Source organism: Artemia franciscana, unplaced genomic scaffold (genome assembly GCF_032884065.1).
Source record: "Artemia franciscana unplaced genomic scaffold, ASM3288406v1 Scaffold_188, whole genome shotgun sequence".
NCBI classification, from domain to species: Eukaryota; Metazoa; Arthropoda; class Branchiopoda; order Anostraca; family Artemiidae; genus Artemia; species Artemia franciscana.
In genome coordinates, this window is record NW_027062997.1 from 552,132 (window position 1) to 624,220 (window position 72,089).

The window sequence follows — 72,089 nt, forward strand, 5'->3', positions numbered from 1 at the left end:
TCCGAGAAGAACTTATAACAATTTACAAAAACGTATCCATGATTTTGTTTAGAAGATGGGAGGTTTAAAAAAAATTAAAAAAAACGAGTCCAAATTATTTATAATGATATTTGCTATGTTTTTTCGAGCCGGACAGAAATTTGGGGAAGGTTTAGCATCCCCTTTCCCCTCCCACCAGATAGGGCTTTGTCAATTTTGTCTTCGAAATAAAAAAAAAACTGAAAATAGAAAAACGCCAATGAATTAACGGTGCACCACCAATCAGTTTTTGGCGGCATAACACAAAATTTGTTAGCACACCAGTGACGTGCCGTCACCGAGCATTTTATTTAAATTAAGTTTTTTCTCATAAATTCATAGACAGAATAATGTTCAGTTAACCTCTTCCTTACAGCTGTACCTATACTCCTAGCTTTATTCTTTAACTTTCCAATACTAGACTTAATTTTAACCACAACTCTTAGAGTCAAGAACGTTTTGAAACTATTTTCAATCAAGGGTTGCTTTGTTAGTAAACTTTCACAAATTTGAACATGGATAGCCTATAGTAGGCTATAGGGCAAGAATTGAAAAAGATCTACCAAAAAACTTTTCATAAGCACAACTGTCAAATATAATAATTGCATCCTACTCCCACCCATATCCCCTCCTCCATAAGAACATAGATGGCTCTAGGCCATACATAAAAGTACCAATTTTGACTATTCTTTTAATAGCTTTGTTAACCGAATCTTAGGATGTATTGCTTTTTTGATTTCTACCGTAGTCCTACACTGTATTTTCTGAATATTATGTATTTCTATTTCCATCTGTTTCATTTTTCTAGACGTTTACTTACACCGGCGGATCCAAAGGTTTCAGGGGGAATCTGGGCCCCCAAAGCTTTTTTTATGTTGCTCTTTTACTTTGTTTTTTTCTTTAATACTAGTCTTTTTAAGAATAATTTGGTCAATTATTGGTACCTTTGTAACATTCCCCCCCCCAAATTTTACTCAATGACAGCCTTGTCATATTGCCTCCCCCCCCCCCAAAAAAAAAGAAACACAAAAATTATACTAGAACTGCCCCTATTACCCAAAATCTTCTTGTGATCAGTGGTGCTTAGGGTATCATATGTGACATCAGTCCTCATGCTTGGTACAGCCAGTACATCCTACCATTTGGGTTGTAAAGTTGCATAGAGATTTCAGAGTTTATTTGTATGGCCAAGTTTTGGGATTACTTTGTTTTGATTTGCTTGATTATCTTTGGAGAACAGCTTAAAACAGTTAAGTTTCATACATATGGATGCCAGCTTCTACATATCTACATTTGCAGCATTTAATCACATTTCTGATTACTAGTTTTAAAGTCAGCTCTCTTCCAGTCTTTATTCTTGCTTACTACGTTCGATGGAGATTAGAGATGCTGCGCTAGCAAGTGTTCTCTAATTCAAGAATCTTGTTTCTAACTGTTGGCTCATTTGTCTGAGTTTTTGTCCAGTTTTGTCCTTGTGAAAAATGGTTTTCATTACTTTTGTCAAGAAATTTACTATTTTTAAATCCTTTTCAAGCCGTATGAAAAATTTTGATGAATATATTACGGTAGCACTATTTTGATTATCAGTTTCCAATGGTCACTTAAGTTCATGTTGATTTGAAAGTTGCTGGTTAGTGATCATAGTGGATTGATCTATTTTAAATGTATTGTGTTTGAATTCTAATCACCAGTTTCTCTTGGTATATCTACTTAAGGAATAAAACTTACTCTCTGATAATTAATTGGCTTGAGGCAACAGTAGGACTAACCAGTAGAAAAACATCCGGAGAACGATTTTCATTATTAATTACATTTTTCCATAAAGCTTTATTCCTAGGACTGTCCTGGGCATTTAACCGAGCACGGCACATACTACTTTTATAATCACGCTTAAATTTCTGTTTGATTGTAAAGACTGCACCAGAAGCAGGTCGATTGCACGCAATCCACTTGCGTATTTGAATTTTGATTTGGCACGTTTCACTTCGGTACTTATGTTCCGAAGAGACTTCCTGGTACCGCATCAAATCCGCTCCACTGAAGCTAAAGTGTCTGTATCTGTGTGAATTATCTGTGGAACTGGCAGGCAATATTCTGGTAATAGTACGAGTAAAAATCGAGGCAAGTAGAATTCATGAGGACAGCAGTTTCCATTAAATCATGACGGCACTTTAATGTTAGATAGTATTGCAGTTAAAGTCACAATAAACAGAGTGCCACTGCGAAGTTTCCAATTATAATTATTTAACCGCTTAGATTTTGAAGGAGGGGATGCACTAAACATTGGGCACACCAATGGGCATGAAATGGACGAAGATCCTCGTCCATTTTCTCATCATCAACGTCAACAACAGAACCGATCAAGGAAGCAATAGATGAAACCACGTGATGCGGGTTAGATTTGGATCTACCTTTATTGGGAATATACGTAAAGGCCACACTGCGATATGATAGCCTTTGGAAAGCGATTCTAACAAAAGGTTGGATCTGTCTGTATCCTGATACAAATCACATTTCAAATCGGGAATTATCTGCTATGTGTTCAGTGCTTGGTATCAAAAACATTACTTGGGTATTTCTTTGTAAACAGTGACTCAGAAAAAATTTGTAAAATTTGTATCCAAGACAAATTCCCAAGTTAAAAGCACTATCAAGAGCAGTCTGATCTAAAAAGTCAATCCAAAAAGCATGTGAATATCCGATTTGAGTGGCTTTAACAAGTTATGGGATCGCTGCTTCAAGCTCGACAGAAAAAGTACCACTAAAGACATTTCTCACTATACTAAACAATTTTCGATCTACGACTTTAACACTAGTATTCAGCAAATTGGACATGGCTAATGCAGCAAGAGATATTGCAGAACCTTTATCATGAGTGATCACGAATAAGTGCTTTTTATTAGGGTTAGGTTTTACCGAGACAATACCCTCATGGCCAGTAAGTAAGTCGAGCTTTTCCTTATTTGAGAGTGGATCAGTGAGTCCCAGTGAGTCCGGGTGATGGGCTTCTAAGGACAACAGCAAATGGTGGTTTCGCAGGAGTGGGTCTGGAGGTATTAGGCTCAGTGGGGCGTGGCAGAGCAGCCTCAGGAACGACAGAGTTATGAATCCATTTCAATTGATCCAGGCAAAGGCTTACTTTTGCGTTGAGAGTTGCAAATCTGATACCGGGATAACAGAAACTTCAAATGGTGTTATAATTACAAAAGTTGGCACTTCAATATTCTCTGCACAGCAGCGGGCTCGGTAATAATTTGCATCGACAGCTGGCGTGAATCCTAAGAGAGAATCTACCTTTAATTTTGTCATCGGGTAAGTTTATAACCCAAATGATAGTCTTTGGAACCACGAGATTCTCAACAACCCTTACCTCTGACATACCTTTCCCCTTTCACTCCCTGAAAGGTTGGTTATCTCTGGAGATACTTAGACAACTTTACAATGATCATCTACAAAACACTTTTTGTACCAAATGCTTTTACAGAAATTCTGGCAGAAGTTCAGCCATTTGACCTTTGAGAAAGACGCTTCGGAATATGTTTTATAGGTTTTCAAGCATGCCAAGAAATTCAGAAAATGTGATGTTTGCAACTAAAAGATCACACTTGGATTTTGATACTTTACGCTGATCAATTTTTTGACTAGATTTAGAGACGAATACACTTCCTGGTTCTTAAGCGAACTTTTAATAACAGTGTATTGTATCAACTTTTTAAATAAGAGAGTGTCCTGAATCAAAATATTTAATAATATTTCTCTCAACCAGTGGATTTTTGTACAGGATGCTCTGCAAATTTTAGCTCATGATGGAGTTTCTATTTTGCGGAACGCATACATCTAACCATTTTATTAAACTTCTATTATCAAAAAATGTCTGAAATAATTCATCAAGAAAAGCTTCCAAAGTACTTGCGATGTCATATTCGCTCTTACCGCCTTGCTTATCGGACAAAATTGCACAACAGACTTTGCTAATAAATTCCCATGTGTTTCTCGTAAAACTTAGTTTAGCTGTGAGGTTGTAAACTTTAATCTCTCGCTTGTAAAAGAAAGCTGAGACATTTTCCTTGGGTAGTGAGTAAACATTTTCTATATCAAAACTGAGAACTGCCACTGAATGATTAGAACGATCCTTATCACGCTCCTCTCTACTCTCTAATTTTTCTTTCAAGTGCTTCTAGTAATTCAACCGAACTGATTCTGGTAAACCAATGCTGTTCCTCTATCACCTATGGGTACATGAAAAGCCAGGGTAAATTCTGTATTAAACACTCTACGATATACTGTTTCTCCCACTGGCTTTTCAGAATCAAAACGTCATTTTTCCTCTTAAGGCTCATACATTTTCACAAATTTAAGCTGATGTCAAGATATTCACGGTAAATTTTCGACCAACTGTATTAAGACTCCACTTTTGGAGAAAAAGAAATAATATGTTCGCAAACGCAATTTTAGGTTTCAAGGTTTCAAAGTTTAAAACAGAATTAGTGGTTTTCTTAATTTTCAACCCCTATATTGTTATTTAAATTACCACCTAACAAATTTAAACCATCAGATTTGATTTTCACTGCTCTTTACAGCTCAAAGAGCAACATTTTCAACGTAATAACTTAAATTAGGTTTTTCTTTTCAATACAGAAGAGCAATTGGATACAATTTTCGCTATGTTCTAGCGGTGCTTTCTGTAAGATTGTTATGGAGGCCTTAGACGTTGTCACAAGAGGTTTTCCAGCAAGGAAAAAACTTGAGGCAGAGAATTGAAGTATGTTTTTACACTAAAAGCAGGTCTTTTGGTTTTTAACAGTTTTTGGGATAAAAGGTATAATCTAGTTTACCTGTAAAACAAATGGGTTACTCCTTATGCCTCTTTCATATTATGCGATAGGACGTCTCACTTTAGCATAACTTAAGAGTTTACAATTGTACGGAGAAAATTTTTCTGCAAATTTGGCAGTGCTAGGTAGACTCGCTCTCTGCATTGAAATTTACACTAGCTTATGTAAGTTTATCGTATGGAAAATTCAAAATAGTTGTAAAAAGACGGAATTTCTTGATGATTAAATAATAAAATTGGAAAAAACAATCAAAAAAGCTCTCCTAGACCTTTTACGGGTTATTTGGGTGTCAAAATCCTTCGGAAATTCACATTTACAAATTTCTAATCTTCGAAATTCTTTCAACAACCTCGTAGTTACACTAGGTACGAAGAGCGAACGCCTGTTTTATGCAAATTAGTTTAGAGCAGTGTTCACACTGTTTTAAAGAAGGATGGATACTAAGGGGGGGACAACATTGCGAAGAATTCTGAAGAGAGGGTATAAGAAAGGATTATACCAATTTCCCCTAAAATTCATCTGTCTTTTTCTTTTTTTTTTCAATCTGTTTGTTTCAATCTTGTTTCAATCTGTTTTATTTTTTAATCCATGTTGCTTAATAGATCCTATTGGTTTTTTTGCTATGAACTTTATCCGTGTATTTTAATTGTTTAATCAAAATGCTTAATTTGTCTAAAAAGCAATTTTCACTGGGCCAATGTAAAAACAACAAATTTTTTTTTCTTAGAATGGACATATTTTCTAAGTATTAAACCAATTTGTAATTTTGGTTACACTTTCGTCATAAATGCCTGCCTTGTTTTGCACTCAGAGAAATTTCATATTGTTCTTCTTCCTTTTGGTGTTTGTGTGATCTTTAAAGTTAATGAGGCTCATTTCTGTCCCCCTTATTTGGAAATAAAAACATGTAAAATGAAGGATTATTGAATACGACATTCTGAAAGTTTTGTTTGAAAATCCATTCATTATTTCCTATTTCACATTGTCTAAGCTGGCTGGTTGGTAACACACTTGTTGGTTCAAGGTTTGTGAATCTAAACTTGATCCTTATTGGTGGATTATATTTAGCTAGCCAATCAGAGAGTAGCTCACATTACGAAACTCTGTGTGAAACAGCATTTTGTATTTTGCTGTTGCATTTTTACCTTAGAGGGGGGTTAAAATGTCTTTTCTCATGTCCTTGCCGACTGCACATCTTGTGTTAATTCCTCCACTCCGTTGGTAGTGTATGTAGCGTCGATGAAGCCTCTTAAATCCCTCAAAAGCATGGCCTCGGTGGTTATGGCTTCCCATTCAGCTATTAAAGAGGTCTAAGCTGTCCTCAAATCTCTGTCAAAAGTTAAAAGTAAAAGTAAATACTTTTTGAAGGCAATTATTTGAAAACTACTTTTTTTGAGACTATATATATGAAGCCATATCATTTCACTGGCTTGTCATATCCCCCACACTTTTCATTCACAACTGCATTTTTCTTAGATTTTTTCTTTATTCGAATTTGTCAAAAACTTTATTTATTAGGGTCGCATCACGTTTTCCCCACTGTTGCAACGTTCTACTGTCAAAATACTACCATGCATAAGGGAATTACAGTCCTCCGTCTTTAGCAACAACAAAAAATCACTTTTTCGCATCGGTAGAGCAGAAGTGCCTTTTCTGCCAGGCCTATAGGCTGCCAAAATACCATAAAGAGGTGCTTAATGGCTTATTTATGAGTTTTTTTCATACTAACGTGTGTTTTATAAATTCTACCATCTGCAAGTGCCACATGGCACTAAAAATGGCCACATAGTTTTCAGAATCAAAACTTCATTTGTCTTTATGCAGCTCAAATATTTTTCGCAGATTTAAGCTGCTGTCAAGATATTCACGAGAAATTTTGGACCAACGGTAATAAGACTATAATTTTGAAAAAAAAAAATATGTTCAGGAATCCAATTTAAAGCATCAAAACTTATTTTGTTTGCAGGTAGTGGAGTTTATTTGGGACTGGGTACATCATCAGAAGTCTTGGTATGATTTGCAGAATAAATCCGTTTCTGCTCGATGTCCAATGCTGAGAGGTAAAAGTCAACATATACAGTATGTTTTTTCTTGATTTTCACGTAATAAAAGAGGGCTTTCTCCTAGTTTCTTTTTTTTGTTTCTCTGTTTACCAGACATTTAGTAGTCTTAAGATAGAACTTTTTTTCATCTCTTTTGACAAAGTCCATAACGCTTCAAAAATCTCTTATTGCTTTTCTTGGCTAATTGTATGACAGATGTAGAAACATGTTAAACTGCACTTGCTCGCTGTTATCTGAGATTCTTTTCCATGCTTCTAACTTTTAATAGGTCAACATAAATTTTTCCAGATTTAACTACCACTTTTTTTCGTGACCCATTGACTTTCTCTCTTGACTCTTTTTCTTGCCCTTTATATCTGAACAGTCGGACTGTTCGACAATGGCCTTACCAATCGGCTCAAGTGCTAATGGGTCATCTATAACTTGCAAAGGTGACACATCCTCTGGCAATTCTACTGAACTGGACGGACCAAAATCGCTTTTTCTATGACAGAAAGAAGATATTATGTGCAATTGAAAATGTTTATATATTCAATCAAACACATCTCATATTACATCAAATCATCTTCATCAAAGACATCTACATCCTAAAGTCAGCTACATCTACACCTCAAAAGAACAATATTTGGGTGTGAAAATCCGTCTCAACTCCACATTTATAAATTTATAATCTTTGAAATACTTTCAACAACCACGTAGTTACACTAGGTGCGAAGAGCGAAAGCCTGTTTTATGATAATTAGTTTAGAACAGTGTTCACCCAGTTTTGACGAGGGATGGATACTATTGGGTGCCCTTTAGTGGGAAGGATTTTAAAGAGGGGGTATAAGAAAGGATTATGCCAATTTCCCCCAAAATTCATAACGAACCAAACAAAGTATGGACAAATGCACAGACCTATGTGCGTGCATTTGTCGTGCTCCCTCACACTTAAGAATTCCATATTTGATAAAAATATGTTCAAAAGTTGCTTCTTTGAACTTAAATCAATATAGTACAATGCATGTGGTGAAATTATTTGTCCAAATGTCAGTCTGACTGGTAATACTTAACAAAAATGAATATAGGCCTAAACCAATTTTTGATGAATTTACAAGGTTTTTTCCCCTCGCCACACCCCGAAAAAAGCACTGGACACGGCCCTGGTGGAGTCAGCTTAACTATGGATTAATGTTAAGGGTGCTCCTTCATACTTCAAATTTTCGAGATTTGTATCTTCTTCCCAATATCTGCAAATCGGTTTTTGTTGGGGGGGGGGATCTAGACAAATCAGATATTTTAACATAATCTAATATCGATGAATGATTCTTTAAAACTGCCAAGACCTTTGTCTCGATTTTATTTAAACAATTCTCCATTTTATAATTGAAATTTGTATTCTGTGTGGACTAATATCTGTCAACAATCTGTCTTCTTCTTTTTTCATCCTTGCTTCTTATCCGATCTTATTGATTTTTTCTTATGAAATTTATTCGCTGATTTTAATTGCTTAATCAAAATGCTTACTTTTTCTAAAAAGCAATTTTTACTGGGCCAAGGTCTAAAAAACAAATTTTTTTTGCCTAAAATGTGTTACATTTTTTCTAAATATTGCTCCACTTTGTACTTTTGGTTACACTTATGTCATAAATGTCTCCCTTGTCTTATGCTAAAAAAAATTCCTTGTTTTTTCTTCTTGTTTATGGTGTTTGTGTGATCTTTGCAGTTAATAAGGCTCATTTCTGTCCCCTTTCTTAGGAAATAGAAGCACTTAAAATGAACGATTATTGAATATAAAATTCTGAAAGTTTTGTTTGGAAATCCATTCATTATTTCCTATTTCATATTGTCTATTCTGGCCTACCATACTATTTGGTTCAAGGTTTGTGAATGTAAGCTTGATCCTAATTGGTGTATTATGTTTAGCTAGCCAATCAGAGATGATTTTAAATTCTTATATTAAGTAGCTTACATTACGAAACGCTGTGTGAAACAGCATTTTGCATTTTGTTGTTGCTTTTTTGCCTTAGAGGGGGGTTGAAATGTCTTGTTTCATTCGTTTGCCATCTGTACATCTTGCGTTAATTCTTCCGTACCGTTGGTGGTGTATGTAGCGTCAATGAAGCCTCTTAAATCCCTTCAAAGCAGTGCGTTGGTGGTTACGGCTTTCCATTCAGGTATTAAAGAGGTGTAAGCTATCATCAAAAATGAAACACCCATGAAGTAAATACTTATTGAAGGCAATTATTTGAAATCTACTTTATTTGAGACTATATATGTGAAGCCGTATCATTTCACTGGCTTTTCATCTCCCCCTCCCCTCCATAGTCTCAATCACCAAGAAAGTTAAAAATAAATTTTTTATTTGCTTCTTGGCTCATGGTAGTTCTGTTACCTGAAATCCCGTTTTCCTCACTGTTGCAACGGTCTACTGTCAAAATACCTCAGTAAATATAATTATTTAAATTTACGAAAGCCTTTTGTCCGTAATCATAGCCCACGGTAACTACAAGTTAAAAAATGCGCTAAAAAACTACCTAATGATAAAAATTGCTATATGACGCTGATTCAGCAATGGTAACTTTTACCTCGCTTCATCTTAAAATTAAAAATTTATTGCGAAAAAGATATATAAACTGATTTAAAGAACAGGTCCAAAACAACCCAAAATGGTATTATAAAAATATGAGAAGTATACCATTATCAAACATGGTCAAAAACCATGCATAAGGGAATTACAGTCCTCCACCTTTAGCAACAAGAAAAATAACTTTTTCGAATCCGCAGAGCAGAAGTGTCTTCTTTTTTTACCAGGCCTTGAGGGTTGGTAAAATATCATAAAGAGGTGCATAATGGCTCATTTAAGACTTATTTCTCATACTTACATGCGTTTTATGAATTGTACCATTTGCGAGCGCCACATGGCACTAAAAATGGCAGCTTTTGAGCCTATTCTTAAATAGTGGGGCAAGCGGGGTGTCACGATATCATAGAGAGGTGTTTAATAGCTTATTTACTAGCTATTGTTCATATATATATATGAGCTTTCTATGATTCGGCATCTAGAAATGCCAAATTATACTAAAAAAAACCAATTCTGGCACTATGTCTCAAGTATATAAGTAGGGGATAGTGTGCTACCACAACTTTGTAGAGAGATTTTTAATGGCTTATTTGAAACCTTCTTCTCATATCCACGTGATTTTTTATCAATACCATCTGTAAATGCCATTTGGTAAAAAAAAAAATCCACTTTTGGTGTCAAGTATCAAATGAAAAAGCTAGGACTAGTAAGTAGTAGTATCCCCAAGATGGTTTTGAGCCACTACTCCTTTCTTCTTTTAATGATTTAAAATAAACGGTGATCCCCTCAAGACACAGGTGCATGTTACGCCATAGGGAATGTTTTTTAAGACATGCAGGTGTCTCCTATCTTACAGGAAATGTTTCCTAGAAGATGTAGGTTTCTGTTATGTTAGACGGAGTGTTTAGCCATGCAAATGTTACGTAAAAGGGCGTATTAGAGTCTGCTCTCTATCAGGTCAATTTTATTAAGAAATTTTTCTTCAAGACATTTTTTCAAGACATTTATAAGACACATTTCTAAAAGACATTTTTTCAAGACGTTTCAAGACATTCCAAGACATTTTTAAGATCTTTTTTCAAGATATTTTTCAAGACCTTTCAAGACACTTCAAGACATTTTTTTAAGAAATGTTATATTCACGATAATTTTCAAGACGTTTCAAGATATATCAAGATTGTTTTTAAAGAAACTATTCTTCTAGACGTTGTCCAAGACGTTTCAAGACATTTTTCTTCAAGACGTATTTCAAGACGTTTCAAAACATCCCAATAAGTTTTTCAAGACATTTCTCCTCAAGACATTTGAAGACATCCTAAAACGATTTAAAGACATTTCTCTTCAAAACACTTTAAGGCATTCCAAGACGTTTTGTCGGACACTTTTCTTCAAGATGTTATTTCAAGACGTTTCAAGATATCCCAAGACACTTTCTAAGACATTTTTCTTCGTGACAGTTTGTTGAGACGGTTCAAGACACCCCAAGAAGTTTCCGAAGAAATTTTTTTTCAAGGCATTCTTGATCAAGATTTCTTTGGTTCTGACATCATAGGGACATTTTTATATATGTTAAGAATAACAAATTTGCATATGACTTGTATTTTCAGGCCCCAGTGGATATAACCGCTTGTTACTGAAAAGGACACACACGTGAGTTTTGCGTAATGACGTTGCACACATGGGATATTAAACATTTTAAAAGCTTTCATTTTCTTTCAATTTTTTTTTCTCAGGGAAACTTTTTATTTTAGAGATTTACGCTCCTGTTAGGATTCAAAAGGGCATTTTCATCCTATGGAACTGCACCCTATACAGCTGAACCGTGAAACTCTTTCTAATATTAAGATTCAAAAAATAGATTCTACGAAATTACCAGATCTAAATGCAGAGATATCCCATTTCTCGCTTACTAGAATGAATAAGCTATTGATTATGTGTTATTTCTGACTGCAGGAATTGAGATGCAGTGAGGAAAATCGATTACTGAAATTTGATTACGTTTAATATGTATCTGCATATTAAGTAATACTTTAAAGAGTGTTATCAGATAATATTGTGGGTTAATGTTGGCGTATTTCTTAGTAATAGAGTCTGTTGCACTATTTGAAGTTGAGTGTGCCATTAGAGGTAAAATAAATGCGAGAGGGGCTAATAGATCCTTAAATTGTGTAAACAATTATTCATCGAAATTTCGTCCTGGATTAAGAATTCTAAAGGATAAAAACCTTTGTTTATATGAACTGTATTAATAAAAAAATTTACAAAGCATTATTAAAACACATGAAAACCAGTTAAAACTAAACAATAGAAATAACAAAACGAGAAAATATACCTATCATCGTGTAAAATATAAACAAAAGAAGCATGAATTAAAGAAAGGTGGGGATCCTAGCCACTATTTCCATAGAGGAGGGTTTTGATTAGAAGTAAATAAAAGCCACATTAAGATATTTTTGAGGGCTTTAATGAAAATGTCTTGTTCCATTGAGCCAAGACTACGTACACCCGGTTAACAAGCGCACATTTGAATAGAATTTTCTCTTCAAATTTCACAGAATCTCGGTAGAGGTAAATTTAAGCCTTATCAATACCTATTTCTGAGAGCCTTTAATAAAAATCTCTCATTTCTTTGAGCTAAGACTATGCACCCCCGGCTTATAAGTGAACAATTGAATAACATTTTCTCTTCAAATTATATTTTTGTATGGATTTTAATGAAATTACATCGTTTCTTTGACTGAGCATTAGATGTCACTCCCCCAAAATCAAAAATTCTTTTAACATCTCCTAGCTGAACTTTAAGCTCTAGAAAATGTTAGTCCAAGATATTCACACAGCTATGGCAAAATATTGCCGGCTCGTAAAATACACAAGAAGCAGTTAAATTAGAAAACAAAAAAACAAAACGTAAGAAAAAGCTTATAAGGGATATAATATAAGCAAAAGGAACCACGACTTAAATATAGGCAGGAATCCTACAAACAAACTTCAGAAGGGAAGCTTGTTATTAAAGGTAAATTTAAACCAAATTAGGATATTTTGAGGACTTTTGAGAGATGAAAATCCCTCGTTTCTCTAGGCCAAGACTAAACATTCCCCATTGACAAGCCCAAATTTGAATATTATATTCTCTTCAAGTTGAACATAATCCCGCTAGATGTAAATTTAAGCCAATTTAAAATATTTATGAGGGCCTTTAATGGAAATCCCTCATTTCTTTGACTGGGTGTTAGATTTCAGTTATCCCATCGCCGAGAAATTTAAGACCCTTCAGCTTAACTTTAAGCTCTAGAAAATGTTAGTCTAAGCAATTCACACCGCCAGGCCAATATGCGGCTGACCCGTAAAACATAGAAAAGGCAATTCAATCCCCAAGAAATGGAAAAAAAACAAGAAAAAAAGCTTATAAAGGATAGAATATAATATATTAAAGATAGATTAATGTCGAAAGCAAATTTACGCAAGAGGAAAAGTGGTTTCATGTTCAATATTGGAGTCACATTGATCGTCAGTTATTCATGTCTGTGTGTTACCTGATACTTAAGAAAATTAAAGTTGCAACTCACCTACTTAGTTCAGAGTGCAGGTCTTATAATAGTGAATACAAGATCAAAATACAGCTTACGGGTTATATTGCAGAAATCAACCTCATGCTTCGATGTATGGAAAAGTGTATAGTCCCATCTAGACTTGTTTGCAAAAAGTCATGGACAGATCTAACAATCCAAGTTTTGTTGCAACTTCCGATTCAGCTTGCAAAATTTTGGCTCCATTTCTGGAACAAATCCGATAAATTGCGCTCTGGTATAGAAAGCGAATTCCATTTGAAGACTAAATGAAAGTTCACAAGAGCACTTAAAGACTACAAAATTGCGTTAATTAAAAAAATATCGATTACAAAGCTAGGGATCCTGTAATTTTGTGGAAAAGTTTTAAAAGCAGTGATTTAAACGTACTTCTGTCAGTAGAATTCTAGAAGAAAGTTGGATTGATTATTATAAAAGTGAGTTTTCATCACCTGACCTTGTTGCAGAAAGTAAGTATGAAAAAAATCATGACCGTCTGTTTGCTAATTCTATGCGTTCTGCTTTTGTTGTGACACCATCCTACTATAAAAAATATAACAAAATCATTTGCCTGTGTTGATTTAATATCTGATAAGCACTTCGAACAGTTTAGTGTTCTTTTGTTGCAGCATGTTTCGTTACTTTTTTAGACGTCTATTTCTTCTAGTATTGTGCTTCAAGAGTTTTGCATTGGCCGGACTATGCCTATATTCAAAAAAGGGAAAAGAGACCTTGATGATCGTCAATCTCACAGGCCTATAACCATTTCATGCACTTCTTTTAAAATGTTTGAGTCTATCATTCTTAGATATATTTTCTAAGAGTTGTCTGTGCCTGCTTATCAATTCGGTTTTCAAAAGGAACTTAGTAGTGAGCATGCACTTTTTTCCCTTTTTGATGTTCTTATAGAGGTGAAAGGCTCCCAGTATTTGCTTGATCTATGCGCATTAGAAATAGTCTGAGCATTTGATTTGTGTATTATTGCTTAGGTTTTGGTAGAAGCTCTAAAGAGAGGGGTAGACTTCTCACTCATAAAGTGGTCTCAATACATGTATAAACATCTTCGTGCCAAAAAGAAGTGTGACTCCGAGCTTTTTAATGTGCTAAAGAGCGTTAGGAAAGAGGGTCTTACTTCCCCCGCACAATTTAGCAATTTAGTCGATTATAGTACTTATTTTCAGTAATTCTTATGATTTATCTTTTATGTGTTTTCTATCATGATTATGTTACGTCACGGATCTTTTAATTATATTCTTGTGATTGTAGCAACTACTTATTTATGTTAAGTGTAAAAATTTTCTCCTTTTTACTTTATTCCCCTCTGTTGTACACTGTCATTTAGGGAATCTGCACCACATTTTTTTGACAGGTTTCAAGTAAATTGAACTGAATTGATTAAACGAAAAGAACACTGAATTAAAGAAAGGTGTGGATCCTAATTAAAGAATTCCAGAGAAGAAGCGTGTTATTAAGGTAAATTTAAACCACATTAAGAAATTTTGAGCATTTTTAATGACATTTCCTTATTTCTTTGAGCCAAGACTATACACTGTTGACACTGTTTGACCCTGTTGACAAGCATATTTTTGAATAATATTTTCTTTTCAAATGTCACATGATCTTGTTAGAGATAAATTAAGCCAAATTAAGATATTTTTGAGTGCTTTTAATGAAAACCCCTCATTTTTTTGACTGTGTGTTAGATTTCAGTCACACCACTACCGAAATATTCATTTAACACCCTACCCAGCTTAATTCAAAGCTTTGGAAAATTTTATTCCGGGTATTTCACGCCATTGTGGCAATATGTGGCTACCTCTTGGCACATGATGATAAATATTTTCATTCCTAAGACATTTTAAAGATAATTTTATAAGAAAAATAGGCAAAAGTCCGTTGATTTCGGAAGTCCATTTTTTTCCAAGCCACCCTTCAACGTGATGCCCTACATGGAAATTCACGCCCCCTTGCAACACTATTACCGACCCTCTGCTACCTCTAGTCACTAATCACCTAAGACATAATCTGGTTAAAAGATCATGCATCAAATCCATTGGTTCATGTTTTCTTTTAAGCAAACTTTCACTGATAAACAATGTCATTTCACACCACCTTATCACAATGACTGACATCTCTAATCATTTCTAAGCCATTTTCAAGCATTTCTTGATCAAAAATTATGCTTTAACTCCATTGGTTCACAATTTCATATGCAAACTCTTTCGTGGTGCCCATAAACGCTTCACACCACTATGCCATTGCGTGCCTGTTCTCGTGGCATCCATGTGGTGCCCAAAATCATCTCTAAGGCATTTTCAACTTTTTCACCATAAACAAAAGATTGAAAATCTAAAATTGAACACTGTTTACTTTTAACTGTGGAAATTAGGATTTCATTTTAAGAACATGATAGTCCAAGGCAATTCACACCACTTAGAATTTAAAACATTTCTTGAACGAGCCTTCTCTTCAGTTTAAGTAGTTTTGTAAAAAATGGGAGTTTTACCCCTGATTCCAAACTTCTGATTCCACACATTCCATTCCAAGCTCCATCAATTTCAAGATTTTTTGTGTAGCAGTTTCAATGGTAATATATGGCCTGTCAATGAAAATAGCTAGTCTACTATACGTTTTTGATCAATATCATTTTAACATTGGAAGGAGAGACACTCACAAGGAACTTGCTGTGCTCTGTCTTTTTGTTCATAAAACTTGTTGAATGTTGATTTTCCTCTTCATGAAACTTGTACATTGATTTTTTCGTGAAATAGATTTTCACGTGAAATAGATTTTCTTCATAAAACTTGTTACGTGCCAATTTTTGTTCATGGAACCTTTTGCTTGCTGATTTTTGTTTGTGAAACTCGCTACATGTTGACTTTTCTCTTTGTGAAACTTTTATTTTGATTTTTCTCCTCTAAAAATTTTCTTCATAGAAATTGTTGGGTGCTGATTTTTTTTTTTTCGTGAAACTGGTTACATGTTGATTTTGCTGTCCGTGAAACTTGAAAATTGATTTTTCTCATCGTGAAACTATATTTGTTCATGGAACTTGGTGTGTGGTTCTTTTTGTTTGTGAAACTTGCAAATTTTGTCCATGGAATTTGTTGCGTGCTTATTTTTGTTCGTGAAACTTGTTGCATGCTGGTTGTCCTTTTCGTGAAACTCGTAAAAGGATTTTTATCCTCGTAAAACTGATTTTATTCATGGAACTTGTTGTGTACTAACTTTCATTCATGGAGTAAGTGGCATGCTGGTTTTTGTTCGTGAAATTTTTTGCATGTTGATTTTTCTCTTCGTGAAACTTTTACTTTTGTTTCATTTCATGGAGCTTGTACCGTGCTGATTTTTGTTTCTGAAACTTGTTTCCATCTGATTTTCGTTAGTGAAACTTGTTGCACGTTTATTTTGCTCTAAGGCCAATTCTACGTAACACCTCACTGACTTCAGTACCTAACTTAAACTGTCCTTGCTTAACTCACGTCAGAAAATTAGTAAGAATATAAAAACCAGGTTTGTGTAATAGATCAATAGAACCTGCACACGGGACTAAAACCTTTGGTGTCTAACTGCCAAGTTAAATCATTTGCGCAATAATTCTTGCGCAGCACTTCACTGACTTCTAAACCTACTTAACCAGTCATTGTCCTACTCAGGTCAAATATTAACTAACAAAGACTTTATAATTCCAACCAATAATGAATAAGTGAAATGATTTTCGCACTAAAAGATCTAAGGCCGATACTGCATAACACCTCACTGAATTCAACACTTAACTTAACCTATCCTTGTTTAACTCCCTTCAGAAAAATAGAAAGAATATAAAAACCAGGTTTGCCTAATAGATCAATAATAAATAACTCCTGTGCAGTGGATAAAAACCATTGGTGTTTAACTGCTTAGTAAAATCATTTGTGCAATAATTTTTACGCAGCACTTCACTGACTTCAAAACCTAACTTAACCAGTCATTGTCCAGCTCAGGTCAAAAATTAACTATCAAAAGACTTTAAAATGCCGACCAATAACGAATAAGTGAAATCATCTGAACCTGTCCTTGTTTAACTCCCGTCAGAAAATTAGAAAGAATATAAGAACCAGGTCTGCGTAATAGACCAATAACAAATAGCACATGTGAACCGGACAAAAACCTATGGTGTCTAACTGCCAAGTGAAATCATTTGTGCAATAATACTGACGTAGCATTTCACTGACTTTAAAATCTAACTTAATTGGTCATAATCCAGCTCAGGTCAAAGATTTACTAACAAAAGACCTTAAAATTCCGATCAATAATGAATAATAACTGTTGGTTTGTAGGATTCAATTAAAAATTGGTTGCTAGAATCCCCACCGAAATTGGTCACTAGGGTCCTGTTGGGATCGGTTGCTAGGGAACCCATTGAAATTACCTGCTTGGGTCCCCTGTTGGAATTGGTTGCTAAGGTTCTTGCTGGAATTGGTTGCTAATGCCCCCACCGGAATAGGTCACTAGGGTCCTGTTGGAATTGTTTGCTAGGGACCTGGTCAAATTCGTTGCTAGGGTACCCATTGTAATTAGTTGCCAAGGCCTGGCGTCCTGAATAACGCCCTAAGGGAAAAATCTCGAAAAAAAATTCTTAAGGAAAAATATTTCGAATAAAATGTGTCTTGAAGAAAAATAATATCTGGAAGAAAGAAACATCTAAAAAAATGTCTTGAAGAAAACTACATCTCGAAAAACATCCCGAAGAAATAAAATATCTCGTAAAAAATGTCTAAAAAAATATCTCGAAGAAAAAAAAGTCGAAGATAAAATATCTCCTAAAGTATTAAGTAAAAAACACACGTGTGTGTCATCCTAATTCACAACCGGGGCTTCCCAATTGAATAGGGGACAGTAAACTCTAGTAGAACAAGTTACGCAAAATTACGTTATCCTTAATAAATTTTATAAATCACATGATATTGTGTCATCACTAATTAATTTACATTGGTAAGCGAACGGAGCCCTGAGGGGTTTTTCTACATCCTTAGGTTTTTAAACAATTAACACAACAAACTTTATGGAAAACTCGCAGAAAACATTCCTTGTTACGTAAAAAGCAACTCCCTATAGTGTTACGTAAGATCCAGGCACGTCTTGAAAAAAAATGTCCAGTAGCTTGAAAAGTTCTGCCTCAGGGATTTGCAGTTATAGGCCCCTGATCACTTTCGTTGAGGAGGGATACTACTAACATGAGTGAGGTTTATAGCCCCCATGACTTCTCAAGACTAGAACGTAATTTGCACTTTACTAAAAACAAAATATGTTTTAAATGTTTTCCCTTTTTACTTTCACTGGTAAAAAAATATATCAAAACTAAGGAGTAAATATCAGTATATGTCAATTGACTGACAATCAACGGTCAGTTGTTTGTCATTGTTTTTCAGGGAAGCTCAAATTATGTTCCAGTTTTGAGAAGGCATGGGGGCTATAAGCCCTATTCAGGTTAATTATTGCTAGTTTTTAGTTTGACTTGGCTATTTATTGTAATGTCTATTCGTTTTGAGTTTCATTTATTTAGTAATTGTAAATTTTAGTAGTTTTACGCTTGACAGTTATTTGAATTTATTTTAGCTTATTTTTGGCTAAATGGAATTATAAGCCATTTTTCAATTTAATGAAATAGATAGATTTAGTGACTAGATGAATAAATAAATTCCAGACCAGTTCAAATGACTATTCAAGCCAAACTTAAAATGAACAAAATCTATCATGAACTCAGGTTTGGCTGCTGTCTTTTTCTTTAACCGTAATTTTGAGAGCCTAGCGTCATTGTCATTTGCGAGTTACGGAAAGCAATTTTATTTTTATATTTACAATATTCAAAATTAAAATTCAGTTAAATACCGTCCCGAATTGCTGTGATTTTCAGGAACTGCTGTGATTATAAATTAAATATTTGGTCTATTTTCAAAAGTTCTTTCCAATTATTTTAAGTATTATAAGATTCATTTTAATTAGTCGGTAAAGTTTTGAAAAACTAGGGCATATAAAAAAAGCTGATAGAATAGATTTTGTTGATTAAAAACACGAAAAAGAACAGTAGTCCAGGGACTGACAATTGACTTCTAACGCCTAATGTATAGCCCCTGAAGAGCGATTAGCATTCATATTAACATACCAATGATGATTGACAGAGCAACAAAGGCACTTCTGTGTTAGTCAAAAGTATTGTATTTAACCAAAGGAACTGTACTACACAAGAAATAAGAGAATCCAGCTGAACAGTACTTGTGTTTATTACTAGAACAATAATGCTATCTATAATTGTATCAAAATAATGAAACTGAATTAAAATATTTTCAATAGTGCTTTATAATTTCGCTCAAACGTATCTTATGGAAAGAATGTTCTTTATATTTGACAAGTATCCAAATAAAGAGATAAAACTGTAGACAAAAACATTGAATCAGCGTGATAATAGCCCAATAAATGATAGAAGGTTTGTTAGCAGAAGTGGAGGCCCAATCTATTCCACAACACCTTAGGGGGTATACTATTGGAGTAACGAATCCCTGAAATTGTGGCTGTTACGTAATGTTATAGTGCACCTGTATATTACGTAATAGGAAATGTCTGTTTATTTTTGTAAATGTTTTCTACAAGATGTAGGTGTTTGTTACGAAATGGGGATTGTTTGTTAGCTTATACAATTTTTTTCCTTCAAGATGTTATCACTAATTCAATTTCGCAACAGTCTTTATATGCCACCCCTGGAAAGTGAATGGGAGGGGGTCCAACTTCAGGGGTGAACTCAATTAATATAGCTTCCCCCAATATTGATTTAAATACTTTCGTGAGGGATCTCGGCCTTGATGCGGAATATTCGGAAGGTGTCTTAGATCAAGTGCCAACTAGCAAGGTCGAGAGAGTGCTAAATCAGTTACCCACCCTTCAAGGTGACAGTGATTAGGAGAAAGTAGGACAAAGTGGCGCAGTTTCAACCCCTGTTTTACCTAGATTTTATATAGCAGATGCCACATTGCGTAATGTTTATGTATTTAGAGCTGAATTTGGAGACCCCTTCAACTTTCTTACAAGTGGTAGTATCCGTACATATCCAGTTGACATAGTCCAATCCTATGTGGGAAAAGTTCGGGTTCCTCTTGAAAAACAAATTTTGGAGCGGGGTGGATGGTAAAGTATAAAGGCATCGCCCAAAAAAATATTTTAATGAAATGAAAAGTCCGGAGAGTCGTATCCACATTACCTACAAAAGAAAATGCAGACACTGCATCAGGACTTACATAATTTTGAGTGTGTTTTCTGAGAGTTGGTGGGAAGTATATTTAATAAAGCAGAAAATTACAATGAGATGGGAAGTGGCTACACATTGTTATTCATAGAAAGCTTGTATATTAATGTTACTAAATTTTAATAGGAATTTGTTTTAAGAGATGGGAGGAGGAGAGAAATGTAAAACATAATACTAATTTATTGGGGTGTAGGGGTTTAAAACAATTTTCTTTCGACACAGTGCTTCAAGTATGTAGTCCGCGCAGCATGAAATACCAATGTAATTACGTAGGGCTTGGTTTTCCCATGCATAAATAGATTCATGCTTAGGGATTCACTTAGTCTCTAAGACATTTTATTATTAGAGAATGAGAGTATGTACAGGACACCTTCAAAACTAAAGCTTATTGCCGACCTTCACCCGGGACGGAATATTGTTGTACACCTCGTTCTTTTGGGGTGGATGCTAGCTAACGGTTTCAAGGTCACAAAGATTCATAGAGTCCTCCAATTTGATCAGAAGCCGTATTTGAGAAATTTATCGTCACCTTTGTCAGCAAACCCTCTGAGGCAAAAACAAAGGATGAAAAAGAAATCTTTAAGCTCATTTAAAACACAGATTCTAGTTAAATGTGCAAGTGTGCGCCATAGGAGTCTTTCTGACGTTTTACCAAACTAAAAAAATTTGCCAAGATTAATTTATGCCTTTAGTTTTAGAATCCACAAGCACGACGGTCAGTAACGTAAATTGTTTGTCGAAAAAAAAATACTAAGGATTGCTCCGATGTCCAATTATCCCACGATGATATTAGGTCACAAATTAATTGAAGTCAGCTAAATTTTAAGACAGGAAATTTGACAGATATTTTTCAAGATTTTTAATTTACTCGAAATTATACGATTATCCCCCATAAAACTTAATTTCCAGATTTCAGATGTTCACCAAAGAGTTCACAAAAGTTAACCTGGCTCTTGGCGTACTTCCTTTCAGAAAATTCTCCCATTTACAAAATTAAGTAGTAAAAGAAAGAGTATTAAAAAAAAATAATGGAGAAAAGAAAGAATTTTCAACTCTTCTGCCTACATCTTAGGCAGCGAAATAGCATTGCGTAAGTAAACAGCAAACTGAGGTTATTGTTCCCATGAATGTTAAAATTAAGTACTTAGAAGTCTATATAGACGAAACACTGTCTCTTAGGAAACATATTCAGCTTATTATAGTTAAGATTTCCCAAAATGTTGGAATGTTCGTCCTCTTCGTGTGCTGCCAATTTTAGCTAGTTCTAAGCTTCTAGCTCGTCTCGTTTTTGTGCGTACACGAATTTTTTTAGGTATGTTGGAGAGATGTGTCCAAAGGTTTTAAACATATTAAGGAATTATCCGAGTTTGTGTTTCTAGTTGTTGTATATAGTCAAATTATAAATGAGTATTTTTGCGTGTATGAATTGATTGATTACCACTATGTCACGTCAGTAAAGTAATACAAGTTGAAAATTGAAGGCAAAAGAAATTTGACCCTAACATAGACCTCATCCAGGTTTCTGAAACAGAATTGTGAATTGAAATCTGTTGTATTTTCTCTGTTGTTATTCTGTTTTTATAATTTTGTTGTTTAAAAAATCTATCTCTCTCTCTTTCTCATGGCTAGTAAAAGATTGCTGAGACCTTCATAAATTGTCTAACCTTTTATTTACTGCTATTTAAGGAATTTTCTTTGATCGCAATTCTGGTCTGTTGCGTCAATTTCATGTATTTTAAAAAAGCTAGTGCACAAATTCTATAAATATAAAGACATATCACTAGCCAATTTTTTTGGAATAATTTGTAGAAAATATATTAAACTTCACTCTTAATAATAAAACGTTAATTTTTAAGCTTATATATAAAAAGAACATGATATATCGCCAAAAAGTACAATAAATGACATTAGACTCTAAACAAAATCCCATTTTCAAATGTTTTAAGAGAAGGTTAGGCCACCTTTAAAGCCACTATATCGAGCAACACATAGTGATCTTAATTTCGTTTCAAATGTCAGCGAAAGAGAGGCAATATGAATATTATGAATCGCTAGATATTTAATGTTAGAATTGAATCACAGACCAGTAGTGTACTTGTTATTTAGCCGTTCGAATTACTCAGTCGATCTATTAACGTCTAATGAATATGAGGGGAGGGCTCTTAAATCAACTATTGGACCTAGGAGATGAGCCTAGCTTCATCGTCAGATACTCTGCGAGCCTATTGTGTATTTCTCAGCAGCAAATAATTATTTAGTAGTAACAGCAATTATTCAAACTTTTAAGTAATCGTTGAAACAGTCAGTTAAATTATTAGTCCAAAGTTGTTGCAATTGCAAATATTCACAGTCACAAGTAGTCGCAATCGCAAGTAATCAGAGTCGCAAGCAGTCGTGGTCACGGTAGTTGAAATTAGTAGTTGCAATAATAACTTACAAATAGTGTTTTTCGTTTAGTTTAACAGGGTCTGAAACTTCCAACTTATATCTTAAGCAGTTTCTAGGATATTGCTGATGCACAATTTTGACAACCAGCATGCCAGTGTATTTTTAATTTTAGTTTTACATCATTCTCAAAATTCCCTGAATAGTTAACCTCTTTAGTCTTAGCCTCAGTAGTAGTCATAGCAGAAGTAATAGTATGTTTATCTGCCTTACTAATACTAGCATGACCATAGCATCAATTGATTAGCTTAACATCCATCGATTAGTAGTAGTGGTGGTAGGAGTACGCTAATTTTTGTTCAACATCCCCGACAATTTTCACCCCTGTAACATTAGCCTGGCACAAGCAGTAACAGTTGTACTAGCAATACCAGTAAAAGTAGCAATATTATGTAGTATGCACATAAGCTATTGTTTTTATGTTAGCTCGATATTCCCCTCAATAGATCCTAACAGTTTTCATTTAACACTCCAAGTTGTCCACATGACATTGCTGATAGGCTCCAATTAAAGCATGCATACACGTAGTGTTTTGATTAAGCTCAACATCTACCTCAAAGTTTCACATTCGTAGGTTTAGCCTTAGTGAAGGGAGTAGCAATAGTAGTAGCATCATTAATAGAATGCACATATCACCTTTTGATTATTTCAATGTTCCCTTTGAACATGTAGTAAAAGTTACAACTTAACATTCTGAAGATATTGCTGATATGCTCCATTGATAACCTGCATGAACACAGTGAGATTTGCTTTAGTTCAAGTCCCAGATTTAATGTAAGTTACACCCTTGTTTCCTAGGCCTTAGTAAAAGTAATAGTACTATTAGCAGTACAGACATAGGGGCTTTTAATTAATTCAACATTCCCCTCAACGTGTACTGAAGGTTTCAACATAATAAACTAGAAATGTTTGTGAAACACTGTACTGATTACCTGCGTAAGTTCTTATTTTATCAAAACACTCCCCTTGACATTCCCTGAAAATTTCGTACCGACACCCTTATACTTGGCCGCAATAGCAGTAATAATAGTAGCAGTGTTATTAGTAGATGTAGTATCGGTAGCATGCAAACAGTGTCTGGTTTGTCCGACCCCACTCCCTTCCCCCGTAAGTTTCCAATTTAATATCCTAAGGCAAACCTATTATATTCCTGGTACTCCTTTTTTGATAATCAGCCTGCACACAGTACGTCTTGATTTAGTTTAATGTCCCCCTGAACATTCTCTAAGAGTTTCAGTTTAATATCCCTAGCAAACAAATACAACGTAGAAAACAATAGGGAAACTTTTTTCAAGACAATGGAAATTATTTATGTAAATATTTCGGCCCTATGTCCAAGGGCCGTCTTCAGCACAATACAATACTATATATATATATAAAAGAACTTACATCAAATTGCGAGAATTAAAACTGATCAGTTAAAAACACTTATTAAAACATTTTTTTTTTAAATATAGCCCTAGCATCCTTACTTCAGCGAAGTTCAACCAGGACTGGCGAAAAGAATGAAATGAAGAAATATAAACTCCTTCAAACTAAAGAGAATAAAATGATTAGATGCAATTTCTTAAAGCTAATCTTGCTTGTTTAGCAGCCTGTCTCAAAGGCCTTTTCGCAGTTGGTTCAGTACTATTATAAATTGGTTTAGTAAAATATTTTGTTAGATCATTTTTAATTAAATTTGAGTATAAAGAATTTAGTGAGTATTCCCCCAAGTCCCTGTTCAAAGAAATATTTTTATTTATTTTGAGATTAATTTCAATTGATTCTCGAACCACCTGTTTTATTCCCAAATCATTACTAATGAGTGAAGAGTTTTCAAAAAGTATCATGTGGGACGGATTATTAAATATATGCCAACCTAGAGCAGAATCAAAGGAGTTGTTGGAACCATTTGAAATTAAGGCCTTGTCTATGTCATTTTTATGCTGTTGTAACCTTTTGTCTAGATTCTGATGGGTCCTGCCGACATAGTATTTTCCGCAATCACAGGGTATTTGATAGACCCCTCTTTGGCGAGTAACTGGGGTCTTATCTTTACCCGAATTTAAGAAATTGATGATTTTAAAATTATTAGTAAAAACTACGTACAGATTATTTTTTGTGCAAATATTTTTTAATTTTGTTGTAATCTTTGGGATATACGGAAGATAGACAATATTTGAGGGCTTATCAATGGCCTCACATTGTGAAGTATCTTCTTCGATTTTACAAGAATGTCTTTTTATTCTACGGCTAATTATTTTATTTACAAAAGGAATGGGGTATCCATTACCAAAAAGAATATCTCTGATAAAATTTATTTCTGCATTTATATATGAATGGGAGCAAATATTTAGGGCACGATCAATGAGGGAAATTACAACTGCTCTTTTAACTTGTGGGGGGTGATTTGAATTAAAGTGAAGATATCTATTGTTTTGTGTTGGCTTTCGATATATAGTAAAATCCAGTTCATCAGCATTACGAATAATTAATACATCTAAAAACGGTACTTTATTTTCAATTTCAACTTCAAGGGTGAACTGCAAATTTCGGTCATAAGTGTTAAGATGATCTAAGAACCCCCGAAGTTCAGCTTCCCCATAATTCCAAAGTGAAATTACGTCATCCATATAACGACCCCAATAGACATGTTTTAGAAAATAAGAATTTAATGCCCAATTCTCAAGATTCTTGACGTAAATATTTGCTAGTAGCCCGGATAAAGGTGCCCCCAAGGGTAACCCATTTTTTTGCTGATAAAAAGAATCGCGAAATTGAAAATACATAGAAAACTTATTACAAATTTTAACAAGAGTCATTAAAACTTCACAATCAATTCCTGTCGCTGAAGTCTCGATCAAGTGGTAATTTTCTTCTATTTTGTTTTTTAATAATTCCTCTGAAATAGTTACATCTATATTTGTATACATGGAAACAATGTCGAAACTACTAACTATTGTGTTTTCTGAAATACTTGTGTTGCTAAGTTTTTTAACCAAATCTGCCGAGTTATGAATATAGGAATTTTGAGAATACAATAAAGGTTTGAAAGCTGCACAAAGCCATTTTCCAATATTGGCAGCGGGAGCTTTAGTACAAGCTACAATAGGTCTTAAGGGAATACCCTGTTTGTGTATTTTTGGTAAACCGTAGAGTTTAGGACAGAAACTACCACGGGGAAAAAATTTATTGTATAGTTGTGGGGTGATTTTACCATTTTGTTTTAGCTGCTTTAATTCATTTATTATTATTAGTGAACTGATCAGTAGGATCATGAGTTATTGTTTGATATGTAATTGTGTCATTTAAATGCGAAAGAATTTTGTTGTCATAGTCTGTTGTATTCATGACAACAAGTGAATTGCTTTTGTCTGCTTTAGTTATTATAATAGAAGGATCTTTTCGGAGATTAGATAGTATTTTTATGTCATGCAAATTTTCCGGTGTGGAATTGGTAGGAGGCTTAAACTTTTTTTGGCTATTATAGAGGATATTTATTAGACCAGATCTAACTTCATCCGGGTTAGAGACAGAAGGATAGTGTTTATGCAAAGCGGAGAAAGAGGGGTCTATCAAATACCCTGTGATTGCGGAAAATACTATGTCGGCAGGACCCATCAGAATCTAGACAAAAGGTTACAACAGCATAAAACTGACATAGACAAGGCCTTAATTTCAAATGGTTCCGACAACTCCTTTGATTCTGCTCTAGGTTGGCATATATTTAATAATCCGTCCCACATGATACTTTTTGAAAACTCTTCACTCATTAGTAATGATTTGGGAATAAAACAGGTGGTTCGAGAATCAATTGAAATTAATCTCAAAATAAATAAAAATATTTCTTTGAACAGGGACTTGGGGGAATACTCACTAAATTCTTTATACTCAAATTTAATTAAAAATGATCTAACAAAATATTTTACTAAACCAATTTATAATAGTACTGAACCAACTACGAAAAGGCCTTTGAGACAGGTTGCTAAACAAGCAAGATTAGCTTTAAGAAATTGCATCTAATCATTTTATTCTCTTTAGTTTGAATGAGCTTATATTTCTTCATTTCATTCTTTTCGCCAGTCCTGGTTGAACTTCGCTGAAGTAAGAATGCTAGGGCTATATTTAAAAAAAAAATGTTTTAATAAGTGTTTTTAACTAATCAGTTTTAATTCTCACAATTTGATGTAAGTTCTTTTATATATATATATAGTATTGTATTGTGCTGAAGACGGCCCTTGGACATAGGGCCGAAATATCTACATAAATAATTTCCATTGTCTTGAAAAAAATTTCCCTATTGATTTCTACGTTGTATTTGTTTGTTATGGAAAGGCAGTGTGGTCTTCGTTCGCTATTTTCGTTTAATATCCCTAGCTTCAATAATAGAATTAGAAAAATTTAGTAGTACTACTAGAAGTAGTTGTAGCGTATGCATATGATTCCTTCAGAAGTTTAACATCCCCCTTAGCATACTCAGAAAGTTTTGACTTCATACCTTAGGCAGTTACTGAGACAATTTTGATATATTCTTATGAATATCTGCAAGAAATAGCGTTTTGATTTTATTCAACACTCCCCTCAAGCAATAGCTAAAGGACATTTAGAGTATTAAGCTGAAGCTTTCCTGGCACTTTGAGGGGTGGCTGTGCTACATTAAAACACACTATGCACATTTAGGTATAAAAGGGAGAATACTAGCAAAATCCCAGCAATGCCTTAGGGTATGAAGCTGAATCTTAAAGGGGTAATACTTTTACTGCTTGTTTTGCTACTACTTTTACAATTATTACTTCTACGATTGAACTAAATCAAAGTGGTTTAAGCGCATCCAGGTTCTCAGTATGTCCAAGTGGGATATATTAAAACTAGAATAGGTTAAATAATTAAAAATTTCAGGGAAAGCTTCTGTAGCATTAAAACCAAATCAAAAGGTACTAAGAATATGGTTATTAACAATAAATAGTCTGAAATATCTTAACAACGCCTGAGGATATTCAGTTGAGACCTTCAGGGCTGTTAATATCAATACGTCTGCTCTTTCTATTAGACTAAACCAAAAAGGGTGTACGTAAATCCATGTTTTCGAAATAGCATTAATACAATATCTTATTAACAGAAAAAGTTTTCTTTTTCTTTTTCAGGGTAAGTTGTGGTGTGAAGCTATACCAAAATATACTATGTCTGTCCGGATTTTCTATTGGGCGTATATTATTAAAACTTTTTGAAAGATTTTGTCAGTCATAAATATAGCAGATAAAAATTCAGATTCTTATAGGAGAAACCGAAAAGATTTAAATTATTATTTGAATAAGGAAACCGATTCCATTACCAAAAATTGTTAACTTTAAAGTCCATTACACAAATTTTTTCAGAGGAAATTAAAGTACTAAATTCAGCCGAAGATAAGCAGAAATAGTCAAATAATTTTTCAAGCTAAATACTACCATAAATCATTATAAACAGATAAATGAGACCCGAAACGATGAGGAACTACCGTAAAAATGGATTTAAACTCTAACCGAGCAGAAACTAACAGGAGAAGATTTGACTTTCTCCGTGCCTTCTTTAGGGATTGGTTAACTGATATTAGTTAACTGATGATCCACATTCATCTGTTTTTTAAGAAATATCAGTTATGATGGAGTCATGATTTTTTTTTTCCATATTATGAGAAATAAAACACATGGTTTTAAATAGAAATTGTTTTCAGTAAAGTGCAAATTATGTCGAGTTATATATAAGGCACGAGGAACATCAGCTGTACTTTTCTATTTTCTGCAAGTTCTGCGATTGAGTCGGTTATTTATAGGAATTTATTCATTTATTTTGGTATTCATTTATATATTTATGGTTGCCTTACACTTGACAACTGATGTATATTTGATACACACTGATAATACTCCAGCAATTCGTAATCTTGAATAATCTATAAGCAAAGCCATCCAAAGGGTGTGGGAGGAGGGGCAACCTGGGAATTTGCCCCGTGACTTGAACGGATGGGGATTACCCACTTTGATCAAATTTTTGTCTTTAATTGGGCTTTTTATTTTATATTCGAGTCAGGAGGAGCGCTGCAATAAATGTTTTTCAGGCACCACAAGCCAAAGGAAAAGATTTGTCTTCAAGGCTGCTATTAAATATTTTTTTTTTCCAGATTGCACGAAATAGGTTTCGATTTTGCTTTCAACACTAAAAAGCTTCCTACATAGCTTCTTAAGGCATCTAAATTCTATTTTAATTTTCAGGAAATTGGAGCGAGTTTTTATAATTCCAGTAATTTACTCGTATTTAGAACTTAATTTTTAATGATTTAAACAAAAAAGGACAACATGCATTAACTTAGAAGATAGTTATATAAAACGATCAGCCACAACTTATTGTTGAATAAAAATCAAATAAGACAGTCTCAGCTTGAAAGACCGTTAAACTAAAAACTACCTTCACTGCTAAAGTTACAATGAATATAGTAAAAATAATACAGGTTATTGATTAGTAGTAGTAGAACAACTTTTATTATCAAAACAATGAAATATCATACTGACACTAGAGCAAAAGCATAGCTTGCGGGGCTGTGCTATTGGACAACAAAAAGTCACGAGAAAAAAAAAATTGAAGTAATCTTCATCGTCAGAGTAATAATATTGCAGTAATCTTAGGAATCGTAAACCGAGGAATTACCATAGGAATCGTAAGAATCATCACTTTAATAATCGAATGAAAGTTACTGAATGAATTTCAGTAGCGGCAGAGTATCCAATAAATTGGACTTATCTGACATATAAGTATCGGCACTTAAGTACCGAAGCTTTGGACAATGTGTCTTCACAGTTTCGAACGTTTTGCTAGTCACTCCACGACAACCCTGGAAAGAAGGAGAGAAAATAAAGCTCATGATTTCAAAAAAGAGACAAAAATTCTAGGGCAAGTAAACAAAATCTATATTAATTTTAAATGCTTCTCAATGCTTTCACCGAAAAAAACATTATTTCTTTAGGCGTTCATATTCATTTTCATCTTTTTTGTATCTCTTTTTTTTCGTGGAAAATGTAAAAAATTTAATTCTAAAATAATATGTAAAAAAATTAACAACAGGAATATCAAGTATTCATTATTAATTTTATAGCATATGTACTCTTTTTATTTGACAATTAATGTTCAAAACTTTGTTTTTCCATTTTTCAATGCTTTTGAAGACGAGTCAATTGTTAATTGACAATACCCATTAGTAATTCAATATTGGCAAAAATTATAGCTGCGCAATTGCACTGCCTAAGTAAAGAACAATGTATTCTTTTCTTCTGACCAAGGCACAGCGTAGAAAAGGGATGAGCCTCCTCTAAAGCCTCAGTCAAAGTGATGTGAGGGCAATTAGCCTCCCCTCATGACCACAATTTCCCTAAACATATCGAAAAAAAATTAAGATCACCATTTTGTTCAACATGGTTGAAAGGTTTTTGGGCTTTTGGGAATGAAGTCTTTGGGTATGACAACTTTCTCTAACCCCAAAGCCATCAGAGGTAGGGGCTATAAGTTATACTAGTTGCCCATTGTTAACGTATAAGGTTTTTGTGGAAGAGATGAGGGAACTAGCTCTATTGGAAATAAGAAGTTCCAAAGCCATAAATAAGAGTTAAAAGTGATCGGAGGCTACCTAGTGCCCCCAGGTCCTCTTTTCTTAAATGCATTAAATACAAATTTTGACATAGCCATTATATTCAAAATAGTACAAAGATCAAATAACAAGGTCTTCGTGGTTGATAGAAAACCCCGGAGCATGGGGGAAAGGGTTGTAGGTCATGTCCCAGGAAGATTATGGAAGATAAGATTATGTCCCAGGAAGATAAGTCATGTCAGGAGTATATTTTCCCGAATATCTTTGCATTGCTCACAATCCTTGCGACGCTTCCAGTTTCAACTACGAGGCAGACAGAATTCTTACTCAAGGTCGACAAAACGTATTCTGCACTCATATGCACAACGTCATAGGAAAAGTTAGAGGTGCTGTTGCTTATGCAGTTATACAGGAACGAACTGCCGAAAACATAAGGTGTAATAAATTCGTTTGCCATCAGAAGACCTCGGAGACTGAATCTGATACTCTAGTGTGGCCTTTTAATTCTTTTTGTTCAATTGTTCGCACCTCATTGAATTAAAATCAAGTATTTGTTGGCATAAAACCATGGCCAATTGTAGAAAAAGCCAAGACAGATAGTCCAATGGAGTAAATGGTGAACTTGGCATTAACCCATTTATTAGGATTGTATAATAATGATATTAGTTTATTTGTTAATAGATATGTCTACCTATTATCCGTCCATGTGGTATTCCTAGGGCAGAAGAACTATGGTAGATAGTGATAGAACTGAGATACTCATAGAATCTATAGTTTTCCAAGTTTTTGGTTAATGGCACGGATAAACGGCAAAAATAAGTAAAGTATAACTCTCTTATTAAACCCATACTTGTTTGTTGGCTTTTAGAAAGATGCGTCATTCCGTCTTGGTACGCACCATGATCTCATCCGGTTTTTTCATTGAGTGATTTTCCGTTCGTTGTTTGTTGTATTTTCTTTATTCGTTTGTCTTTCATACTCCACTCTGTAAAACTTGTATAGTGGGTTACAATAAATTGTTTGGGTTACAAATAATTGTAGAATAATTTGTCTTTCCAAAGAGACAAAAGTCATTCAAGTGACTTTCAGGGAATATTGAGGAAAATTTTGGGCAACACTAATAAACGCTATGTGCATGTGGGTTGTCAGAAGGGCGTAACTCAAGAATGCCTAAGTATACTTATTTGGAACTTAGAGGAGATAATAAGAAAGATGATCAATTGACCAAAAAGGCAACGTTTACACACTATTACAACTACCACTACTACTGGTAAATTTACTGCTACAACTACTACTACTGCTCACTGAAACTACTGCTTCTAAAAAAAGAACTACAAAGGCTGTAGATATCGAAATAAAAATTCCAGGGAGTGTTGAGGGGAAAGTTGAATTGAATCAAAACATACTATTTGGATAACGATTGCTGATATGGACGTATCAGCAGTATTTTTGGAACATCTTACTGTATCAAGGGGAAATTTTGGGGCATCATGAGTGGGATATTCAACTGACCAAAAGGCAACGTGCACCTACTACTACTGCCCTTGCAGTTACTCTTACTACTAATAAACACTATTACAAATTGACGAAGATCGTCCTTTTCGGTCAATCGTCTTGGGCTAAACAGGAAGCAGGTCATCCACAGTTTTGGTAGGAGGCTGTCGTAAAGAAAGATTTAAGAGAAATAGGAAATCCCTGTGAGCGTGTAAAGAGGGAGGCTTTGCGTAGATTAGGGAGAAAGAGGAGCGTGCGTAGCTGTATCGGCCTTAGGCGGACTGATGCTGTGATGAGTTCTTATTAGTAGTAGTAGTACTGCCACAGCCGTTCCTACTATTACCACTCCTACTATGATACTGTACAATTAAGACTATGAGAAAATGCTAGGAGACAATTTAAGGCAGAAAATGAAGGGCAAAGTTTTAACTAAATCAAAACATGCTTGGAGGATACATATTGAATCTTTTTGGAACGGCTTACCGTATCCATAGGAAACTTCTGAGGCATCATGGGTGGGATGTTCAACTGACCAAAAGGCAACGTGTATCTGCTACTACTGCTGCAACTACTGTTCCTACTACTACCATTACTGCCATGACACTAGTATAATTAAGGCTATCCATATTTAAGGGAAAAATTTGACAGAATATTGAGGTGGAATTTGAACAAAATCAAAACACACTATGTACATGCATGTTTTTAAAAAATCGTATCTCATGGAAAGATTTGAGTCTTAACTTTGAGGTTACACTATAGAGATTACTTTTAGGGTAAAATCAATTCACAAAAAGGTAACATGTGCATGCTCACTACTAACACTGCTACTTTCGCTGATACTACAACAAATACTACTAGTAAACTACTCAAGCTAATGCTTCCATTGCAACAACTTATAAGCCATTGAGTATTCAAGTCAAAAATATGTTAAATGGAGTCCACACGGCACATCAGCAATATTTTTGGAAGGGCTTACTGTATCAAAGTGAAAATTTCGGGGCATCATGAAGAGGGTATTCAACTGACCGAAAGGCAACAGATTCATGCTACCACTCCAGTTGATACTACTGCTACTACTGTAATTACAACTAATAATAATACTACTGCTACTACTTTTTCTACAGCCACCATAACTACTGTGTTACTAGTACTACTAAGCCTAAGTCAATGGAGGTGAAAATTTTAGAGAATATTAAGAGCAAATTTGAACTAAATTAAAATGCATTATGTGCATTGAGATTGCCAAAAGATTATATCTTACGAATCGATTTCTGTATTAAGTTGAAACTCTCAAACTCTCACACTACTAGCAATACTACTACCACTCCTATATTTAGTAGTTCTGATACTATTATTAATCGAACTACTACTTCTAATGCAACTAAGAGCATTAATTGGAAAATATTGACAAGAATACATATCAGCAACGTCATAGCAATGGCTAATTGTATTAAGCAGAAACTTCCCGTACTTCATGAAGGATATTTTCAACTGACTAAAAGGCAATATGTTAATACTACTGCTGCTACGAGCACAACTTCTACTACTGTTAACACCAATACAATTACTACTGGCACTAATACTACTGCTGTGGCTATTATAAAAACTATTCCTAAGGGTATGAAGGGGAAATTTTCAGGGGAAGATGAATTGGATCAGAACACACCGTCTATATACAGGTTGTCAAATGGACATATAAGCAATGTCTTAGGAACAGTTTTGAATGTAAGTTGAAACCAAGAGGGTATTTTGTGCGGGATTCTGACTTCACCAAAAGATAATATTTGAATCGTAATGCTACTGCTTTTGCTTACACTGCTTCTATTACTACTACTGCTACTATTACTGCTACTACTATTACTACTAGATCCCTATGCCTTCTGAAAACATGACTATAATTTGCAATTTACTGAAAACATACCAATGATTGTGCATTGTCAGTTTTTATATACATATGCTGATATTTATCCCTTAAAGTCTTATTCCTTAAGTCTCAGCTTCCCTATTCACTTCCCTCAGAAAAACTTATTCGCTTAAATTAATAGTTGTATAACAATCAAAATCAAGTCGCAGGAAACCACAGCTTTAAGGAATGAACAGCCCTAAGAAGGAACCAGGAGATAAAGCTGTTCTCATCGTAATGTTTTTGACATTTTACCATTATATGCTAAATTTAACTCCAAACCCGGGTAGGTTGTTTCTCATTGAAGTATAAAGGACTGCAAAATAAAAACATAATTTGCTCCCTAGCTCCATCTCAGGACTATTCATATCTAAAACAAGGATGAGGTTTGTTTTGGTTATTAGAAGAATATTAAGGTAAAAACACTATGCAAATTTTTCCTTGACAATATTGCATTGAACCGTGAAATAAAGCAAAAAGAAGTGGAAACTAATTCAGTAAATTGACTAAACTATTCACTTATAGACATTGAAGCATAACTAGTTTTTTGTTTTAAAACAAAAATGTTGGTGACACATAATTTGCTTTTTACACGATTGGCTTGAATACTGGATGAATACCCTCAAGGTAATACCCAAAATTCGTATAAATGCTTTAATGACATTAACTATGCATTAAACATGAATTTATATTTTGGAATTTCTGCTACTAATCGAATTTGATAGTCTTACATAATATGACAAGAACTAAATAATAAAAGTAACATTGTCAGAAATAGAGGAAAATAAGTATTTTATCGATAAATAATAAGGTATGAAACGCCAAGTTGAAAAATTTAACAAATCTCTCGATTAATCACTCGAAGATCTACTTGCAGACAAGTCAATTGTCTCTTAGATTGAAGAACAAACTTGAAATAATTGAAACAATAGACGTACTAATGTATAGCTTACATACTTAGCTATTCAATGATCTAGACAATAAGACAAGTTTATTTTTGCCAGGTTATACAAAAAATAAGAAGAGTAAAGACAAACAAATTTAAAGAAAAATCAACTTCTAAAAAATAATAGATAATATAAAATTAGCGACGAAGACCACACTGCCTTTCCATAACAAACAAACACAAAGTTTTCCCCTATAACTTTGTGTTTGTTGAAAAGATTTTCCATATTGTTTTTACTTTGCATTTGTTTGTTAATACAAAATTAATCCAAACAGCGAGGTAAACAATGTTAAATGACAGAAAATTAAGTAAACGATTTAAGCTTCTCTCAAACGCGTTGTGATCTATTAAATCGACTACATATAAAAAGTAAGGAACACAATATCATTTCAAAATAAAAATATTCATGTAATGTAGCGGGAATCTGATACAAACTTGAGTAAACGACAAAACCCCGATCGAACCTTTAACTACTCAGTTTAAGAAATCTTATCCAAAAGTGATGAAATATACAGTGCGTGAGGCAGAGCTAGAGCACTATGTAGTTTAGCAAGTACATACGTACTATAACTATACTTCAATGCAGCCAATATGGCATACCTGGTACAAAAACCTAACATGGCATGTCAGCAGTAAGAATACCTGTTTTATGATAATCTGGACCATAAACAAGGCGGAGTTAATAAATTTAATACCTAAAATAACAGATAAAGAAGACATAGCTTTACCTCGGGCAATATAAGCAGGAAATTCAGTCTTAATAGCATTAAACCTTTCCTGAATTTTCTAATGAGACTAATAGGCCCAGTGAAAATACTTTTTCAAGTTCAACCCTAACATAACTAGGACTATACCATTATGAAGGCAACGCAACTATATGGTGCGCAACTCCAAAATCAAGGAGTCAAAAACAATTTTTGATTGGACTACGATATCGAATGCTGCTAATGTCTATAAAACGTTAATGTCTAATAGAACGTTTAACAGAACGTTGATAGAACGCTAATGTCTAATAGAACGTTTCCTGAGTCCTCTAATAAGACGAATAGGCCCAGTTAAAATACCTTTTCAAGTTCAACCCTAACATAACTAAGTCTATACCAATATGGAGTCAACGCAACAATATGATGCGTAAGTCCAAAATCATGCAGAGGCAAAAACAATTTTTGATTGGACTACGAAATCAAATGCTGCTAATGTCTTGCATTAATTCCAGTTCACTGCCCGTGTCAAGAAATTCCCCAGTTTAGACACTCTCGCCCGAGTCAACCTAAGATCCACTACCAAACCAATGGGTTAGGTTGAATCCTAAATTCTTGGTTCAACCTGCCTATGACCATAGGCTGGCGGTCCTTGTTTACGTCTCATTTCAGGAAATCTAATGGTTCTATGTCAATTTTAAATTCTTGGTCAACCTGCCTGGGACTCTAGGCAGGGGTGACTTGCTAAAAGATAAGAAACAGATATTGGTCCAATAAGAGAGGCACACTTACTCCCGCCGTTTACCCGTGCCAAATTAACCAAACACTAAGAAAACTATAGGTTCTATCACTATCTTAGCTCTATGACTATCTACCTTGGTTCTACTGCCCTAGCAATGACGCATGGACGTATAATAGATAGACATATCTATTGACAAATGAACTAACATCATATTTATACATCCTAATAAGGGCGGGGGGGTTAATGCCAGGTTTCCTTCTCACTCAGTTGAACTATCTGTCTTGGCTTTTTCTACAATTAGCCATGATTTGATGCCCACAACTATTCCATTTTAATTCAGCTGAGGCACACTGATCTTCCCTAGGTTTATGGTCACTTGACACACTCGGTAAATTCCTTTTTGTCTTTCTAAAAAGCGTAAAAAGCAGACCAGATCTTGCCTCATCACAATCACACTAAATGGGATTCAGCTGGGATCATGACTTCAACAGTTCAGAAGGGTACTTCTCTTTACTTTAGCTATCGTGGAGAGGGATCCTCCATCACTCCGTAGCATGAACAATTTCAGCAGCATACATATCAAGACCAATGCTACCACTTAACTCATGAAGTATAAGCTGAAAAAATAGTTTACTTTTCATCTGTATATCATCCAGACTGCCGTGATAGAGAATCTTATCAACCCTTTACCACCATGTCTAATAGTAATACTGCGGGAGATTTGTCTTAATTTTAGGCAAATAACTAATTTAGATGAGATGCTGACGTGACTGCTGAATGTTTGCTCAGAATCCACTGCAACATTCGAAACAAGATTGAAATTAGAGACAACGTGATCTATATTCCTTTTCAATTTCTATTAGCTAACATATTAGGTTTTTATTCCTAAGTAATTGTAGTAGTATTTTTCACCAAGTCATGTGCGATTTACTGGCAGTGTTTGTCTATTGCTAAATTAATCGGGAAAGTTAAAACTTTTAGAGCTCCATGATGGGGTTTGTTCATTTCCGCTCATTTTCTACAGACTTTTTAACACTCGTTCTGCATTTTCAATTTTGGCGCCCACTAAGTGCTACGATTGCCCCACTTCACATACAGATCTTTTTCATTAACGATAAATTTCCTTTTTTCAGTATGTTAATACGTATACAGTTGTTTAATTTCTATGGAACTAACACAAAGAATGCGTTTAGACACTCATAAAATTATTACAGCCAATATTTGAGAAAGGAATAATGAATATTATATACTAATTGTAACTTTTTACTTAAATTTGAAAAACTTCTCTGGTGGGGAAAGTATTTTAAAAGTAGGTTCTATTTGTCTATAATTGCTACTACTTTTTTATTATTCAAATAGGAAATATTGATAAAGCTTTTCTACATTTTTTACTGTAAAACATATGATATCACGTTTATATTATTTATATTTAGGAATTTCATAATGAATGAAGTTGAAATTTCCAGAAAATATTAATGTACAATGAAAAACTAAAATTTTACTCGAGAATGAAATTTTTAAATTGGGTAGTGAGTTTAACTTTGAAAAATCTGAGCTTCTTCCTTTAAAATGGAACAATTCGGGTCCCACTTCGTTGGTCCATATGGGGTGTTTCTTTCATAAAGCCAGTACAACAACTTCTTTGCCTTGGTCCTTCCATTAGACAATGATTAAAAAAAACCTGTTTGCTTCTTATTTCCCATCTTGAAAGAAAGCATTGTCTGTCTTAAGCCTCAATTGTTCGAAATAAAATAAAAAAAGTTTCAACAAAATAATCCTTTCTAAACTGTATAACAGTTGCATAAAGTCAGTTTCATCTGTGGCAAACCCTTCTTATACAGTGATGTTTAAAGTGTTATGCATATAACAGTTGTTCAGAGTTTAATATGTGATCTTCATCAACGGTTTGACAAATACTATGATGTCTTTTTTTTTATTTCCCTTTTTAAGTCTTTTTCTCTATTTGGTACTCTGTCTTTGTTCTCTTTAACTAAATAAAGGTTATAAAAAGTAAATAAACAGAAGTTTTAAATAAGTAAAGGCTACCTATAAAATAATGCATCAATGTCGAAGACATTGATGCATTATTACAATCTATTGAAATAAAAAATCCATTGAAACAATCCATTACAATCTATTGAAAAAAAAATCCTGAAAAATGGGAAAAACCAACTAAAAATTACCTTCAACTTGAGGACGCGTAGTCTTTTTAATTCCGGAAGGAGTTTAGACAAACCCCAGTCAGTAACTTTGTAGCAACCTCTCAAATTCAATTCTTCTATAGATCGCTTGAATGATTCTGGTTGAGCTGCAAGGTTCACAAGACCACAGTCAGTAATCTAGAATTAGAAGAAAATTTGAAAAAATTCAAACATCATCAATGAATTTACAACTAAAACCGGTTAAAATTAAATTGCAAAAAAATGAAAAGAATGCGTAAGAATAGATTAAAAAAGGTTTATTGTTCTTTACGCAGTAAATTATAGGGTATTTCTGCCCTAGGTACTTTTAACAAAACTCATATACTATGTAATAATATAAAAGACCGACAGAAAACAATAAACAGTTCAAAAGATGATATTTTATCATCATTTATCATTATAAAATCCGATAAATAAATTCTATACATTGAAGTATATAGTGATCAAGTTCCTTTTTTATGCCTTTTGCAAGGTTTTGCTATTTGTCAGAACAGCACATCCTGCTAAAGTATTTGACACTATGGAAGGGAAAGGAGAATTACTTTGTGACGAAGGATTAAACACATTACTTAGAGAATTAAAATAATAATCAATATGGTACTGTTAGTCTGGTAAATGAGTCTTTTGAATATGGTGGTTGCAAAGCTCAGATAAATTACTGAACATAGTGACAGTGTTTTTTTGAAAACAGGAAAGTAAAAAGCAATTTTAGAAAACTTCAACTAAACGCCTATATAGGAAAGATGAATCGCAAGTAAAGATCTGCCACATGATGATGCCATTGTGACTAAAAGTTCTGGGATAAAGCTTTAAGAGAAAAACAGCGTCGCTTTAGGTAGAGGCCATGTCCCATCCCTGCATGGAATATAAAATATAAATATTAAAGTGATAAGTGCAAAACTGTTAAAAGATATGTCAAAAAAAAATTGCAAAGGTTAAGGTGTATGCATTATGTATCTAAGCAAAGAGAGATAATCACAAACCTGAGAGCATTCTCTTAAAGAAAGTTTCTTCAAAGAACAGGACGTAAATGCTGACTCCAAAGATACGTCAGTCACTTCATTGTAACTGAGGTCTAACTCAGTCAGCCCTGCAAAGAAAAAAAAATAGATTAAAAAAAAGACAAAAAACACAGCAACAAAGAGAGTCATACAAAAACAATTAAAGCTATAAAAATTCTGTAAATAATTTTTTTTTTAACTGGAAAAATTGCCTAAAAACATGTAGAGTAAATTGTAATTTGAAAAAAAGGTTCCGACGATGTTCCAGCACTTCAGATAAGAAAAAAGAGGAGCTGTGCTGCTTCAACACAATATGCCACCCTCAAAATTTAGATATCTTTACAGTTAATCCAACAATTTCTTATTTTCTTCGACAAATCTTTTCTTCCTATGTCTTTCCTCACTCTTTTGCTAGTTTGAATTTTGTCCTAATTTTTTTTTAAACAACTCCTGAAAGACAAGGGTTACTCAATTAGTTCAATGAGAAGCTTCTATAAAAGAACAAAAAATTGTAGCATGAAAACCGATGTGTTAAAGAGGGGGCAACCCCCCAAAAGACGTACAAATTTCTGTTCATTTTCAGTTTTGATATTTTCCCTTTTAGTAGAAAGCTTGCTTTTTGTTTTTTTGGCACAAAAACAAAAAAAGTCCAGACTATATGAAAAAGTAAACTTGTTCACACAGAAAAAGCATATTATCGTTTTTCTGTAAATTTGGCACAAAAACAAGCTAACTTTTTGGCTAACCAATTGGGCGAAAAAGGCTAAACCCTGATTACGCGCAAAAAGTATGTATGTCTAAGCGAAGAAAAATTAAGCTAATTCTCAAATAAAAAAGCCCGAGTCATAGCAAAAATGAGGTAAGCCCTGACTTGGGAGAAAAAAACAACAACAAAAAAATCCAAGGAGTGGCACCTCAGAAAAACAGTTGAAAAAACAAGAACTGTCTTGACTTCGTATAAAAAGCACAGCTAGTCAGACTAAGTCAGGCAAAGCACAGACTAAAAAGCAAACTTTCGGCTATTACTCAAGCTATTACTCATTAGTAATCCAAGCTATTAGTCAAGGCAAAAACAACTTATATCCATTGTAAAGAGTTTCAATTACACAGTGGAGTTCAGCATAGGCCTCACTGTAAAAAAAAAAAGCTTCAGTTCTGACTCAGGCCAAAAAGGGGCTAAGTCTATGCCATAGAGAGATTTAATGCCTTACGATTCACCCGGTAACTCACGGAGAAGTTAAGGCATAAATCTGCCTCTTATGCTTCTGATATGCTCACATCACCAACGCAAAGATCCTCCATCCCTCCTCCATGATGGCTAATATGTAACTATACACAAATGCTCATGATTTTATCAAACCGCAAATGAATAAACGTAGTAAATGAAGCATTCTAATAAATTTTTATATTAATTTCGTTAATTCTTAAGGTTTCTCTTTAGCAATGACTGCGTTATCACGGGGCATTAATGTCTTGAAAACTAAAAAGCTAAATATTTAGTTCTTAAATAGTTTAAATTGACTGAGTGGCTAATAATTTCGTCGAAAAAAAAAACTTATCACCAGACATGTCAAGAAGAGTACTTTTCAGATTTAAATTTCTGATGAATTAGTTTTAAAAATATATAATAGTGTAGATGATTTCGATTTTGAAAGGATTAATTTACCGTTCCCAGAAATTGATAAACATTAAAAAATCTCATTATCAGCCATATTACTCACAATTACTTAGGTCTGCAAGAATATGCAGTAATTAAACTGGTTCTAAAAAATAATGTCAAATTTTAAACTATGAACTAGTTTCATAGCTTCGTCATAGTTTCATAGCTAGTTTCATAGCTAAATCACAAAGATTTAGTTTTTACTGTGATGAAATCTTATATTAATACACAAAGAGTTGCCATGTGATAGTACGAGTCATTTTTTCTAATTTCTCTGTTTTTCCGATTTGCGTTCTTTGATATGAATAGTATAGCATACTGTATCTATATCAGCTTGAGAGGATTTTAAAATACAACGGTTCCCAAGAACTAATAAATCAATTTATCTTTTAAGCCATCCTGGGTTTGTTGAACATAGGTCTATTCTAAAAAGTATTTTGGCCCCATGCATTAGTTGGTTCCTAACAGGGATTCATCAAATCTCCTTTTGTATGCATGTATTTCACAAGATTCACCTATCACAGCGATTGTATATTCAAAAACTTTTGGTAAGCGCGCCACTTTGGGTCAGGAATTTTTAACTGAATAACCCATAAGGGCAAGAATGTATTTCTCTGATTGATGGTGATCACTTGAATTAGATTAACATACTTTCACTTTTAAGTTTACGACGGCTTATTAGAAATATAGTTATTAGGCCTTTAACCAAAAAAACAACAACTTAGAAATAATAGGGAAATTTCGTTCAGACAGTGGTATTCAATTCAGTGGATATTTCGGCCCTATGTCCAAAGGCCATCTTCAGCACAACACCAGAAAAAAATATTTATAAGAACTTACATCAAAATGTAAATTAAAACTTAAAATGAAAAAACAAACTTTTGAAACAATATGGTTTTTGATATGGAAAAGCAGTGTGGTCTTCGTCACTATTGACCTTTAACAAAGCTGGAAAAAACAAACTATTATCTCCGAATTTCGATAAAATGTCTTTTCAGGAGACCGCAGCTAAAAAAGAGGTGGAAATAGGGTTACTGTCCTCCAAACGCTTTCAACTCTTAAAATGGGAACTACAATCTCATTGATTTCCATTTAAAAAAGCCCTCTTTGAAGTGTCATTGGCAAATCATACAAAGTAGCCTGGGAAAACAAATAACAGCATATTGACCCCTCTTTTCATATGCGGCACTATCAAACAGTTCGTGGTAACGAACTGTAGTAAGGAGCGACCCGGCTCAATAGTAAACGAAACTCTAAAAAACGGAATTTCGATGCTACAAGATATATCAAAAGAATCGGATTTTTATGCTGATTTTAAATATATAAGTTTCATCAAATTTAGTCTTTGTCATCAAAAGTTACGAGCCTGAGAAAATTTGCCTTATTTTTGAAAATAGATGGTAACACCCCCTAAAAGTCATAGGATCTTAACGAAAATTACACCATCGCATTCAGCGTATCAGAGAACCCTATAGAAAAAATTTCAAGGTCCAATCTACAAAAATGTGGACTTTTGTATTTTTTGCCACAAGACAAATCACGGGTGCGTGTTTATTTGTTTTTTTGTTGTTTTTTTTTTCCCAGGGGTCATCGTATCGACCAAGTGGTCCTAGAGTGTTGCAACAGGGCTCATTCTAACGGATATGAAAAGTTCTAGTGCCCTTTTTAAGTGACCAAAAAAATTGGAGGGCACCTAGGCCCCCTCCCACGCTCATTTTTTCCCCAAAGTCAACGGATCAAAATTTTGAGATAGCCATTTTGTTCCACATAGTCGAAAATCATAATAACTATGTCTTTGGGGATGACTTACCCCCCACAGTCCCTGGGGGAGGGGCTGCAAGTTACAAACTTTGACCAATATTTACATACAGTAATGGTTACTGGGAAGTGTACCGACGTTATCAGGGGGATTTTTTTGGTTATGGTGTGGGGTTCAGGGGAGGGGGCTATATGGGAGGATCTTTCCTTGGAGGAATATTTCATGGGGGAAGAGAAATTCAATGAAAAGGGCGCAGGACTTTCTAGCATTACTATAAAAAAAAAACAATGAAAATGTAAACATGAAAAAGTTTTTTCAATTGAAAGTAAGGAGAAGCATTAAAACTTAAAACGAACAGAGATTATTACGCATATGAGGGGTTCTAAAAATACTCTAGCATAAAGAGCGAGGTATTTAGGAGGAGATAAATACTTCGCTCTTTATGCTAAAAATTTTTTTTAATAATTTCAACTATTTATTCTACGGCCTTTCTGATTGAAGGGTCATTCTTAAAGAATTGGGATAAAACAAGATTTAGTGTGAAGAGCGAGGTATTAACGAAAGGACCAACCCCCTCATATATATAATCAAAAATATAAGAATATAAAAGTTTGTTACGTAAGTTAATTCTTAAGTTACGTATTTTTTTTACTAATAAAAACGTTCGTTAAAAATAAAAGATCTAGTTGCCTTTTTAAGTAATCGAAAAATTGGAGGGCAACTAGACCTCCTTCCCCACCCCTTATTTCTCAAAATCGTCTGATCAAAACTAAGAGAAAGCCATTTAGCCAAAAAAAGAATTAATATGCAAATTTCATTTTTATAATTTATGTACGGAGAGCCAAAATCAGACATGCATTAATTCAAAAACTTTCAGAAATTAAATAAAAAAGCAAGTTTTTTTAAATGAAAGTAAGGAGCGACATTAAAACTTAAAACGAACAGAAATTACTCCGTATATGAAAGGGGCTTTTCCTCCTCGACACCCCGCTCCTTGCGCTAAAGTTTGATTCTTTCTCGCAACTCTACTTTTTAAAACAATAAAAAACTTTAGCGTAAGGACAGGGTGTCGAGGAGGAAAAGCCCCTTTCATATACGGAGTAATTTCTGTTCGTTTTAAGTTTTAATGTCGCTCCTTACTTTCATTTAAAAAAACTTGTTTTTTTATTTAATTGCAATACACATGATGCTTAGATTTTCTTTTTCTGGCATTGGAATCCATAGATTTAAAGATACAGGTTTTAGGCCCATCTTCTTTGGGGTCCTAAGTTATATCAATACTGGTAGATTATGGTTTTCCTTTCAATAAGTCGAATGTTCTAAACATCAAGTGGTTTTGAAACTTTCTTTCATACTGTTCGCAAAGAAAAACTTGTTTTTGTGGACCTCTTTCACGTCCGTTTCCGCAGAAACCATCTTTTTTCAATTTGTTCCAGACCCTGTTGACTCGGAAAAATAATGATTTGAATTTTACAATAATTATAAAAGAGGTTTCGTCCTGGTTCTTTCGCATGAAATAGATAGAAAGTTTTGCCTGATGTTCAATAGGACTAGTTTGTGCAAAGGTGGCTTGGTTCTAAGTTTCACACTGATTAGAGATAAACCTTTGATTTTAACTATTATGGGCCTTGATAAAGTTACTCCTGCCTTAATAAAATATGATCTACTTGTGGGCTAAAGAACAATACTTGAAAAATTCAAGCCAATAAAATTTAAACGTAACAGTCTTTTTTGATTAAATCATTTTTCTTTTAACAAAGAAAAATTGTAGAATTTTTGAAAAAAACAAAAATATACAGTTTTATATATACATATGTATATATATGCATATAAATTTATATATATATATATATATATATATATATATATATATATATATATATATATATATATATATATATGTGTGTGTGTGTATATATATATATATATATATATATATATATATATATATATATATATATATATATATATCATAAAAAAATACAGTTAAAAATATACATATAATGGTTTTTCTTTATTCTGGGAAAAAAAAGCATCGGTAAATGTTGGCCTACTGCAATGCGTAGCACAGGGGTAAGGGAACTGAGCTGCCAAGGAATACTAACAGTTTCAATCCAAATCAAATGTACCCGCTACAGACGTTTCTACAGCTATTTTTTCAATACAATATGTCCAGAAAAAAGTGTAATTAACACTTGGCTCTTTTTTTTAGTTATCACCTATGCTAACTGATAAGATAGTTGTAGCTCTTATCTCTTTTCCTAATTTAGGTAGATAATCATAGAAAAAAAATCAGTTGCTTCATTGGTCAGGGTATAAGGCGATCGACGTGACTATACCGCGAATGTAGCTTCTGTAGGACAGACTATAGGACTAAAAACCTGCATAGGATCTTCACTCACTTTGGCTAAACTACAATAAAAAACAAATATACGTACTATTCAAATGGCGAAGCGGAGGAGTGGAGGCGTTAATTTCCAGATATTTGAGTCCGGTTAAGACATCGTCGCTTATATTACACTTTTTCACTCTAAGAACAACCAAATTGACCAAATTAGTAGATATTTCTCTAAACAAGTTTTCATCCAAAGGACACGACGATAAACGAAGAAATGTCAACTTTAGGAGTCGTGAGGCAACAAATCAGAGGCCCATCTTGACAATGTTAAGAGCGGGTTCGGGAAGGTTATTTTCAAGAAAATCAAAGTCTAGATCTAAATGTGTCAACTGTATATCCCATGTTTTGTCTAACAATCTTTTTAAAATTGCAGGCTTTTCCTGAGGAAAATTGCTGAGATAATCATCAAAATCCAAACCTTCCATTTTAAGAGTTCTAAGTTCCTTGAAGTATATTAAAGACTCTAGCTCACAAGAATTCGATAATGTACCCCACAAATGGAACGTTTCTAATTTTTCCAGGTTACGATAGAGCAAGTTGAAAGGTTCAGTAAAAATGTCATTGATAATAGATAGATGGACAATTTCGGTTTGGTGAGTAGCGATAGCGTTGATTACAGCGTGATTAAAAAGGCCGGACTTATATAGGTCCAATGATGTTAGTCGTAAATCCGGTACTTTTAGCAAACGAACCAATTTATCCCTGCTTATTCGGTTGTGATCAACACTAATTGAAACGATGGTGGCAAATTTCGGTTCAACTATACGTCGCACTAGGTTGTATTCGGGTCTAGGTAGCATTCGACCTTCTAGGTCATATTCAGGTATGTAATATCCGACAAAGAAAGGTATGTGATCACTCTTCGAAGACAAAGAAAGGTGAACTAGTTTTGGCATGAAATTGGTCAATTTTATTAGTGATTTATCAGTGGAATAAGGACTATACTCATTTCGACTATCCTTAATTTCAAGATGAGTTACACTTGCTAAGTTTATTAAATCACAAAGTGAATCCGTGTCACCATCAGCACAATCACAATAATCCACAGTGAGGCTCACTAAGGAAGTACAGGAACAAAGGAAACTCTCAATTTGTGTTTCATTTATTTTACACTTGTAGAACCTTAGATGATTTACATGATCTGAAAAAAGCTTCCAACAGTCCAATACTTGTTCCCATTCTATTTCCGTAGTAAAAAAAAAACCGAAGTCCTGCACACAGAAAAAAAAATTTAGACAAGATAGGACACTAAAGATATAAAACTTCTAACAGAGTAGGTTCGTTTCAAAACAGTTTAAACAAACCACGGTTGTCAAAAATTTGCAATAACGTAGAAAACTCAATTTTTCTTCCATTTATTTTAGACTAGTTGAGTCTAAAATGATTGACCTGACATTATATCATACCAAATAATTACCATACCAATTAAGGCCAAAAACGGAAAAAAATTACAATAAATAACTGAGTCAAACTAAAAACGAACAGAAACTAAGACAAGCAGGACTGACGTCCCCCACGCCCCCTTCTAAAAACAAGAATATTATTAGCACTATACTGAAAACAAAATTCATTTTAAAAATTTATCTTTTCAACTTCATGAATTCAAAATATTACTTTTTATCCGATATTATTCAAACTATCACGATATAACTTATCTCGTTAAACGAGCAATAATTATATATATATGTATTTAGGTATGTTTCTTGAAAACAACTCCATGTTTTCTCGCAAAAATTGATAAATCTTGGATTTACTGGCCAAAGAAAACGATATATAAAAGCCATGAGTTTGAGGAGATTCGTTAAGAGCCTTCATTTGAAAAAAACAACCATAAGTAATGTCATATTTATGAGCACAATTTAAGAGTATATATAAGTCATATTTGCCTCTGTAGTGGATGTATCTTTTTTAGTGTCTATGATTCTATTTATAAGTAGAAAAGGTAAAGAGTATGGAAAAAATGTCTATAAAGTAATGATAAACGAAAATGAAGAACAAAGAACTATACAGTCATAATACTTGCGTCAGCGAGAATTGCAGCAAGTCAAAAACAAAAGTGAAGAACAATTCGGTTCGAAGATAAACGGCAGCAAGAAGTAATACGATTCAAAAACAAAAGTGAAGAACAAAGAAATATGCGGTTACAAGACATGCAACAACAAGGAGTAGAAATAATTAAAAATGAAAGTGAAAAACAAAGAAATTTGCGCCAAAAAAGATATGCCACAGCAAGATCAAAGAAATATGAGCTTAGAAGATAAGTGGCAGCCAGTATTACAAGCAACAGCGAGAAAGCAAGTATAGGAACGTTTTAAAAGTGAAGCGAAAAACTTGGAGTTGTGCTGTTAGAAGACAAGCAACAACGAAAATCAGAATGAGCGAAAAATAAAAGTGAAGAAAAAATAATACGTTAGAAGAACAGCACCATCACAATCTTCAACGCCAACAAGAAGCGACGCAAAACCAAGCACAAACCTATAAAGATGCCAGAAACTACACAACTTTTAATTAAAAGTCATTGGGAACCTTCAACCTAATATGTATTCCCTAACAAGCCCTGCATTTTCCCAAGGAAAGAGTAGCAAACCAATGTGATTTGTTTGGAGATTGCTACTTACAAGAATCAATATATGCAAGCCTGCAGCATGCCAAGTGTTGGGGTCCAGCCTCGACCCCAACACTTGGGGCCCACTCGACCCAACACTTAGGGTGTAGCTGGACCCCAAGTGTTGGGGTCCAGCCTCGAAATTGGCTACATAATTGTTTTGTTTTTTTTTCTTAAAATTGGTATATTGACATTTCTGGCCACAAAACGATCTAAGCAGGTCAAAACTTTAATTAGAATTTTAATTTTTCAGAGGGTGGTTGTATCAAAACTATGATTACATTTTCATTTTTTTTCTCATTGATACATCCTGAATGTTTGCGGTCTGAAGTAAACCTCAAACTTTGCTGTTTGAGTTGAACCCCTTCTTCCCTCTTTCTGGCAGAGAAAATTTTAAATTAACTTATATGAATTGCTATGGCTTTAAAGACAAGTTGCAAAAATAGGGGTTATAAAAAATGAATATAAATTAGAGTTAATATGACAATGGAGAAAATTGCTTGAATTATTTACTTTTTCCAAGTATAGAATAGACCAAAGTTAATATTTTGAACCCTACATAATTTTCTTGTTATTTGCATATTAACCATAGCTAGTGGTCTCAATTAGTAGAGGAGATGTACCCCACCCCTCTTAATTTCAAAAAACACCTTTTTTAGTAGGTTAACAGCATATTGCCTTGAGTTTCTGTCTTGAAGCAGTTCTAGAGTTTAGGAGAAAGGATCTTTGGCCAATCCTTAAAGGGGATTACTCTACTATTGTCCTGTGTTATATGTCAAGTACAAATTTCAACTAAAGTACTTTACCTCAATTGTAATCCTTTTGCAGCGACTAGGATATCTTGATAAAGCAGCTAGAGCCTGACCATGTTTTCGGTGGATTACAAATTCAACGTTGTTATGAATCTTACTGTTGTTGATAAATGCTGCATACCAGCTTCTACAAGTCTGACTGGCGTCTTCTACATCCCTGAAGTTTAGGTATTCATAGAATGTGCATATAACCTAGAACGGTATAAACTAGCTAAAAGAATTTGGATACAATGTGCGCTTTGCTTTTTGTGTTGAATTAATGTTGACAATTAACCCTCAGAAAGGTGAGTGATCTACTCACCTTTATATTTTTATATTATTTTTCACCTTTCACCTTTATATCACCTTTTTATATACCACTTATATTAGAAAACGTCACATATTTTAATCATATATTATATACACTATTTAGCAATAACACAACAAGTGGTGTTATTATTTTCAGTACATTCATTCCGCTTAAATTACTTTTACAGTAAAGAGCTATATACCTTTTAGATGTTTATTATTTATTTATTCTTCCCTTTGCCCAATTTTTGCCCTAAGTCAACCTCACATTTTGGCTTGGGGGAGAGGCTATGAGTAAATATAAACCCCGAAACTAATCATCATTATTAAAATCATTTTCTTTATTATACTAGTCATAACAGCAAAAATATGCCATAACAGTAATTACATCAATGTACTGCCACTGACATCTTAACTTAAGAGAGATGTTAGGTTTTTTTTTTTTTTTTTTTTTTTTTACAATGGACACTGGCTTTGTATTTACTATGGACACTTAGATCTCCCTCTCAAAAATAAAGAATTAAACAGAAGGAAAAAATTGTCCTTCTGTAGCTTTTTTTTAATATATAACCAACACAAATCTAAAAATGTAAATGAAAATATATTTTTTTTATATAAATAGATCAATATTTTTATACCCCAAAAGACAAAACAATGGTTAGAAAACAAAGTACAAGAAAATGCACAAAACAGAAGAAATAGAAAAGAGAAAACGAAAAAACACATTTGTCTTACCCTTACACAGAAAGCAAACAGCAACACTCTGGTGTTACTAATAATGAATTGGTTAACCCATACTGTGAGACTAAATGTTAGTTTCCGGTCTATAGGGGCGTGCATATGTAAAAATTCCCTAAACAAAAAAATATAGACTGGATCATTTTCTACGTATTTAACATAGTATTTAAATCCCCACTATCTGCATTTAAACGTTTTGGAGGATATTCCAAAAGGAAGATAAGAAAGAATGCATATTATAAATATGCAAAGTACCTCTTACGGCTTCCACCATGGAAAAGTAACTGTATTGTGACAAGTCAGTATGGGATTATCGACCCTAATGAAGCGATCATAGCCCAGATATAACTCTAATATTGTTACTCATCCTTGGGCAATTATTTTGAGGCAATAGGTTTTGTTTTTTGTAGTTAGATATCCATCTGTTCTTTATTTTTCTTGTCTTTGTGTATTCTTCTGTAGTGTGTTTTTGCTTTTTTATCTTATACTCCATCTGTTTCTTTTGATGGTCTCAAATACATCATTTTTCAACTACACAAGTACAGATGTAGAATTCAAAGTTGATACCTTGGACCACAGTTTGAGAGCCCATCTCAGCTTTGATGGGGAAGTGGTAGCACATGCACCTTGGGCACTGAACAAGACAGAACAAAAATACTCACAACTCGAAAAGGAGTAGTGTGCGGTTGTCTTTGGCTGCAAATATTTTCACCGCTATTTGTATGGAAAACGTGTTACAGTCATAACAGATCATCAGCCACTGGAGACCATAGTTGCCAAGCTAGTCCATAAAGCCCCTCCTCAAGTCCAGAGACTTATACTGCAGCTTCAGCCTTACAATCTCTACTTGCAGTTTTGACCTGGATCAGAAATTCCTGTGGCTGATGGTCTATCCAGGCTGCAAATACCCAACACAGATGATAAACTACAGAAGAAACTTGATGTTTATGTGCACCAAGTCAGCACACACTTACCTGTGAGTGATAGCAAGTTAGCAGCAATCAAGGATGAACCAACAAAAACCCCTAACTGAAGGATTCCTCAAAGCTATAGAAAATGGATGGCCAAGCTGCAGGAAAAGGTGCCTGTCAAATATTGTCATGTTCTGGAGCATCCAACATGAACACTCCACAGCAAATGGCATCATCATTAAAGGAGAGAGACTTGTGATGCCCCAAGCTTTAAAACCTGAAATCCTGACGTTACTACATGCTGCCCATCCTGTTGTGGATAAAACCAAGCAATGGGCAGGCAGGCTTGTATACTGCCCAAGTCTGAATGGAGACATTAAGCAGTATGTCTGGAAGTAAAGAACTTTTGCCAAAAAACTGACTTCAAAACAAAAAGAGCCCTTGATCAACCATTCTGTCCCACCTCTGACATAGCAAAAGGTTGCATCTGACCTCTTCAAGTGCAATGGAACTGATTTTTTTATCACTATAGATTATCACACTCAATTTTTTGAAGTTGATAAACTGAATACATTCACGTCAAAGCCAGTGATTACCAAACTGAAAACTCATTTTGCTCAATATGGAATACCAGTGGTATTCATATCTGATAATGGTAGACAGGATGCCTCAACGGAATTCGAGGGATTTGCAAAGGTATGGAGATTCAGGCACCTTACATCCAGTCCAATCTATCTGCAATCCAAGAGACTAATCAAGAAATCAGTATAGACAGCCAAGAGCCTGATGACCAAGACATCTGAAAATAGTGACAACCCTACCTGGGACTCTTAGAGTACATGAACACTCCCGTAGATGGCCTAGCTGCACCAACTCAAATCCTGATGAGGTGCCAGCTATAATCAATCCTACCACACACAATCAACCATCTACAAAAGAAAGTAGTCCCAGAAAAGAAATTTCTGAACCCCATGCAGAGAGGCAGCAGCAGCAGAAGTCTTACTATGACAGATCAGCTAAACTCCTGTTTCCACTTGCAGTAGGGGATTAAGTACATGTTCAAGCATCCCCGTGAAGCATCTTGAGTCCAGCAACCATCATTGCCTGTTCAGAGCTGCTGCAATCATATATTCTGGAAACAGAGGATAGTTGGTGATAAGAAGGAAGAGGAAGCACCTATCAGACCTTCCAAAATGCTGTCCTGAAGATCAACAAAGCAGGGCTGTATCAGTCTTACCGAACCAGCAATTGCTCAATATAATCACTGTCAGAGATTGCACATCCCCAGCAGAGTCACAGAATAAATGTTACAGCTCACCCTTACCATTGCTACCAGCTACACCCCACGTGGAGGTAACACCCACTGGAGGTTCTCCAGTACCACCACTATCAGTTTACATTAACCAATCCAAACCAGGTCTGAAAGAGCTGTCAGCTCACCTGAAAGGCTCAACCTGTAAATAGAGACAGTATGGGAAGAAGAAGAAGTGAGTAGTTAATGAATATGTAAGAAGCAAGCCTAGCGCATTCTTACATGCACCTTTCTGAAGGTATATATTACAGTGTATAAGCCTGCTCATTGTGGATGAGTAGGAGTAAGTGTTGATTGTTGATGTAAGAGGACAAAAAAGCATCTTAAATGACAAAAGAAGAAAGATATAACATTCTGCTATGCTTGTGCTTGATTCCCTGCTGTGCTTATACCATGCTTTGCTTACCTAATATTTGTGCTATGCTTATAAGGTGCTTTATTTTATAGGTAGCAAGGGTCAATAAACCTTATAAATACAAACATTGCAGTAGGGATTCTTCTGTTGCTTGAATTCCATTAGGTAAGTTCTTTGCCAATGAGAAAACAGTGAAATACACATGAGGAATATTTAGTTTTGGTATGTATTTCACCATTGGGAGGGAGAGGGGGGGGGGGTATGGGGTAAAATAATGTGAAGCACTTTCAGGAATAATATTAGCAATTTAGAAAAAAAATTGTTGTGGTTTTCACAATTTGATGGTGTTTTCTTCTGGAGGATTGATTTTACACTAAGTTTGAGAAAAAAGCAAATACTAGGAATCAATATAACTAGATTTGCTGGTACCAATGTTTGTCAACATCAGGATTGCAAAACTTGCTTGATTTCTTTGGAATGAAGTTATTGGACAAGGGAATTCTATAAATCATGTGCTGATAGCAACATGAAATCTGACAAAAAGGCTAAATCATTGGATGTTGCTAAACAATCATGTTTCAACAAATAATATTACAGCTTTTAAAGCAGCTTTGGTTAAAACCTCTTTACAAAAGGCGAACTAGAATATTTATGATCTTAGAGTGGTATTCTTTACTTAGTACCCCTTAATGGGACTGCTAAGAGTATCTTTCTTGCTAATCATGATGTATCCGTTTGTTTTTGTTATGTTATAAGCTTATGAAATTTATTCTTTATGGTTCCAACCAAGATGAAGATTTTCAATTCCTGTTTACTTTGTTTACTGTTTCTTTTATTAATTGTATTTTTTTTACTTTTCAAAGAAGTGCTATTGTCCTTCGTCATGAGACAGGTCTGTGGGAATGTACCACTGCCAGGTCTATGGGAATGTAGCCAAAAGGGGCTTTGTTTGTAAGAATAAAATAGACCTATGGGCAACGCTGTTCCAAGGGGAGGTGGGCAACTGGGTCAGCTGCCCTGAATGCTGGGGAAGGTGTCCTCATTGATTTGGCCTTATCTGTATATACTTTAATTGGGAGGGAGTTGTTGTAATTAATTTTGCCAGCACACCACCAGCCCTAGGAACAGCTCTGTCTATGAGAATGTTAACATTTATGGTTTTGTTACTGTATTTTTCAATCATTTTCTGAATCAAAAATTATTTTTACTTTACTTTTTGTTTACTACAAGAAATAAAACCATCAGATTTTTAATCTATGCTCCTTGCCAAAGAAGTAATTTTGAACATTTGCACCCCTAATAACATTTGCTTGTTGTTTGTTCTGTTGATTGATTTGTTATAAAACCAATTATTCTGTGTAGACTCAAGATATCCATTTTAACCTGAGTGATCTGGCTTAAAATTTGGGTTAAAAAAAAATCTTAAAAGTGTCAAAAATACAAATAACAATAAAAAAATAAATACTATAATCTAATTGACTCAAAGATGCTATATATTATAAACAAAAATGTAACTATTTTTAGTTTCATTGCCTTTATGCCTATATTGTATGGCTATATATGCTATTGCACTATTAGGACAGTGAGAAAAAAATTATCACAAATCAAAGCATTCCTTTTTGTTTATCTCCTTCAAGAGAGCATCTGACCAGAAGATGATCTCTTTTCCCAGGGTGCTCTCTTTTATATATGGGAATTCTATAGGCTGACTACCTGATTGGAGAATTTCTTTTGTAACCTGGTAATAATGTGCTTTTAGTAGAGTAACTTGGCAACTTCATACTTTTATCATACCTCACCTGAGCAGAAACCCTATTTTCTTGGGTTTCACTTTTGTAGTTGTTGGATGAATGTAGACTTTTCCATAAAATTTAGCTACAAAGGAAGAAAACATGTAACTTGAAGATGTTCATGTTTTTTCCAAATATAGACATAACTTCTGAGGTAAATTCCATTTTAAGCCCCAAAAGGTAACTTTAGTTTTTAGATAGTGATGTAAAGTTAAAGGGTTGGTTAAAAGCCAATAAGGGTAAGATACCTAATAATGAGCCAGCTAATCCTCTCTTTACTAGCTAAATCATAGCTTCATCATCACACCAAGAAAGTGGATTATTAATAATAATAATAATAATTTATTTTTAACCCACATCATAACAAGTTATGGCACTTGTGGAGTAACAAAAAGAAAAAAAAATGAAATACACTACAAGTAAAATACACTACAAATAGAAAAAACATTACGCTACAATGAGATTAACCGAACAGACAGGCCAAAGGATGATGAGGCGATAAACGATAAAAAGCTGATTCCGACAACCTTCCATACATGAGGGCCAACTTTGCACTTATATCAGGGACATCAAACTTACAAATTATCTTCCTATTGCTATACCAAGGGGGGAGATAAAGTAAAAATTTACAATATCTGAAATAAAAAATCCGAATCTGATTAACATCTTTTTTCTTTAAAAGGGGATAAAGACCAGAAAGATAAAGGACAGAATGATCACGAAACGTAGCATATAGTCTACCGAGTGCACGTCTATTATACTTCCCTCGATTAGCAACTATCTTAGAATAGCCCGTTTGAATTTTCTTTTGAACATCACAAACAGTGCACAAAATAGGCAAGAAATTGAATTCGTAACAGTAATACCCAACCACCGAAAGGTGGAAACAAAGGGTATTGAAAAACCGCGACAAGCTAAGGGAGCATTAGAGGAAGTCGGACCATTAAAAACTAGAAATTCACATTTCTCAACATTAAGAGAAAGACCAATATTAGAAAATAGACGTGAAACTTTTGAGACCATAAACAAGAGACCTTGCTTATTTTTACACAAAAGTCATCTGCATAAGCAAGATAAGAAACATCTGAGAGTCCAATAAAATAATTTGATCTAATTTCATCTAAAATACCAGAAATGCACATTTTGAATATACTAGGTGATAAAACCCCTCCCTGCTTGACACCTCGACATAAAGGGACAAACGGAGATACAGATTTATTAATTCGGAGAAAAGAATTCTCATACCAAAAACGAAGAAGAAAAATGACTGAAAGATTTACACCATTATTAAAAAGGGAAAAAAAAGCTTGACTGTGAACTACATTGTCAAAAGCTTTAGAAAGGTCCAAAGTACACATATAAAGTGGCGACCCCTCAGCCATGCTATTCTTAAGGGCGGAAGAAAGAACAAGGTGTGCATGTTGACAACCAATACCAGCTTGGAACCCAAATTGATTCGATCCAAAATTTATATTTTCATTTAAATGAGGAATTAAAATATATTCAAGGATTTTACTCAAGTTACACGTAGTGGTTATAGGGCAATAAGATGAACATTGAGAAGGGAGTTTTCCCCGCTTTAGAATTGAGGTGACATTTCCACAAAGAAAGCTATCCAGAACCAGAGAAGATGTTAAACACATTTAGAACAACAACTGCAAATGAAATAAAAGAACAACACACTTTGGATTTATATTATTTACACTAATACCATCAATATCAATGGATGAAGATTTCAGTTGCTTAATTGCATTTTCAACAGCAGTTATTGATACTGGAATAATATGGCCCTGATGAAGCAAAGGCAGTAGAATTTTAGAAAGTAACCGAGAATAATGTGACTGCACAAAAAAATTAATTTTGGAAAAAATTCCCGAATAGTAAACATACAAAGTTCAACTAGAAATCAAATCACTATTATAAAGATCACTTATATCCAGCTTCTCAGAATTGATCAGTTTAGACCAATCCTTTTTAGAGGCTGGAAATTCCATACCCTTATAACAAATAGATTTAAGGTACTTTTTATAATCATTCTTTGTTTTCTGCTTTATATCCGCAACAGACCCCGTTATAGGTCTACCACAATCAACCCAAATTCGAAGCCAAAGTTTTGCCTTATTTTTAAAATTCTTTAATTCAGGATCGGCAGCCCATATAGATTTCCGCGTTTTTGTACGAATACGTTCCTGGGGAACCGCAATTTTTTCAGCTTCTTTCATACATCTAATTATATCATCATAACATCTATCAAGATCACGCTTACTACCCTTTACTTGCAATTGGAGTAGATGATAAGGCACACGAATACAATTAAGCAGTGTAGATAAAGACAATATATATAAAGCAATATTGGCTCTTTTCCAATTACTACATTTAAACCATTTAGAATTCCCAATAGGGGCAACATTGCAAAGGTTACATTTCAGTTCAGTAGTAAATGAAAGCGATAGATGGTCAATGTCATCAGACTCAATATCAACATGAATAATCAAGCATTTTAGCTGTGACGAACTGATTATATGATTAATATTAGAAACACTACCAGATTGATGGATATAGGAGTATGATAAATCTTTCTTCAGAATCACGTAAGGGGGCATACACTCCAATATTTCTCGGGATCGATAACTTTGTTCATCCAAATCCGTGTTAAAGTCACCAAGAACTATAAAATCAAGTTTATTTTCCTTGACACAATTCATCACGGACTTTAAAGACTTGCATGTAATAGCAAATTTATTTATTGACTCCACTGTATTATTTTTATATGGAAGATAAACATTAGCAAACACAGTACTATTTACTCTAACAGCAAGAATGTGCTTATCTGAATAAAAAAGGGATGGGTTTGAAAGATCAATACTTTTTTTAAAAATACAGGCCAGGCCTCCAAAAGGGCGGCCACGTGTGGTAACAGCATCAGAAGTAAAAACCGAATGAACAGAGCTTCAATGAAGGAAATTTCTGCTAGAGGCAGTTAACAAAGTTTCTTGTAGGCAGATAACGTCAAAGTTCTCGTACAGATCGTCAATATAAGCATCTTTATTTTTGTGCCATTGATATTGTGCGATATGATTGAAATTTGTAAAGTCATTTAGAGGTTTGTTGACTAGCAAAACCACAGAGAACGGAGCATGACATGCTAAAGGACACATGTTCACCATTGCAATTGGCACATTTTGGTGAGGCATTGCATGGATTTTCTTTTGAACTAATATGAGGGCCAGCACAACGAGCACATTTGGGCGCAGGACTAGGACAAGAAGCCTGGAAGTGATCAGCACTTAAAACAACACTTTGGAATTTCCTTAAACTCACTCAGTCTAAAGAATTCATAACCAATTCGTACACCATCTTTGAAATAAGCTGCTTTAGCAAAAGAATCCACAAAATCAAGCTTAACTGTTTTCAAAGAGCCAAGCCTTTTGGCAGCAACAATACCACTACAATCTGTGAAAGACTGAATCGCATAATCTTCTGGAACACCTTTGATAATGGCCAAATATTTCTTAGAAATTTCTTTGGTTGACGTACCGGCAAGAACAATGGGAACAGATGCACGGAAGTCTTTGGCAGCAGATGTATCAATATTTACATACCACTTATTGTGAACTGGGCGAATACTGGATACAAGTTCATGGCCACTGATTTTATCAATAGCGTCTTTCCTTTTAATTGGATCCAATAGATGAAACGGCACTTGAGAGACGACAATACTGGTTGACTGGCAATTTGAGCCTATAGGTTTTGGTAACTGAGGGTAATTGAGGCTATAATTGTCCGACTTTGCTGACACAATTTGAACAAGTTGATGAACTTTAGAAACTTTAGAGGCCAATTGTGCATAGGCTACAGCTGGCAACACTGGAACTTCAGTTGGAAGTTTAATAACATAAGTTGGCATAGAGATACTAGCTTCATCACACTTCTTCAAAAGATCGAGCATGTCTTTAATATTACTGGTTGCAGACTTTGCACCACTGCAGCAAGGGGGAATTTCATCAGGCGCAAGTTTCAACCATAAATCAGCCTTAGCTTCAACTATTTTTGGTGATTCAAAAAAATCCACTCCATATTCAATAATTTCCTTCTCAGAAATCAAATTCTGCCAATTACTTTGGACAAAATTTAACACAGGCGAATATATAAGTTCAAAGTCATTCAGATCCTCTGATTGTTCGCTAATACTTGGCATCTTTTCAAGGCACCTGTTTTCAGCCATCACACAATTTAAACCGTTCAATTTATAAATATAGGTCACTGATATATGAAATTACAAATTCCAAGCCAATTGTTGCAAAATAACAAGGTTGCTGAATTAATTATGAAGCATAGGTCAGGATTAAAAGTCTCTATAATTCCAAGGCAATTGTTGCAAAATAACAAGTATTCCACCATTTGAGGTGTCAAAATCTTCTTTTAAGTATATGATTAGCTCAAATATTGTATCAACACAGGAGCCTAATCTTGGCTGCACATTTAAATCTAGAAACAAATCTTTGAAAATGTAGTCTAATCTTTGACACAGGATCTTACAATTAGAACAACATACCCTAATGACAGACACAGTTGACATTGGATGCACTTAATCTAAGACAAGTGCTGTGAAACACAATAATTAGTACAGTATTAATATAAACTAGAGTGTAGAGCTAACTTTTGTCTAGATTGAAATTTTGAAAGACCAGATGTTTTCCAAGATAATAGTCAGCCAATCCCAACTGGTCTATGCCAAATCATCAGCATTTTATGGGTATAATTCTAGGTAATTGACTTATTGCTATCTAGGAAAGGGTTTTGGTTAGGAAATTGAAACTTTCAGGGATGGGTCTATAGGCTAAAGTATGTCCTGGGACAGTATTTTTTAAAGTATCCATCTCCACTCCTTCTCTCTCTAGAGGGCCCTGAAATTTGCCTACATGACAGGTCTATACCTATTGAAATTTTGACAAAACTACATTTTACCTTAATTTTTAAATACTAGTTGCTTTTCTCTACCTTTAGTTCTGAAAATGCATTTCCTATTATTTGAGAAGAATTTTGAGCCATATCAACGTTTTTTCTTTTCAAAATTTAGGAAATGCAATTAAATATCTTTAAAACCTTGTAAAATGGAATTGAGCAAAGTTATAAAGCTGGAAACAATTTTGCTGTACTTCAAATAAGCAGAAGGTCTATTTGGCAAGGTTTCACTTTTATAACAAACATATTTTTAAAGGTCATCAAAGGTCAGGGCCCTCTAGAAGGAGAAGGAGTGGATGTAGGTACTTCAAAATACCTTCCCATGACATACTTTAGCCTGTAGACCCATCCCTGAAAGTTTCAATTACCTGATCTAAACCCTTTCTGAGATAGCAAGAAGTCAATTAGGCTAACTAGAATTTTACCAATTTGAATTTGCAATAGAGGCAATTATTATATTTGCAAAGAGCATAAAAAAAAGGCATCAAGTGGTATGTTCACTTTATTGGTTAGCCAATAATACGGATAGTCATATAGCCTATTTACCTTGAAATTTTGAAAAACAACATTTTACCTTAATTTTCAGTTATCAGTTTCTTTTTCTCTGGCTTTAGTTCTGAAAATACAATTCCTGCTAATTGAGAAGAATTTTAGGCCAAATTAATGTTTCTAGGAAAATTTAAGAAATGCATTTGCATTAAACCTTGTAATGGTTTAATGTAAGCATTGCGAATTCTTCTTCTTTCCATGCTTTCTTCCATTTTGAAAACAGGGGGTGTGTTCCAGGGACTTACTGTAGTAGCCGAATGGTTACTATTTCCGTTCCTAGCAGGAAAATGGTTACTGCCCAACCCGCTGGGAACGAGAATAGTTACTGCCGGCAGTAACCGCAGTAAGTGATTTTCTTACCGTGCTCAAAAGAATGGTTAGCGCAGTAAGTACATAATTCACCTTCTTCAACAAAAATCTCATTCAACAAAAAATAAATATGGACAAGAAAGAAGTAATGGAATATCAAGTTATTTGATTGGAAGAAGGTGGGACAGTGATTTTGCAAAAGAAAGAGGGATCTGAGCCATGTTAGTAAATCACCACATTTTGGGATCAACATTAAAGGACACCCTGAGTAGTAGACTATCTATTAGCAAGGAGGTTAAATCAATGAAAAATTTATTATTTAATTTAAAGATTTTCATGTTTTCTGGCATACCCAGGCATAATTATTACCTTAAATTGCCATTTGAAATCATTCTAAGGATTGACTTCTTCCAAGTAACATTGAGGCTCCATTAAATTGCCACATGGTAGCATTTTAAGCATTAACTCCTTTTAGGCTCTGTAAACAGGCTTAGGTGAAGTATTACAGATAAGTTAAGGATTTATGGGCTGCCAAATCATTATTCTGAGACTGTCTTTAATCCTATTGAAGAAGTAGGCTAGGGTAGACTATTCAGAGTCTATCCCAAAGAATGGAAATTTTATCCAGTAAAATTCTAGTTGATTGACTTCTTGCTATCACTGAAAGGGGTTAGGTTAGGAAAATGAAACTTTCAGGGATGGGTCTACAGGCTAAAATATGTCCTGGGAAGGTATTTCAAAGTACACATCTCTACTCATTCTTGCTCTAGAGGGCCCTGATCTTTGATGACCTTCAAAAATATATATAGCTGAAGTTACATGTTTCCCATTGATTCTGCCAATCTATCCCTCAACCTTTAACTCCCTGTTAATTGAAGCAACTGTAACAAAGCAAGAATGGGGGAAAAGGTAACAGGTGACAGAATACATTGGAACTACATAATTGTGGCTATATATTTGCACATTAGGCAGGTTGGAGGTAAATTATATTATAGAGATGCATGCTTTTCCCTTTGGTATGTAGGCTAAGTAGAAGGTCACTTGTACCTGATGCTGTCTGTGTTGTTTTTAGTTGGATGGGAAACATCCAAAGAAAGTTTCCTTTGAAAAGGAAAGGTGAGAATGCCCAAAAGTGAGATTGAATTTGTCAAAGCTTGGAGGTTTCCTCTTTCAGTCTGTTTAAAGGAAAATGGATTCGTAATTGAAGCTTTGTTCATTTCAATCTTAAGGGTGACCTATATTTGTGACAATTCATTAAATGGTTGTAAAGGGGTACTTTTGTTTATTCATTTGTCTTCTTTGTTTTATAACAGTTTTTTTAATCTTTAAATTGATATCCATTTCTTACAAATTTCTATTGATACCAGAGGTTCATTTGCAAGTTTTCACCTACTTTGTAATCCCTGGTCTCACAATTACATTTAAATTTACTGAAGCTAGGAAACATAGAGCTACTATCTATTTAAAGAAAATCAATGGATATAAGTAGGTTTTATTGTATTTAAGCCCTAGGGCCATGGCAATTAAAGACAAATTAAAGAAGATTAACTTTAAAATTCTGGACATTAAATAAGCATGATAGTCACAAAGAAAAACAAATAACAAAATTATACTTCTGTGTTCAGTTGCCAACCTAAGCAACAGTCATAAATGTATTAAATCTTGCTGAACATTCACCCCAATTACATTCACAAGCTATCTCTCATGACCCACACTTTTGTCCATACATCCACATTTCAGGGAAATAGAAGGACCATCATACTGGTATTCTTCATTTTTACTTATATTTAATGGGTTTGAAAGAAAGTTTCTATGGCTAAGTCAGTAGGCCAGTAAAAGACCTGGTGGTCCTTTAGCCAGGTAGTGGAATAGGAAGCTAGGGACCAGCCAGCCTATGCTCTTGCATGCCCTTCCTTGTTACTGTCCCTAGATTTCCATCTTTACTCATTTAAAGTTAGGCCAATTCTAGCTGAGGTTAGTCATATCTCCAACCCCTATCCAAAACAAAATAAACTGACAATGCCAGGAATTAAACCTGTATCCCTTGGACAAATCATTCCAGCCCAGAGCGCCTACCACTTAGCAAGGAACATAAATTTGACCAGAGAACAATAATTATTTTAAAAAAAAGTAGAATATTGAAATAAAAACTTGCTATAGTTGTCCCACTACTATCCTGTAAATGCTATAGGCCCATTTTATTTAGACAAATCAATTTAAGACAGGTATCAACAAAACTCCATCAGGGATTGTATATGCTTAAGATACAATCAAGCTATTTGAATGCTTAGTTTTGTGGTATTCTAGTCTTGAAATAATAAAAAAAGAGAAAAAGTATATGATCTATTTATTTTTCACCAGCTGATTTGAGCAAAATCATTTGTGACAGACAAATGCCCATGGTTGGCTTAGAACCTCTCTAAATGCTCTGAAACAGAAGGAATAAAAAAAATATACTAATCAGCATTAAACTTTCCCTTAAATTTAAACAAGTGCATTTAATTCGAAAATGACGCTACTGCTAGTCAGCTTACTGTGCCGTTCCCACTGGATCTACTGCAGTTAGAAATGGGCAGTTACCGGGCAGTAACTGCAGTTACTGAAAAACCGTTTGTTGGAACACATCCAGGATGAAAACGTGTAGGGAAAATAAGAGTTGCGTTTGATTCACTTTTCAAGTTGACTGAAACCAGAGTTGCGTTTGATTCACATTCCAAGTTGACTGAAACCAGCATTTCGACGTTTTATTTGCGATTACGAGTTAACATTGAGCATTCGATTTGTAAAAGTTGACTGAACGTTAATGAAAAGTTGACATTTTGTACGTTTGTCTCAAGTTAACTCGGAAAGAAGGCAAAAGTTTCAATTATAGGTAATCATGGACATGGAGTCCATGATTTCAACTCCAAAGGTAATTGGTCCCTTTTTCGTGAGATATTAAATGAAGCAGATTTTTCCTTTGTTTCTCCTAATTATGATATTAATGCCATTGAGTCCAATTTGAGATCAATCCTGCTGGAGTCAGCTAAATCGGCAATTCCAATGACTAGGGCACGTTTTTACAATGGCTCCAAAAGACCCAAGAATTGGTGGAATGATGAGTGTAGGGTTGCAGTTCTGGCAAAAAGAAAGGCTCGTAAAATGTTTCAAAAGCACCCATCTCAGTCAACAGCAATCTTTTATAAGCAGTCATGTGCTAAGGTGAAACTAATTTGTAGGAGAGCTAAACAGAGTACATGGCTGAATTTCAGCTCAAGTATCAGTTTTAGAACCCCAATTTCAAAGGTCCATAATTTCATTAGCCAACAAAATAGTGGAAAGCAGCCTAATGATGACCGTAGATATGATATCATTCAGGATGGATATCCAATTGTATCAGATAAAAAGAAGGCAGATCTGTTTACCAATGTTTTTAAAAATGATTGCTCAGATTTTCATCCCAGCCGACCTCCTTTTTGTAATCTCCCTCTTACCTGTTCTTATAAGGGTACTCTGATGAAACCTTTTTCCCAAGATGAATTTTGTGTAGCACTTAATTCTCTTAACATCAAGTCTTCCCCAGGTTATGATGGTATTTATATGAAGTGGATTATTGAGTCCCCAAAGGTGTTTCATACAGCCCTCTTAAGTCTTTATAATCTTATTTGGTCAAGTCAAAAGTTCCCAGATGCCTGAAAGATTGCTCAGGTATTCCCAGCTTTAAAACCTTCTTATTCATCTAATGATCTCAAGTCTTACCGTCCTATATCAGTATTACCTTCCTTTAGTAAAGTTCTGGAAAGGCTTGTCTTATCAAGAATTGAGTGGTTTTCTGAAGTCAACAATCTCTTTCCTAGTGAACAAACAGGTTTCAGAAAAGGACATAGCTCTTTAGATAACATTACCCGGCTAGAAATTGATGTTTGTAATTCCCTCAAAAAAAGACATGTCACAATGGCTGTTCTGTTTGACTGGTCGAATGCCTATGGAAATGTAGTCCACAATAAATTATTGGAAATCCTAATAAATCTTGACTTCCCGTATCCTTTTATAAGTTTTATAAAGTCTTTTCTAACTGATAGATATTTTTACGTTCAAGTAAATCAGTCTAGAAGTGAGCAATGCCCCATTACGAGAGGACTTCCTCAAGGTGCAATATTGAGTCCTCTTCTATTCAACTTGTATGTTTCTGAATTTCAAGTATCTCATGCATCATTTGGCCTTTATGCAGATGATTTGATCATTTGGAAGTCAGGAAGGGATATTAACCTTCTTCAAAGCCTTATTCAACATGATATAAGTCTAGTCAAGAGATTCTCTTTAGCATTTGGCTTCCCAATAACAATCAGTAAAACTAAAGCCATTATATTTACTAATGGTACTCTAGATCCTCCTAATCCACTGACAATTTTCCCAAGGGAGATCCCATTTTGCAATTTAGTGAAGTTACTTGGTTTATTAATGGATTCTAAAATGCAGTGGCATGAACATATTAATTCTTTGAAATCTCTGATTATTCAGAGACTTTGTATTCTAAAAAGACTTGCTGGAAGTAAGTGGGGATGTCACCCAAAGATTATTTTGGATTTTTACAAATTATATATTCGTTCAAATATAGAATATGGAATTCAAATATTTTCAGCTCGTCCCCCATCCTCATTCAAAATCCTTGAATCTTTACAAAATTCTGCTATTCGAATAGCTTTGGGTGTGCATAAGCATACTCCTCTGTCAAAGTTAAGAACACTGTCGGGATTGGTGTCCCTAAGTGAAAGAGCATCTAGTCTAAGGATAAAGTATTTCTCGCAAATCCAGGCTTATGGAGCCAAGCATGCTGTATATGCACATACCTTTGCTGAGAAGTCAGCCTGTCCCAATGCCCATTCATCATGGAATCAGTTTCAACTGGAGGTCCCAAACTGGAATCAACATTCGCTTCATGCATATCCCTTTACTGAGTCCCCCCCATGGGAAATGAGTCCTCCAAGCTGTCAAGTAGAACTTATCTCTATTAGTAAAGATTTGATTCCTAATTATGAGATCCAGACTATTTTGGCTGAACACATCTCAAAGGCTTACCCCAACTATAGAAAAATATATACTGATGGATCCGTCCAGAGGGAAAGAGCTGGAGCAGGAGCATGTATCCCATCCCTGAATTTGAATATTTATTCTCCTCTCCCATTGGGATCTTCTATCCTGTCTGCTGAATTATGTGCCATCCGCCTGGCCTTGGATGCTCTTATAAATTATAACATTGAATCTGAAAATATACTCTGTCTCTCCGACTCTAAATCAGCATTACTACTGATCCAAAATATTAATAGAATTGCTAATGACAAAGATTTATATAATATTAGAAGACAGCTTCTTAATCTTAAGATCAAGGAAAATGAAGTTTATTTTCAACATGTTCCTAGTCATAAAGGTATAAAATATAATGATATGGCTGATTCTCTAGCAGCAAAGGCTTCCATGTTATCTCCTAGTCCTTCCTCTGACCTCAATTCACGAGATATTATCAGGCAAAGATCCAAAGTTAATCACAGTACATTAATGTTATCGCCATTTCATACAAGATTAAATACAGTGCTATATTACCGACTGAAATCAGGTGCCCTACTTCTAAATAGCTTGTTATTTAATTGGAAGCTACATCATTCCCCTTTATGCCGAATCTGCTTTTCAACAGAGGAAACAATCCAGCATATTTTATTTGATTGCCAGGCTCAGAGTGAGGAGACTGTTGCTCTTAAGCGTTTCTGCTCCTTGGCTAAGATTCCAAATACTTATACAGCTATCCTGGATTCTAACCTGCCATGGGAAATTGATCGTAAGATATTTAAGGCAGCAATTGATACCTTAAAGAAGAGAAATATTGTTTAATAAGGATTAAAGCTTGAAGAAGTCAATTTTTAATGGGACGCGATTTATCCATAGTTTTTGATTGTGCAGAAGAGAGCGGGAATGAGTAGGAAGAGCCGTATTGGTACCGGCCGGCCTAGTGCCTTAAACTGCTGGGGACAGGTAGCTCAGGTACTCGCACTTCCCACAATCAATAACAGTGTATTATTGTTCATAATCGTATATATCCATTGTTCGCAGACTGGAGCAGAATAGCGCTTCCAGTAGCTAGTTTTTCTGAAGAAGAAGTCAAAGAGGTGAAAGGACTTGTTGTTAGTCCATATACCTCCCTACAATTTTTGGAACTGGAACTGGAGTATGTCTTCAGATGGATCCGGGATGAAGGCACCACTTTTGTGTACCAGTGTGGTGAGTTATTGAGCCAGATTTTTTGTTGTTGGCTAGGTTGCACTAAAATAGACTTGAAAACTATGTTATTACCCTAGTTAAAACTTGCTTTTTTCTTGTGTGGGTGGGTGGGTTTTTTCTTTTACTGGGTGGGGGGGATATGTAGATAATAAAATGGTTAAGACAAATCTTATAAAGTTATTGCAATATTAGTTAAATTTACTACTAAGCTACTTGAGCAATTATTTCAGAGCTGGTTATCCGAATACAATTTGTGTGGCCAGAAGTTTAATTGTTAGATTGCAAATTGTGATTTTCATTTGTCTTCTTTTAGTCATTCCATTCAAGATGCCTTGGATATTTTTTTTTATTGTGATGGATTGTCTTAATGCTCTGGAAAGGTAAAATATTTCAATTGCATAGGATAGGTAAATTTCAGTAGGCTAATCAATTTAAAGTCCTAAATTAGCAAGGGAAGCGTTTAGTTCACTAAACAATCACTTATATACAGTGATTTTTTTTTAAAATCACTGTATAATTTGAGTTCTTTGAACTTCAATTATACAGCCCTGTTTTTGGCCGCCTTTAGCCTGTAGGCTATCCAGTTCCTGATTGCCATTTAGTCCAAATTGCATTTTTTCTGTTACTCATTTCTTGTCAATACTACTAAGGGGTCATATTTAAGCACTAGAGAAGTATGCAGCTCTGCTTTACTTTAGCACCAACCCTCCTAATATGGAAATCTAAGGCTGAAATCACATATTTTCTATTGATTCTGCCAATCTATACCTCAACCCTAGTACCTGATCATTGAAGCAACTGTGGCAAAACAAGAACTGGAAAAATAAGTAGGCTAAAAGGTGGCAAAATACATTTAAAATATATAATTTGGGCTATATATTTGCAAATTAGGCAGGTCGGGAGTAAATTTTTTGTTTTTTCATATTTTGACTTAAAAATAAAGTGAATATACTACTTGATGCCTTTTTGTATGTTCTTTACAGATATAATAATTGCTTATATTACTACTTTAAATTTAAGCATTTTTTGACCTTAGCTAACTTAACAAATTTTGGCAGTGAAAAACATACATTATTTTGTCAAAAATGAACAAGACACATACTTTAATAGAAATTTTGGCATCAAAGAAGAAGAAAACAGTATAATATTGTAAAATTTATAAATCTAACTTAATTGTGGAAAATAAGTGCTTGTTAATTATATAACATTTAAAAAATAGATTAGTAATGAAACAGTGAGTTTCAGTAGGTTCATTAATTACAAGTCCTAAACTAGCCTGGGAAGTGTTTTTTTTTTTCACTAAAAAATCACCACGCTCTTTGAACTCCAATTATATAGCCCTGTTTTTGGCCCCCTTGAGGCAGTATCCAGTTCCTGATTGTCATTTACACTAAATTTCACTTTTTCTGTTACCTATAGGCTACATGTTTGCACCAGTTTTACCATTGGGTAAAACTGGTACAAACAGTATTACTGGCTTTCATATAAAGTGAATATACCACTTGATGCCTTTTTTAATGCTGTTTACAATATAATAATTGCTTCTACCGCAAATTCAGATTTAAGCACTTTTTGACTTCTTAAAAATGACCTATATATGGGGTCATTACAAATCTGTAATAGTTTAGAAACAAATTTGGGCAACATATTTGCACATCAGGGGGTGGGGGTAAAGTATAGCATATATTAAATATGTAAACTAACCATTGCTGGAATTTTTTTATGTGTGTGCTGTTGCACTGGTGATTTCTCTTATTAAAATTTGATGTGCATAAACACATTAAAAGAAAAAAAATAGCAATGGTTAGTTTACATATATAATATATGCTATGCTTTACCCCCCCCTCCACCTGTTGTGCAAATATATAGCCCAAATTTGTTTCTAAACAATTACAGATTTGTAATGACCCCATTTATAGGTCATTTTTAAGAGGTCAAGAGGTGAAAAAGTGCTTAAATCTGAATTTGTAATAGAAGCAATTATTATATTTGTAAAGAGAATAAAAACAGGCATCAAGTGGTATATTCACTTTATATGAAAGCCAGTAATACTGTTCGCACCAGTTTTACCCTCATTTCTTGTTAATATTGCTAAGGGGTCATAGTTAAGCACTAGAGAAGTCATTGTTAAATAACATGTGCTTATGTATATATAGCTTTTTGCTACTTATTCTTCTCTGGTTATATAATGCTTGATGTGGTATAAGCCAAGAGAAGGACCTGTAGACCTATAGAAGAAAACCTGTTAAAAAAAGATGATTCTTTGTAATTTACATAATAATTATAGCTTTCTACATACACATTCTACATCCAGCCCTGCTCTACTTTAGCCCCAACCCTCCTAATATGGAAATCTATAGCTGAAAGTACATATTTTCTATTGATTCTGCCAATATATCCCTCAACCCTAGTACCTGTTAATTGAGGCAACTGTGGCAAAACAAGAACTGGAAAAACAGGTAAAAGGTGGCAGAAAACATTGGAAATATGTAATTTGGGCTATATTTGATATTACATCAATTAAACAAAAATTAAAAAAGCCTCTTCTTTGATAAATAAATATTGAAAGTTTCCATAGATTAACATAAAAAAAAATTATATTGCATAAATAATTACTAGAAGAATTGCTAAGGATAACCTGCACTTAAACGTAATTTGGAGTGAGAAACCCCTTAAATTAACCCTGTTTAAAGGCTTAGATAAAACAATTCAAAACATTGTTATCTAAACTTGACAAGAGGGTTCGTTTAAATGCCTACATTCCAGTCTTAACTATACCATAAAAGGTAATAATTGTTTTTCAATGCTTGTGATCTAATTATGGAATACAGTAGCTTAAAAAACAGTGAAAAGTTGAATTTTTCTAAGGTAAGCAAGGACTTACACTTTTAATAGTAATATAGGATCAAATTTGACCAAAATATAAGCTGTAATGCACAAAAAGCTGCGTTATATAGAAGAGGGGGAAGGGGTATAGTTAGGGACCTAAAAATAACTTCCCGGGATATACTTTAGCCTGTAGACACATCCCTGAAAGTTTCAATTCACTAGCCCAACAACTTTCCAAGATAGCAAGAAGTCAATGGACTAGAATTTTACCCGTTGGTTCTTAGGAGGGCAGCTATCACATTGGTTAGTTATTCAAATATTACCAAATCAAACAGGCCTAGTTTCTAAACCAACCTATAATTTTTAGTTGAAAAAAATTAGAATGGTTTGGTCAATGCCTATATTATATAATATATATATTCATTGAGATTGCTGTCTAAACTAGATTTTTAACATAAAGTAGGGGTAAAATTTTACTTTAGCTACTTTTGGCTATCTTTGAAAGAGGATAGGTTAGGAAAATGAAACTTTCAGGGATGTGTCTAGAGGCTAGAGTATGGGTAAATTTATAGCAAACAGTATTACTGGCTTTTGTATAAAGTGAATATACCACTTGATGCGTTTTTTATGCTCTTTACAAATATAATAATTGCTTCTACCGGAAATTCATATTTGAAGCACTTTTTGACCTCTTAAAAATGACCTAAATATGGATTATAAAAAGGCTTAAAACATTGGTCTCAAACTTTATAACATTGGACTCAAACTTACTGTTTAAAAATAAATCTATTTTTTTAAATGATATATTATCCACAAGCACTGAATGTTATGGCGTTTTTTTCTTTCTTGTTGCTGAAATTTCAATGAAAGCATGCGTTTTTGGTCCTTTTTTTTACAAAATAATAAGATATTTTAAATATCTTATTATATTTCACATTATATTCTTCGAGGAAATTATAGCCTAGTAAACAACACAGCACTTTTACTGGATTCTGATTATTGGATAATTTTCTGGGCTTGGTTTGTTTTGATGGGCGTTTTCGCCCAGGATGAAAATTTGAGAAAAAAATTCCAGGAACAGTTGAGTACTAATCTTGAGGGTTTAAAATTTGACAATGTGGAAGATGGATGGAATAATTTCAGAAAAACAATTTGTGAAGTTGCTGATGGTGTCCTAGGGAAGAGTGCTAAGATAGCAACTAGGAATATTAGTGAAAAAGCTTTAGGTTTAATAGAGAGTAGAAGGGATTTGTATAAGAATTATCTGAGTGAATGATCGTATGAAAACAAAAGGAATGTAAAGAAAGTGGAGAAAGCATTAAAATATGAACTAAGGAGATGTGAAATGAAGGCAATGGATAAAATTGCTGAGGATCTGGAAGATGCGGCTAGACGTCATAATAGTAAAATATTATACTGGCATGTTAATCAATTGAAAGGGAGTAGCCAATCCGGACTAGTCCCAGTTAAAGATAGAAATGGGGCCACAATTAGTGATAAGGAAAAAGTTAAAGAAAGATGGGTGGAACATTTTGAGAATGTGCTAAACCGAGATACAGTTGCAGGAAAAGATATAGATGAAAATGAAAAAGTTTGTGATACATTGGATGTGAAGGAAGATTTGTTTAGTGAGGAAGAATTAGCGACAGTACTAGAAGGATTAAAAAATAATAAGGCCCCAGGTGCTGATAGTATGATTAATGAGTTCCTTAAATATGGTGGCTCTGAGGTTAGGAATAAGCTACTGAAGATTATGAACATGATTTTTGAAAAAGGGGAAGTACCCAATGATTATAGGAAAACCTTAATTAAACTACTGTATAAGAAAGGTGACAAGAGTGAGTGTCGTAATTATCGAGGTATTAGTCTGGTCTCTGTAGGTAGCAAATTACTGAGTAATATGATACTTTTTAGACTGAGACATGCTGTAGACAAAGTTTTAAGGGAAGAACAATGCGGTTTTAGAAAAGGTAGAGGATGTGTCGACCATGTTTTCACTCTTAGGTTAATAATTGAGAAGTCCCTTTATTGTCAAACACCTTTGGTCCTTAGTTTTATTGATTATGAGCAAGCTTTCGATTCTGTTGATACAACAGCGTTAACAAAGGTCTTATCGTTATATGGTATACCAGAAAAATACATTAAAGTAATCTGCGCTATGTACGAGAATAATACTGCTGCGGTTAAGGTAGGAAATGAGGTTAGCAACTGGTTTTGTATTAAATCAGGAGTTAAGCAGGGTTGTGTTCTATCCCCCTTTATATGGAGCATTTAGATGGACTTCGTCTTAAGGAGCACAGAAAAGACAATTGGAGACCATGGAATCAAATGGGGAGGAAGAACGCTCCTGGACTTTGATTATGCTGATGATTTAAGCATATTAGATGAAAGTGTGAGCAAAATGAATGAATTTTTAGAGGTTTTACGAGTTCAGGGTGCTAAAATAGGCTTGAAAATTAATGTTAAGAAGACTAAGTCACTAAGGCTAGGAATAAGTGAAGATGAACAGGTGACATTAGGTAACGAAAAGATTGATCAGGTAGGGAGCTTCAGTTACCTTGGTAGTATAACTAGTAAAGATGGTGGGAGCAGTGAAGATGTTAAAAGTAGAATTTGAGACAATTGCTCAGGTTGGCAACTGAGCGCAAAAGTAAAATTTTGCAAATGGTTTTCTTTGTGACTGTTATATTTATGTATTATCAAGTATTTTAAAGTTAATCGTCACTGTTTTGTTTTAATTGCCATTGCCTTAGGAATTTAGTGTTAACAGACAGGAGTCATTGCCTTAGGAATAACAGACAGGAGTTCTATGTTTCCTAGCTTCAATAAATTTATATGCAATTTTGAGACCAGGGGTTACAAAGTAGGTCAAAACTTGCAAGTGGAACTTTAGAGTGACTAATTAATTTGTAAGAAATGTATATCAATTTAAAGATTCAAAATAACAAACAAGACGAATAAATAAAAGTATCCCTTTACAACCATTTAATGAAGTGTCACAAATGTAGGTCACCCTTAAGATTGAAATTAACAAAGCTTCAGTTATGAATCTGTTTTCTTTAAACAGGCTGAAGGGGCAAACCTCCAAGCTATGACAAATTCAATCTTACTTTTGGGCTCTTTCCTTTTCAATAGGAACTTTCTTTGGATTTTTTTTCCAACCAAGTAAAAACAGTAGGGACAGAATCAGGTGTAAGTGACCT

General features: G+C 34.3%; 2 protein-coding genes across 3 annotated transcripts in view; one reads left to right on the forward strand and one right to left on the reverse strand.

Annotated features, from left to right (window-relative positions):
* Positions 1 to 29,243: 29,243 nt before the first annotated feature.
* Positions 29,244 to 50,206, reverse strand: LOC136042729 (uncharacterized). Its single transcript, XM_065727689.1, has 6 exons — positions 50,150 to 50,206; positions 48,583 to 48,780; positions 45,212 to 46,382; positions 39,337 to 39,443; positions 38,336 to 38,491; positions 29,244 to 29,616 (listed from the first exon to the last, which is right to left on the reverse strand). Exons 1-3 carry the CDS (start codon positions 50,204 to 50,206, stop codon positions 45,417 to 45,419), a joined length of 1,221 nt encoding a protein of 406 aa, XP_065583761.1. The 3' UTR covers positions 29,244 to 29,616; positions 38,336 to 38,491; positions 39,337 to 39,443; positions 45,212 to 45,416.
* A 14,045-nt stretch (positions 50,207 to 64,251) lies between these two features.
* Positions 64,252 to 72,089, forward strand: part of LOC136042725 (uncharacterized) — a 171,046-nt gene continuing 163,208 nt past the window's right edge. For both annotated transcript variants that reach the window (XM_065727686.1, XM_065727685.1), the window contains exon 1: positions 64,252 to 66,057. In XM_065727686.1, the coding sequence (XP_065583758.1) occupies positions 64,258 to 65,670 (1,413 nt within the window). In that variant the 5' untranslated portion in view covers positions 64,252 to 64,257 and the 3' untranslated portion in view covers positions 65,671 to 66,057. The remainder of the gene's footprint in view (positions 66,058 to 72,089) is intronic.

Bases quoted from the DNA above. Each gene is read 5' to 3' on its own strand.
- LOC136042729 (XM_065727689.1), bottom strand. From the start codon at position 50,206: ATGGGCTCTCAAACTGTGGTCCAAGGTATCAACTTTGAATTCTACATC. The intron at 48,781-50,149 runs GTAGTTGAAAAA...ATACCGTTCTAG, and splicing joins AATTCTACATCTGTACTTGT to GTTATATGCACATTCTATGA. The intron at 46,383-48,582 runs GTAAAGTACTTT...TTCTGTGTGCAG, and splicing joins GCAAAAGGATTACAATTGAG to GACTTCGGTTTTTTTTTTAC.